A 72089-nucleotide genomic window follows, 5' to 3' on the forward strand; every position below is an offset into this window, starting at 1 on the left:
ACCACATGGTAGCAACACCACATGACAACAACACCACATGGTAGCAACACCACATGGCATCAACACCACACGGCAACAACACCACATGGTAGCAACACCACAAGGTAGCAACCCCACATGGCAACAACAGCAACACAACATGGTAGCAACACCACATGGTAGCAACACAACATGGTTGCAACAAAGTGTATACTGTTTCTGTTTCTTCCAAGTGTCTACTTCTGCTGCACCTGTCCCTGACGGACACCTGTCCCTGACGGACACCTGTCCCTGACGGACACCTGTCCCTGACGCCGCACCCTCCAATTGGAGTGATTGTTCCTGCCCAAGCTTGAAAATCAAGTTGTCCGGTCTCTTAGCTTGCTTTCTATGCTTCAAAAGCTATGCTCACAACCTCTCGGAGTTCCGAGATTCGCAAACCAACATGGGCAGTAGGGCCCATTTGGGATACATGTTCGACAGAAACACTTGTTTGAATGGCAATAACTCTTCCGTTCCTGCTTCAGTGAGCATGCCAAAGTAAGCTGAACGAAGCCTATGATAGTAGGCTTGTGGGTGTTCATTCCCAAGCTTGTTTGACATTGTTAGCCAACGAGCGGTTATGTTTGCGAGTCGCAGAACCACTGAATTCTACACTCTATTCTACACTCTTAGAAAAAAGGGTTCCAAAAGAGTTCTTTGGCTGTCCCCATTGGAGAACCCTTTTTGGTTCCAGGTAGAACCCCTTTTGGATCTGCGTAGAACCCTCTGGGGAAAGAGTTCTACATGGAACCTGATACGGTTCTACCTGAAACCATGTTCTTTAAAGGGTTCTCCAATGGGGAGAGCCAAAGAACCCTTTTAGGTTCTAGATAGCACCTTTTTTTCTAAGACTTTATGCACAAAGAAATTACGATCAGCTTCTCTGAATTTCCTTGTGAAAGACTAACGCTGTAAGATTGTATTTTGTAACTTAGCTAGGAATGTTGTCATAGAATACTCTTTCAAATAATGGATGACATTTCCATGAATATTCTTATCATGTTACTGAATGTATCCAGAGTATTTTCAGATTTCATTATCAAAAAACAGCAAAAAGTACATGTAACAGCAGAGGGAACACCCCCCTATCCACATCGATGGAACAGTAGTGGAGAGGGTAACAAGTTTTAAGTTCCTCGGCATACACATCACAGACAAACTGAATTGGTCCACTCACACAGACAGCATCGTGAAGAAGGCGCAGCAGCGCCTCTTCAACCTCAGGAGGCTGAAGAAATTTGGCTTGTCATCAAAAGCACTCACAAACTTCTACAGATGCACAATCGAGAGCATCCTGTCGGGCTGTATCACCACCTGGTACGGCAACTGCTCCGCCCACAACCGTAAGGCTCTCCAGAGGGTAGTGTGGTCTGCACAACGCATCACCGGGGGCAAACTACCTGCCCTCCAGGACACCTACACCACCCGATGTTACAGGAAGGCCATAAAGATCATCAAGGACAACAACCACCCGAGCCACTGCCTGTTCACCCCGCTATCATCCAGAAGGCGAGGTCAGTACAGGTGCATCAAAGCTGGGACCGAGAGACTGAAAAACAGCTTCTATCTCAAGGCCATCAGACTGTTAAACAGCCACCACTAACATTGAGTGACTGCTGCCAACACACTGACTCAACTCCAGCCACTTTAATAATGGGAATTGATGGGAAATGATGTAAAATATATCACTAGCCACTTTAAACAATGCTACCTAATATAATGTTTACATACCCTACATTATTCATCTCATATGTATACATATATACTGTACTCTATATCATCTACTGCATCTTTATGTAATACATGTATCACTAGCCACTTTAACTATGCCACTTTGTTTACATACTCATCCCATATGTATATACTGTACTCGATACCATCTACTGTATCTTGCCTATGCCGTTCTGTACCATCACTCATTCATATATCTTTATGTACATATTCTTTATCCCCTTACACTTGTGTGTATAAGACAGTAGTTTTGGAATTGTTAGCTAGATTACTTGTTGGTTATTACTGCATTGTCGGTACTAGAAGCACAAGCATTTCGCTACACTCGCATTAACATCTGCTAACCATGTGTATGTGACCAATAACATCTGCTAACCATGTGTATGTGACCAGTAACATCTGCTAACCATGTGTATGTGACCAGTAACATCTGCTAACCATGTGTATGTGACCAGTAACATCTGCTAACCGTGTGTATGTGACCAATAACATCTGCTAACCATGTGTATGTGACCAATAACATCTGCTAACCGTGTGTATGTGACCAATAACATTTGATTTGATTTGATTTAAATGTAAAATACAGATAAAATAAACAGTATGTTTGGATTCAGTCTTAACTGTTTTGTCCTCAACTTTAGTCCAACTCAATGGCGCCGGACGGGATGGCTGCTGTTTGACGGGCTCCTAACTATGCAAAAAAAATAATCTTGCAATTTTTTGTAACTCATTTTGTACATAATGTTGCTGCTACCGTCTCTTATGACCGAAAACATCCTCTGGACATCAGAACAGCGATTACTCACCTCGAACCGGACAAAGATTTTTTCTTTAATGAGTCTGACGCGGAGGATATACTGCCCAAATCCCTGTCATCAGCGTGAAGAAAATATGGAGGAGGGCGGGGTGCCTTGTACGAATTTGCCGACGAGTAGGTAAACCACCAAATCAAATCAAATGTATTTATATAGCCTTCGTACATCAGCTGATATCTCAAAGTGCTGTACAGAAACCCAGCCTAAAACCCCAAACAGCAACCACCAACTTACCATCCTGAGACAAGGCTGAGTATAGCCCACAAAGATCTCCGCCATGGCACAACCCAAGGGGGGGGGCGCCAACCCAGACAGGATGACCACATCAGTGAATGGACTACCACTCCGTGGTCAACGTGGTCAACATGCAATCATTGGAAAACCACCAGAAGCCAATGATTACATGTAACACCAGCACCAAGCTAAAGGCTAGAACTGACGCTTTCAAGGAGCAGGACCCTAATCCGGACGCTTATAAGAAATCCCGCTACACCAGACGAACCATCAAATAGGCAAAGCGTTAATACATGACTAAGATTGAATCTTACTACATCGTCAGATGTGGCAGGGCTTGAAAAATATTATGGACTACAAAGGGAAACCCAGCCGCGAGCTGCCCAGTGAAGCGAGCCTACCAGATGAGCTAAATGCCTTTTATTCTCACTTCGAGACAAGCTACACTGCAGCATGCATGAGAGCACCAGCTGTTCCAGACGACTGTGTGATCACGCTCTCCATAGCCGATGTGATCAAGACCTTTAAACAGGTCAACATTCACAAAGCCATGGTTGTCAGACGGATTACCAGGACAGGACGTGTATTAAAAGCATGCGCGGACCAACTAGCCAGTGTCTTCACACTGACATGTTCAACCTTTTCCTGACCGAGGCTGTAATACCAACATGTTTCAATCAGACCACCATAGTTCCTGTGCCACAAAATAAAGTGAAGGTAACCTGCCTAAATGATTACTGCCCCGTAGAACTCATGTCGGTTGCTATGAAGTGCTTTGAAAGGCTTGTCATGGCTCACATCAACACATCATGCCGGAAAACCCTAGACCCACTCCAATTTGCATATCGCCCAAACAGATCCACAGATGACGCAATCTCAATTGCACTCCACACTGCCCTTTCCCACCTGGACAAAAGGAACACCTATGTGAGAATGCTGTTCATTGACTACAGCTCAGCGTTCAACACCATGGTGCCCACAAAGCCGATCACTAAGCCAAGGACCCTGGGACTAAACACCTCCCTCTGCAACTGGATCCTTGACTTCCTGACGGGCAGCCCCCAGTTGGTAAGGGTAGGCAACAACACATCTGCCACGCTGATCCTCAACACTGGGGCCCCTCAGGGGTGCATGCTTAGTCCCCTCCTGTACTCCCTGTTCACCCACAACTACGTGGCCAAGCACGACTCCAACACCATCATTACGTTTGCTGATGACACAACAGTGGTAGGTCTGATCAACGACAACGATGAGACAGCCTATAGGGAGGAGGTCAGAGACCTGGCTGTGTTGTGCCAGGACAACAATCTCTCCCTCAGTGTGATCAAGATAATGGAGCTGATCGTGGACTATAGGAAAAGGAGGGCCGAACAGGCCTCCATGAACATCAACGGGACTGAAGTGGAGCGGGTCGAGGGTTTCAAGTTCCTTGGTGTCACCAAAGAACCGACGAACTATCATTGTCCAAACACACCAAGACAGTTGTGAAGAGGGCACGACAACACCTTGACAAATTACCTCAACTAACCTGTGACCCTGCATATTGACTCCGGTACCGGTACGCCCTGTATATAGGCTCCTTGTTGTTATGTCATTTTCTTGTGTTAATTTTTTATTTTATTTATTTATTTTCACATTTAGTAAATATTTTCTTAACTCTCTTTCTTGAACCGCATTGTTGGTTGAAGGGCTTGTAGGTAAGCATTTCAGGGTAAGGTTGTATTCAGCATTTCATGGAGAGGTCGTATTCGGCATTTCATGGTAAGGTCGTATTCGGCATTTCATGGAAAGGTCATATTCGGCATTTCAGGGTAAGGTCGTATTCGGCATTTCAGGGTAAGGTCGTATTCGGCATTTCAGGGTAAGGTCGTATTCGGCATTTCAGGGTAAGGTCGTATTCGGCATTTCAGGGTAAGGTCGTATTCGGCATTTCAGGGTAAGGTCGTATTCGGCATTTCAGGGTAAGGTCGTATTCGGCATTTCAGGGTAAGGTTGTATTCGGCATTTCAGGGTAAGGTTGTATTCAGCATTTCAGGGTAAGGTTGTATTCGGCACATGTGACAAATAACATTTGATATGGATTTTGTTCCCTTTTGATTCCATGGTTATGCATATATGTGCACTTTCCATACTTCTTCTGTAAGAAACATTTCAATTTAGCTCTGTCAATACAGGACAATTCCCAATAGTGTAAAGGGTTGACTAGCTTTAGGAAAGTTTTTTTCAAAGTTTGTCGTAGTCAGAAAGTCAGCTGTTCTGTATAAAAGACCATCCCTGGCTGTAGAGAAAAACAGACAGACAGAGAGGAGGGAGAGACAAACTTCATCACTGACTCCAGATCTGAGGACAAACTCATCTGAATAACTACTCACACCAATTCAAACAGGTGAGTGGATTTAAAGCCTCTAATGACAAGGTTTAGATTCAGAGGAATATTTGTCAGATTTGCAACTTCTCAGATTTAAAATGTGTTTTTTCAAATCATAGTTGTGTATTTCAATTCAATCCAAAATCATTAGATGGGTGTGACTTTTAAATTGTCACTAGTCTATTAACCAAACAAAGGCTTGGCAATTATCGGGATAATGGTAAAACGCAAAATATTTCACCTAATCATTATCTTTTGGTTCAACAGGTGTGTGTGTTGTTGAGAAGACTATGTAATCCCAATGATAATTAATAATAATGAGACTCTGTAATTTTAATAATAAGTAATAATAATAATCTAGCAATTGTTATTCTGTCATTCTGGAGACTTTCTGTGGAGAAGGTATAAGACCAGCAGGAAGTCTAATGGCTGTTATTAAGGAATGGAATTAAGAATTTATTCATATTTGGACGAGCAATGTTGGAGCGGCATAGACTAAGACTATATAGACTAATATACAGTAGAATAGAATACAGTATATACATATGAGATGAGTAATGCATAGACTAATATACAGTAGAATAGGATAGAATACAGTATATACATATGAGATGAGTAATGTATAGACTAATATACAGTAGAATAGGATAGAATACAGTATATACATATGAGATGAGTAATGTATAGACTAAGATACAGTAGAATAGGATAGAATACAGTAGATACATATGAGATGAGTAATGTATAGACTAAGATACAGTAGAATAGGATAGAATACAGTAGATACATATGAGATGAGTAATGTATAGACTAAGATACAGTAGAATAGGATAGAATACAGTAGATACATATGAGATGAGTAATGTATAGACTAATATACAGTAGAATAGGATAGAATACAGTATATACATATGAGATGAGTAATGTATAGACTAAGATACAGTAGAATAGGATAGAATACAGTAGATACATATGAGATGAGTAATGTATAGACTAAGATACAGTAGAATAGGATAGAATACAGTAGATACATATGAGATGAGTAATGTATAGACTAAGATACAGTAGAATAGGATAGAATACAGTAGATACATATGAGATGAGTAATGTATAGACTAAGATACAGTAGAATAGGATAGAATACAGTATATACATATGATATGAGTAATGTATAGACTAAGATACAGTAGTATAGAATACAGTAGATACATATGAGATGAGTAATGCATAGACTAATATACAGTAGTATAGAATACAGTAGATACATATGAGATGAGTAATGCATAGACTAAGATACAGTAGAATAGAATACAGTAGATACATATGAGATGAGTAATGCATAGACTAAGATACAGTAGAATAGAATAGAATACAGTAGATACATATGAGATGAGTAATGCATAGACTAAGATACAGTAGAATAGAATACAGTAGATACATATGAGATGAGTAATGCATAGACTAAGATACAGTAGAATAGAATACAGTAGATACATATGAGATGAGTAATGCATAGACTAAGATACAGTAGAATAGAATACAGTAGATACATATGAGATGAGTAATGCATAGACTAAGATACAGTAGAATAGAATACAGTAGATACATATGAGATGAGTAATGCATAGACTAAGATACAGTAGAATAGGATACAGTATATACATATGAGATGAGTAATGCATAGACTAAGATACAGTAGAATAGGATACAGTATATACATATGAGATGAGTAATGCATAGACTAAGATACAGTAGAATAGAATACAGTAGAATATAATAGAATACAGTATATACATATGAGATGAGTAACGCAAAATATGTAAACATTATTAAAGTGGTCAGTGTTCCATTATTAAAGTGACCAGTGTTCCATTATTACAGTGGCCAGTGATTTCTATGTATATAGGGGCAACCGCCTCTAAAGTGCTACTGATTTCTATTGAACTTTCTGTGGGGAAGCTATAAGAATTAGAGGACGTTTCTAGTGGATTTGGACTTCTGCCAAGAGTCATTTTCCGGCCAACGTACTCTAGCGGGACTGTCGGAATCCACAAGAACACACAAACTCAAGGTCACAGCTTGTACAACGCCCACACAGGCTAATGGCCACATACCCATGCAGTACATACAAACACACAGGCTAAAGGCCACCCACCCACGCAGTAGATACAAACACACATAGAATTACACATGCACATTTACACGCACGTTTAAGCACACACAATGGTCGTATGTGGACAGACAAACGGCATCTCAGGTGAAACCATAGCATCAGGGCTTTCCAGAACCTAAGTACACACTCTGACACACACATATCACAAAAAAACATACGCTTACGCAATACTGAAGGGTTAATGAACAAGTGAGTGAGCGATTTAATACATGAATGAGCCCATTGGGGAGCTGCAGCGATGAGCCAAGGTCGTAATTCAGGGAGAAAATGGGGTAGAAAATACACTTGTGGCCATATCACCCTGAACATGCTTGATCTCGTCTGATCTCGTTGGCTGAGCAGTTGGGGCTGGTTAGTACTTGGATGGGAGACCATCTGGGAATGCCAGGTGCTGTAAGCTCTAAACCAGGGCTGTCCAACCCTCTTCCTGGAAATCTAGAGTCCTGGGGTTTTCAGTCCACACCTGGTTCTACTTATTAGCCGCTCAAGTAGAATTGGGATTTGATTGGGATGGGACCGGGAGCTGTCACTGAGAGATGATCCTAACAGTGTTTACTTTGGAAGCTCTTGAGTCAGGTAAAGGGGTCTACACAGTCTTTGCAAACAGAGCTGACAGATCAAATCAAATTTTGTTGGTCACATATAATCTCAGCAACAAAAGAAACGTCACTTTTTCAGGACCCTGTCTTTCAAAGATATTTCGTAAAAATCCAAATAACTTCACAGATCTTTATTGCAAAGGGTTTAAACACTCTTTCCCATGCTTGTTCAATGAACCATAAACAATGAATGAACATGCACCTGTGGAACGGTCGTTAAGACACTAGCAGCTTACAGACGGTAGGCAATTAAGGTCACAGTTCTGAAAACACTAAAGAGACCTTTCTACTGATTCTGAAAAACACCAAAAGAAAGATGCCATGGTCCCTGCTCATCTGCGTGAGCGTGCCTTAGGCATGCTGCAAGGAGGAATGCAGACTGCAGATGTGGCCGGGGCAATACATTTCAATGTCCGTACTGTGAGACGCCTAAGACAGGAAGACAGGACGACAGCTGATCGTCCTCGCAGTGGCAGACCACGTGTAACAACACCTGCACAGGATCGGTACATTCGAACATCACACCTGCGGTACAGGTACAGGATGCCAACAACAACTGCCTAAGTAACACCAGGAATGCACAATCCCTCCATCAGAGGGCTTGTAGTGTCACGTTCTGACCATAGTTCTGTTATTTTATCTTTGTTTTAGTATGGTCAGTGCGTGAGTTGGGGTGGGCAGTCTATGTTTGTTTTTCTATGTTGGTTTGTGAGTTCGGCCTAGAATGGTTCTCAATCAGAGGCAGCTGTCAATTGTTGTCCCTGATTGAGAATCATACTTAGGTAGCCTGGTTTCACTTTTGGTTTGTGTGTGTTTGTCTTCCGTGTCAGTGTTTGTCGCCACACGGGACTGTTTAGTTAATTTCACGTTTATTGTTTTGTATTTCGTAGAGTTCAGTTTATGTTTTAAAATAAACATTATGAAGAGAAGAAGAGGAGGAAGAGATCCCTTACATGTAGGCCTTTTGTAAGGCCTCACCAGACATCACCAGCAACAACGTCGCCTATGGACACAAACCCACCGTTGCTAGACCAGACAGGAATGGCAAAAAGTGCTCTTCACTGACGAGTCGCGGTTTTGTCTCACCAGGGGTGATGGTTGGATTCGCATTTATCATCGAAGGAATGAGCGTTACACCAAGGCTTGTACTCTGGAGCGGGATCGATTTGGAGGTACAGGGTCCGTCATGGTCTGGGGCGGTGTGTCACAGCATCATCGGACTGAGCTTGTTGTCATTGCAGGCAATCTCAATGCTGTGCGTTACAGCGAAGACATCCTCCTCCCTCATGTGGTACCCCTCCTGCAAGCTCATCCTGACATGACCCTCCAGCATGACAATGCCACCAGCTATACTGCTCGTTCTGTGCGTGATTTCTGGCTAGACAGGAATGTCAGTGTTCTGCCATGGCCAGCGAAGAGCCTGGATCTCAATACCATTGAGCACGTCTGGGACGTGTTGGATTGGAGTGAGGGCTAGGGCCATTCCCCTCAGAAATGTCGGGGAACTTGCAGGTGCCTTGGTGGAAGAGTGGGGTAACATCTCACAGCCAGAACTGGCAAATCTGGTGCAGTCCACGAGGAGGAGATGGACTGCAGTTCTTAATGCAGCTGGTGGCCACACCAGATACTGACTGTTACTTTTGATTTTTGATTTTGACATTATTCACATGTCTGTGGAACTTGTTCGGTTTATGTCTCAATTGTTGAATCTTGTTATGTTCATATAAATATTTACACATGTTAAGTTTGCTGAAAATAAACACAGTTGACAGTGAGAGGACGTTTATTTTTTTGCTGAGTTCACGTGTTTAGCAGATGTTATTGGGGGTGTAGGGAAATGCTTGTGTTTTTAGCTTCAACAGTGCAGTAATATATAACAAGTAATATTTCACAACAATACACACAATACACACAAATACTAAGTAAAGGAATGGAATTTAGAATATATACATATTTGGACAAGCAATGTCAGAGCAGCATAGATACAGTAGAATAGAATACACTATATGCATATGAGATGAGTAATGCAAAATATGTAAACATTATTAATGTGTTCCAGTGCTCCAGTGTTCCATTATTAATGTGTTCCAGTGTTCCATTATTAATGTGTTCCAGTGTTCCATTATTAAAGTGGCCAGTGATTTTGTGACAACTCAGACCCAGGCGCAGAGAAACACAGCAGGCAGAGGTGAGGGTAAATACAGAATGTTTACTGAAGACTTCACAGAAAAAACAACAAAGCAATTGCACATGAGTACTACACAAAACAAGAGACCTGAGCAACTGGCCCAGTCCACCAAGGAACCTAAACCAATAAGCCCAATCAGGCTCACATGGACACTAGAAAACATAGGGATGCCCTCCACTGGCACCCTCAGGGAGTACACTCCAAGATGACATCTAACCTGTGACAGATTTCAAGTCTATGTATATAGGGCAGCCACCTCTAACCTAAAAGAACTTCACTGGACTCTATGTAAACTGCAAACCATATATCCTGAGGTTGCATTTATTGTAGCTGGGGATTTTAACAAAGCTAATTTCAGAACAAGGTTACCTAAATTCTACCAGCACATTGATTGTTGTACCCGCTCGAGCAAAACATTGGACAACTTCTACTCTATCTTCCGCGATGCATACAAGACCCACCCCCTACCCTCCCTTCGGCAAATCTGACCATAACTCCATCTTGTTGCTTCTCTCCTAAAGGCAGAAACTAAAACAGGTGCTTAGGTCTATCCAATTCTGGTCTGAACGTTCGGATTCCACACTTCAAGATTGCTTTGATCACGTGGACTGGGATATGTTCCAGGTAGCCTCAGACAATAATATTGAAGTATACTCTGACTCGGTGAGTGAGTTTATTAGGAAGTGCATTGGAAATGTTGTACCCACTGTGACTATTAAAACCTTCCCTAACGAGAAACTGTGGTAGCATTTGCGCAAAACTGAAAGCACAAACCATCGCATTTAATCATGGCAAGGCGACTGGAAACATGACTGAATACAAACAGTGTTCTATTCCCTCCACAAGGAAATCAAACAAGCAAAGTGTCAGTATAGAGACAAAGTAGAGTCGCAATTCAACGGCTCAAACATGAGACGTATGTGGTAGGGTCTACAGACAATCACGGGGAAAAAAAGGAAAACCAGCCCCGTCGTGGACATCAACGTCTCGCTCCCAGACAAATTAAACAACTTCTTTGCGTGCTTTGAGGACAATACTGTGCCCCCGACAAGGCCCGCTACCAAAAACTGTGGGCTCTCCTTCAACGTGGCCAACGTGAGTAAAACATTTAAGTGATAACCCTCGCAAGGCTGCAGGCCCAGATGGCATCCCTAGCCGCGTCCTCAGAGAATGTGCAGACCAGCTGGCTGGTGTTTACGGACATATTCAATCAATCCCTATCCCAGTCTGCTGTCCCCACATTCTTCAAGATGACCACAATTGTTCCTGTTCCTAGGAAAGCTGAGGTAACTGAACTCAATTACTATCACCCCGTAGTACTCACTTCTGTCATCGTGAAGTGCTTTGAGAGTCTAGTCACCTCCACCCTACCTGATACCCACTCCAATTTGCTTTCCGTTCCAATGGGTCCACAGACGATGCAATCGCCGTCAGACTGCACACTGCCCTCTCCCATCTGGACAAGAGGAATACCTACGTAAGAATGCCGTTCATTGACTGCAGCTCAGCATTCAATGCCATAGTACCCTCCAAACTCATCATTAAGCTTGAGACCCTGGGTCTTGACCCCGCCCTGTGCAACTGGGTCCTGGACTTCCTGACGGGCCTCCCCCAGGTGGGGAAGTCCCACTTCACCCCCAGGAAACAACATCTCCATCCCGCTGATCCTCAACACTGGGGCCCCTCAAGGGTGCATTCTCAACCCTCTCCTGTACTCCCTGTTCACCCATGACTGCATGGCTATGCATGCCCTCAAATCAAACATCAAGTTTGCAGACGACACTGCAGCTTTATTACCAACAACTTCGAGACAGCCTACACTGAAGGACCTTGGAGTGTGGTGCCAGGAAAATAACCTCTCAGTGAACGTCAACAAAACAAAAGGAGATGATCATGGACTTCAGGAAACAGCAGAGGGAGCACCCCCGATCCAAATTGACTGGACAGTAGTGAAGAAGGTGGAAAGTTTTAAGTTCCTCAGCGTACACATCACAGACAAACTGAAATGGTCCACCCACATAGACAGCATGGTGAAGAAGGAGCAACAGAGCCTCTTCAACCTCAGGAGGCTGAAGACATTTTTCTTGTCATCTAAAACCCTCACAAACTTCTACAGATGCACAATCGAGAGCATCCTGTCGGGCTGTATCACCTCCTGGTACGGCAACTGCACCGCACAACGCATCACCAGGGGCAAAGTACCTGCCCTCCAGGACAGCACAGGAAGGCCTAAAAGACCCAGCTGTCATCCAGAAGGCGAGGTGCATCAAAGCTGGGACCGAGAAACTGAAAAACAGCTTCTTTCTCAAGGCCATCAGACTGTTTAAAACTTCTTATGGCTGCAATCCCGTTAATGGGATCGATATGCCAACAGCCAGTGAAAGTGCAGGGCGCCAAATTCAAAACAACAGAAATCTCATAATTAAAATTCCTCAAACATACGGGTATTTTATACCTTTTTAAAGGTAATCGTGTTGTTAATCCCACCACAGTGTCTGATTTCAAATATGATTTTCAGTGAAAACACCACAAACGATTATGTTAGGTCACCACCAAGCCACAGAAAAAACACAGCCATTTTTCCAGTAAAATTAATCACTAACCTTTGATGATCTTGGGGCGGCAGGGTAGCCTAGTGGTTAGAGCGGACTAGTAACCGAAAGGTTGCAAGTTCAAATCCCTGAGCTGACAAGGTACGAATCTGTGGTTCTGCCCCTGAACATGCAGTTAACCCACTGTTCCTAGGCTGTCATTGAAAATAGGAATTTGTTCTTAACTGACTTGCCTAGTTAAATAAAGGTACAATTTTTTTTTAAATAAAATAAAATCAGATGACACTCATAGGACTTCATGTTACACAATACATGTATGTTTTGTTTGATGAAGTTCATATAAAAAAATCTGAGTTTACATTGGCGCGTTACGTTCACTAGTTCCAAAAACATCCAATGATTTTGCATACCCACATCGATTCAACTTAAATACTCATAAATGTAGATGATAATACAAGTTATACACATGGAATTATAGATATACCTCTCCTTAATGCAACTGCTGTGTCAGATTTCAAAAAAACGTTACGGAAAAAGCAAAGCATGCAATAATTTTGGAGTCAACATAAACCAGAAATTACATGATAAATATTCCCTTGCCTTTGATGATCTTCATCAGAATGCACTCCCAGGAATCCCAGGTCTACAATAAATGCTTGATTTGTTCGATAATGTCCATTATTTATGTACAATTAGCTATTTTGTTAGCGCGTTTGGTACACCTATCCAAACGCTGGTGCTGGTCGAACATTTCTTCGGACAAAAACTTCAAAAAGTTATATTACAGGTCAAAGAAACTAAAATGTCAAACTAAGTACAGAATCAGTCATTAGGAAGTTGTTATCATACATCTTCAATAAAGTTCCAACCGGAGAATTCCTTTGTGTCTTGAGGAGGAACGGAACGCAGGAAAATATCATTTGGTATGCGCGTGACCGGGAAATGGCTCTCTGCCAGTAGCCTGACTCATTCCCCTCTTATTCAGTCCCACAACACAGTAGAAGCCTCATTCAATTTTCTATAGACAGTTGACATCTAGTGGAAGCCCTAGGAAGTGCAACTTGATCCATATCCCACTGTGTATTCAATAAGGGCTGGGTTGAAAATCGACCAACCTCAGATTTCCCACTTCCTGTTTGGATTTCTTCTGAGGTTTTTGCCTGCCATATGAGTTCTGTTATACTCACAGTTATCATTCAAACAGTTTTATAAACTTCAGAGTGTTTTCTATCCAATACTAATAATACTATGCATTGTGGCAAAGAGTGGGGTCGAGTGATAAGTGGCAGATATGTGAGAGCAGAACTAATAAACGGGCTCTGCCCGATCACTAAAATGGCCACCCCTGTCAGAACTACAGATCACAAAATGGCCGACCGCCAAAACTACAAGTCCCAGAAGCAAGGGGAACCCTCAGAAGGTGGAGCCGACCCACAGATAAAGGGTCAAGAAAAACCAGGAAGAGGGAGAGAGAGTGCTGGAAGGAGCTATGAACAATAGAGAAAGAGACTATAGAGATTGGCTGGATTTACCGTGTATGAGCTGGATTGTTTTGGACTTACCTGTTGGCGTTTGGACCTGGACCTACCGAGAACCCGATTCGTGTACCGAACCCTGCTATCCTTGACCTCGCCTACGGCCTGGGTGGATCAGGACGGAGAAATAAACACACAGGTACTGACTGTCCTGTTCGAAAGAACTCTCATTCTTGGGTGATTTGGTGACAGTTTACCACTTAGTGTGTGACAAACGCTCCTAACCTTGAAGAGGTTTGCCACACGTGGTGGAGAATGCAGGCATGGACTAACCATACCACTGGTTAGGTAGAAGAAAAATAAAAAATGTTCAGTTAGCACTCCAAAGGGGAGTCAGGTTTTTTTTGTGGCTTTGTTTGGTTTGGACAGTTTCTCAGGAAAATGAGTATGGAGGGAGCCATACAGGCCCTGTTACAAGCGGCGGCCGCCCAACAAGAGGCAACTAGAGCTCAACAAATAGCTCATCAGGATGCAATGCGAATGTATCAGGACACGTTACAGGTCCAGCACCGCACCAACCAGCTGCTCAGAGAAGAGCAAGAGAGAAACACCCGGGAGTTAAGAGAAGGCCTAAAGGGGCTAGCGGACCAAATTGGGGCTCAAGTACCAGCTGCAAATACCCAGAGGCGGGCCAATCATTTTCTTCAAAAAATGACAGCACAGGATGATGTGGAAGCATATCTTACCACCTTCGAAAGGACGGCAGAGAGGGAGAAGTGGCCGAAAGAAGAATGGGCAGGGCTTCTGGCACCATACCTGGCAGGGGACGCTCAAAAAGCGTATTTCGACCTGGAGTTGAAAGATGCACAGGATTACGATAAACTAAAGGGAGAGATCCTGACTAGACTGGGAGTGACCGATACTGTGAGGGCACACCGCTTCCACCAGTGGTCCTACCGACCGGGACAACCCCCATGAACACAGATGTTCGACTTGATTCACCTGGCACGGAAATGGTTGCGACCAGAGACCCGGTCATCCGCCAAGATCGTCGAGACCATCGTACTCAACCAGTTTCAGCGAGGTCTACCCCAAGAAGTGAGACGATGGGTTGGCCAGAACGAGGTACTTTCCGCCGACCATCTCGTGGGCCTGGTTGAACGGTATTGTACGGCAGGAACAGCTGAGCAGGCACAGGAGGAAAGATTCCCGTTCCCCAGGCATGGGCGAACCAGCGGACAGGGTAAGGCTGTCCCAACATATGGAGGGGGAAGAGAGCAGCGTGAGGCCATGAGGAAAGAATCAGAATCAGGCCGAGACACTAAGGGAAAAAACGGAAACCGGGACTGGGTGTCGAGGGGGTCTCCCCCCCGAACCCCTATTATCTGTTACAATTGTAATCAACCAGGACATATTGCAGACTACTGCCCTATTAAAGAAGAGCCAATGCAATGTAACCTTGGTGAAAATGAAGATGATATACGGTATGCATGTCCTGTTGTAACCACTGTACTTGAAAGATCAAGAAACAAACATATGTGCAGGGTGAAGGCAATTAGAGAATGGCCGAAACCAGTAAATAAGAAGCAGGTTCGAGCCTTCCTAGGGCTGACCGGTTACTACCGGAAGTTCATCCCAAGTTATGCCACAGTGGCCGCCCCACTTACCGACATGACTAGAGCCAGAGGGCCAAACATGGTCAAATGGGATGAAAGGGCCACCAAAGCATTTAGGACATTACAGGAGGCTCTCTGCTGTAACCCAGTGCTGGTGGTACCAGACTTTGAGAAAGAGTTTGTGGTTCAGACGGATGCCTCAGAGGTTGGCTTGGGAGCAGTGCTATCCCAAGAGGTAGAAGGGGTGGAACACCCCATCCTGTTTTTAAGCAGGAAGCTGGAACCACGGGAAACCAACTACTCAGTCGTTGAGAAAGAGGCGCTGGCAGTAAAGTGGGCTCTAGAAAGCCTGAAGTACTACCTGCTGGGGCGCCACTTCACCCTCATCAGTGACCATGCCCCACTCACCTGGATGCATAGGGCTAAAGAGAAGAACGCTCGGGTGATGCGGTGGTTTTTGAGTCTCCAACCGTTTCATTTTGACTTGAAACACAGAGCAGGGAAGGAAATGGGAAACGTGGATGGGTTATCCCGCATGCATGCATATTTTGCTGCGGTAGCCCGACCTAGGGGGTCGGATCTAGGGGGGAGAGATATGTGGCAAAGAGTGGGGTCGAGTGATAAGTGGCAGATATGTGAGAGCAGAACTAATAAACGGGCTCTGCCTGATCACTAAAATGGCCACCCCTGTCAGAACTACAGATCACAAAATGGCCGACCGCCAAAACTACAAGTCCCAGAAGCAAGGGGAACCCTCAGAAGGTGGAGCCGACCCACAGATAAAGGGTCAAGAAAAACCAGGAGGAGGGAGAGAGAGTGCTGGAAGGAGCTATGAACAATAGAGAAAGAGACTATAGAGATTGGCTGGATTTACCGTGTATGAGCTGGATTGTTTTGGACTTACCTGTTGGCGTTTGGACCTGGACCTACCGAGAACCCGATTCGTGTACCGAACCCTGCTATCCTTGACCTCGCCTACGGCCTGGGTGGACCAGGACGGAGAAATAAACACACAGGTACTGACTGTCCTGTTCGAAAGAACTCTCATTCTTGGGTGATTTGGTGACAGTTTACCACTTAGTTTGTGACAAACGCTCCTAACCTTGAAGAGGTTTGCCACAGCATATATTAGCAACTGGGACTGAGGAGCAGGCCGTTTACTCTGGGCACCTCTGGGCACCTTTCAACCAAGCTATTCAATACTGCCCCAGCAGCCATAAGACATTTTAACAGCTATCACTAACACAGAGAGGCTGCTGCCAACATACAGACTCAAATCACTGGCGACTTTAATAAATTGATTTAATAATGGTATCACTAGTCACTTTAAATAATGCACTTTAATAATGTTTACATATCGTGAAGAGCAGAGCCACTTTAATAATGTTTACATATCGTGAAGAGCAGAGCCACTTTAATAATGTTTACATATCGTGAAGAGCAGAGCCACTTTAATAATGTTTACATATCGTGAAGAGCAGAGCCACTTTAATAATGTTTACAAGACGTGATGAGCAGAGCCACTTTAATAATGTTTACAAGACGTGATGAGCAGAGCCACTTTAATAATGTTTACAAGACGTGATGAGCAGAGCCACTTTAATAATGTTTACATATCGTGAAGAGCAGAGCCACTTTAATAATGTTTTTGAAGAGCAGAGCCACTTTAATAATGTTTACATATCGTGAAGAGCAGAGCCACTTTAATAATGTTTACATATCGTGAAGAGCAGAGCCACTTTAATAATGTTTATTGAGCAGAGCCACTTTAATAAACACTTTAATAATGTTTACATATCGTGATGAGCAGAACTTTAATAATGTTTACATATCGTGAAAGCAGAGCCACTTTAATAATGTTTACATATCGTGAAGAGCAGAGCCACTTTAATAATGTTTACATTCGTGAAGAGCAGAGCCACTTTAATAATGTTTACATATCGTGAAGCAGAGCCACTTTAAAATGTTTACATATTTGAGCAGAGCCACTTTTAAAAGTTTATAGGCGTGATGAGCAGAGCCACTTTAATAATGTTTTTTGAAATAATGTTTGTAGTGATTTTGAGTGGCGTTGTGGTTTTGTAAGCTGTTTAAAAATACCTTTTTTCTGGATTTTCAAACAGTAGTGCTTTGTTTTTAAGCTGTTTTTTTCTGGATCAAACAGGCTTTGTTAAATCGACATTTTCGATATATATGGACGGAATTAATTGAACTAAAGGACCAATTGTGATGTTTATCGGCCATATTGGAGTGCCAACAAAAGAAGCTCATCAAAGGTAATTCATATTCTATATTTTATTTCAGCGTTTTGTGTAGCGCCTGCTACGCTAGCTCCTTTGTTTACTGCTGGTGCAGATGGGTGCAGGCTATCAAATAACAGCTTCTTGCGCTTTCGCCAAAAAGCATTTTTAAAATCTGACATGTTGGCTGGATTCACAACGAGTGTAGCTTTAATTGAGTATCTTACATGTGTGATTTAATGAAAGTTTGAATTTTATAGCATTTTATTTTAATCTGGCGCTCTGCATTTCCCATGGCAATTGGCCAGTTGAGACGCTAGCGTCTCCCCTATCCATAAGAGGTTTTTAACTGCCTGTTCAGGGGCAGAACAACAGATTTGTACCTTGTCAGGTCAGGGATTTGAACTTGCAACCTTTCGGGTTACTAGTCCAACACTCTAACCACTAGGCTACCCTGCCGCCCCAATGTGCGCATGCCATTCAATTAAAAGAGATGCAGCTGGAAGCACGACGAAGGGAGATAGATCTGGAAGTACTCTGAATCCAGTCAGGCCATCCTGCACCCTCAACAGAGTTTGATCTCGGTTGGAACAGCCGACTTGTTCCGCCTTTCAACGGAAAGGAGATATACGTGTATTTGACTCTGTTTGAGTTGATTTCCACATCCCTAAAACGGCCACAAGATATTTGTTCACTGATCCTCCAAAGTGTTCTTGTGGGAAAAGCTCAGGAAATGTACACCACTTTATCTCTTGACCAGAGTTCAGATTATGACAGTAAAGCTGTGAAGCTGCTATCCTTCTTTTGATTGGTGGTTTATGACAGTAAAGCTGTGAAGCTGATATCCTTCTTTTGATTGGTGGTTTATGACAGTAAAGCTGTGAAGCTGCTATCCTGATTTTGATCGGCTGTGTGGTTCTCAAGAGGTATTAAAGACCTTGAGGATTTAAAGACCCTCGAGCAGTTCAAGAAATGCTTCCATGAAGGGGTTTCTTACCTAAAACAACCTTCTCAAACAAAGCACCCAGTAGTTATCCACATCCCCTAGCCTACCAGTGAAGGGGGTGTCATTCATTTTGGGAAATTATTTGGCTGGAGGGAAGGTCGTTACAAATCCTGTCATTTGTAAGGAATCCAGAGTAGAGGAAACTGATGGGTTATCAGAAATGTACCCCAGAGTGTTATGTCAAGTGCTATGTCTAAGATTGCAGGGAGTTGCAGGGAGAAAGTCTAGTGTTGAGGAGGATGTCAGTGATCCCACTAAGTTCGATCCGTCTGAGGCGTTTATGTGTGATCTTGTTTCAGTCAACCCCGAGTTGACCTCTCCTTTCAAAACACCAAAGGTGAGTGAGTTTGTAATTACAGTTACATTTCGACAAGAGATACTGAGATATTGGACGTATGACCATATCTTGTGTAACTTCTTCTGGCCTGTTCTGAAACAGGATGTTGTGTTTCACTGTAAATCCTGTCACGTTTGCAAACTGAAGGGTAAAACGAACCAAGCTGTATCGATTGTCACTTTGCGGCCTATTTCCTGTTTTTGACTAACCTTTCAGCAAGGTTCTGTTGGACTGTGTTGGTCCTTTGCCCAAATCCAAGATTGGTAACCAGTTTGTCTTATCCATCATGTGGCCACTTGTTTGCCTGAGGCCATTGCACTGAGGAAAATCATGGCTCCCAGTATATTTAAGGTCCTGGTGAAATCTCTCAGTATTGTTAAAGGTCCTGGTGAAATTATGTTCAATCTTTACGTAGTGCAGTCAGACCAAGTTTTGAATTTCATGTCAAAGGCATGCACGTGCACTTTCCCTTTCCTTCTGCTGAAGTCTGAATTTCTGTTACAGTGTTACCCATTTCCCCTCTAGTGCCTACCACTCAAAGTCTCAAGGTGCTTTTGAGAGATTTCATCAGACTTTGAAGTCTACGTTGAGAGCTTACTGCTTTGACTTTGAGAAAGACTGGAATGAAGGGGTCCCTCTTGTGCTGTTTGCAGTGCGGTAGGTTTTCAGGAATCTCTCGGTTTTAGTCCGAAAGCTCATGTTTGGACATAATGTCAGAGGTCCTTTGAGCTTGCTGAGAGAGAGGTTGTTGCAGGACAATACCTTGAACAACGAAAACAAATCTGTTGGAGCACCTTAGTGTTTTTTGAGACAGATTGCACCACACCTGTGAGTTGGCCATTGAGAATCTGGTGAACTGGCGGAAATTAAAATTAAAGTTTCGTATGATGTCCGAAAGCTGCACTTTTGGTGTGGGGGACCAAGTCCTGGTTTTGCTGTTCCGTCTGGCGTCATCGTTGCAAACGCGTTTTTCTGGCCCTTACGTCATTGCCACACCAGAGCGCAGAGAAAAAATCTGTCTGTGTCATGTCAACACGTTGAAACCATACTTCACTCGCTATGATCGGGCGGAGAAATTGCTGGCAACCAGTAGTGATCTTCTGCTTCTGGCCACTACTGTCACCATTGACTATAGTCTTCCTTGAGAACACTAGAAAAGCCCAGCACTCATTCGAGAGTTTAAGGAAAGTCCAATAGACCCTGAACCTGTTGGTCAGCTGAGCAACTCAGAGATTCTGGAAAACCTTGACGTATTTTTGGTACACCTACCTCCAGAGGAAAAAGGTAACATTGTTGCACTGTTTTTAGAATATCAGTGTTGATTCTCAGATTATCAACTCAGACATTGACTTTGGGGACTCTGCCCAAACCAAACAACATGCCTATTGAGTGAATCCTGAAAAGAGAGAGAAACTCCGCAGTCAGGATGAGTTCATGCTTGAGCATGGCATTGTACAACATGGCAACAGTCCGTGGAGTTCACCCTGTATATTACTACCTTGAACACGAAAAAAAATCTGTTGCAGCACCTTAGCATTATATTAGCACCTATGGAGGATGGGTCTCTGTGGTTCTGTTCCGATTTTCGGAAACTCAATGCAATTACTAAGTCGGACTCGTACCCTTTGCCCAGGGTCGATGATTGTGTGGACTGCGTTGGTGCTGCTAAGTACGCTAGCAAGTTCAATCTGCTGAAGGGATATTTGCAGGTCCCCCCGAATGTGCCAAATAATTGCCTGCATTTGTCACTCCTGACTTTTCCTTCTACCTCTTCCTCTGGGACTTCCTCTTCATCTCCCTTTCGGTTTGCTGGAACCCTTTGTGTCTCTGCACCGGTGCTGCTCCGGATTTACGTCGTCCATTTGCTTTGTACACTGATGCCAGCGATGTAGGAGCAGGGCTGCTTTGTACACTGATGCCAGCGATGTAGGAGCAGGGCTGCTTTGTACACTGATGCCAGTGATGTAGGAGCAGGGGCTGCTTTGTACACTGATGCCAGCCATGTAGGAGCAGGGGCTTTGTACACTGATGCCAGTGATGTAGGAGCAGGGGCTGATTTGTACACTGATGCCAGCCATGTAGGAGCAGGGGCTGCTTTGTACACTGATGCCAGCGATGTAGGAGCAAGGGCTGCTTTGTCATTACAGGGTATTGATGAGAATTATTTTATTTAATACATTTTGGAATAAGGCTGTAACGTAACAAAATGTGGAAAAAGTCAATGGGTCTGACTACTTTCCGAATGCACCATAACCCCACTGTATATAGTGGCTTCATTTCAAGTCACAAAGTGCTTCACATCATGGAGTTTAAACAGTCTCTCTCTCCTTCTCTCTCCCCCAAACCTCTCACTTTCTCTCATCCCTCTGTCTCTTCCATTTTCTTCCCCACTCCTCTCATACTCTCTCTCCTCCCTCGCCTCCCTCCCTTTAGTTCAGTAATGCCTTTATCAGCCCCTCCTCTTTTCTCCCTTCCTCTCCTCCTTCTGCTTTCTCAACTGGACTCCGCCCTCACCTGTCGTACTGCCAGCCAATCCCAGTGTGACTCTGCACCCTTTGTCCCCCGTCACAACCTGGCAGGGGAGGGTTTCGATGTGGTGACCCTGAAACGTAAAGGGGCCTACCTGATCGACCTGAGGACCTACCTGTCCCCCAGTAAAACCTGTACACTGTGTAGTAACCCCCTACAGGGGAACGAGCTGCAGAAAATACCCCTGTCTGTTGTAGACTGGAGGTCCTACAGCCACTGTACTGAGGATATCTCCAGCCACTCTCATGCCTCTGTCAGGTGAGTAGGATGGTTTCTGACTGTTTCCTTGATGGAAATTGGACAGTAAACATCTCTCCTCTGCTCTCCTCTCCTCATCTATCCTCTCCTCCAGTAACCTGGCACAGTCCACTACCAATGAGATCTCTACAAAATGGAAGGTGGGTTTGAGTAGTGAGGCGAAGGTGTCTGTAAGCGTACCTGTGGGACCGGTGAGTGTGAGTGTGGAGAAGGACGTGGGTGCTAGCATAGAGATGGGAGGGTCCCAGTCGGATGTAGCCATCTTTGCCACGACCAAGACCAAAGAGGACCTCCACTCTTTCTTCTCACAGAACCTACGCTGCCGTTACTACAGGTAATAACAACAATAATGATTTGTTGAACTTTTATAGTGCTTCCCTTACAGATGCAACATTTCACATGTGACACAAAAAAACTAAACAAAATGTGAAAACAATATGATCTCATGTGATTTTATTTACAACACGGGATGCAAAATGTAAAAATGACAACATTTTAGACAAAAACATCCAGGGGACCATTCAACAGCATCCCAAGGACGTCCAAAAAACATCCTCGGGGACATCCCTGGAACAAACCGGGAACTAGACATAAACCTCCAGGGGACCATGACAAAACGTTCTGAGATAATTTTCCAGAATGTTCTGGAACGATTGTTTTAGGTTGGAGGAAGTGATTGGCTTGCTCTGAAAAGGCAGTGGGCTAAGTGCAGTGCTAACCCTGCTATGGAACAGGACCAGCTAGCCCTGGGCTAAGTGCAGTGCTAACCCTCCTATGGAACAGGACCAGCTAGCCCTGGGCTAAGTGCAGTGCTAACCCTCCTATGGAACAGGACCAACTAGCCCTGGGCTAAGTGCAGTGCTAACCCTCCTATGGAACAGGACCAGCTAGCCCTGGGCTAAGTGGTGCATGTTTTAATAGATGCTTAACCACAGGCTTGAATGTCTCATGCAGGTCTAAGTGCAGTGATAACACAGCTAGAAAGTATAAAAAAGGACAGCAAGTGGGTCCATTTAAACTATGAGATCTCATCCATATACTTCTTTCCATTCCACGCAGAAGGAAGTCTTTGAACTGTTGTGTTTTATAGGGAGCTCATTCCAGGGTTGGCTTGCTGGAGAAACTAAAGTATTTCCAATTTAAAACTTTAAATCAGATTTACAGACATATTTAAATCAATGGCATGTACCAACTTGTTTAAAAAATAACCATGTTTAGTAAAATAACTAGGCAGGACATTCTCTACTTTTAAATCAACAATCAAACAAACTTTTTTTTTTTAATCTCTAATTTGTATTTTGATCAGATTGGACAAAAGATCAGTATTGGTGTGCCTGTGTAAACGCAGCCACAGTGTCACAGATACATTGTCACTGTGTCCCCGGCCCAGTTAATCTAACTATTCTCTCTGTCATCATTGATTTAATTGACTTATTTCAGCAGTTTAAGAGTTTTCTGTATAGTTGTCTAATTTCGGTGTAATTTAAGTGTATAGTTGTATAATTTTGGTGGGTTAAATTATGCTGTTTTAATGTTTCTCCTGGATCACTATGATAAATATAATAGTTTTTATTGAGTGTATTTTTTTAACAAAGCTGAAATTAACTTTGAAGTCCAATGTGTAGGAATTACAGTTGATATCAATAATTGACACAGGATATGGTGGCGTAGAAGGAAGCTCAAAATGCTGTGAACCAAGACGTTGTGAGTTCAAATCCCAGACGAGGACATGTTACATAAGCCTGGTATATATGATGCTCTCTGCGCTTTTAACGGACCTCTGAGACTATCACAGTGCAGGTGCATTTATACGGAGACTTGATTACACACAGGTGGATTGTATTTATCATCATTAGTCATTTAGGTCAACATTGGATCATTCAGAGATCCTCACTGAACTTCTGGAGAGAGTTTGCTGCACTGAAAGTAAAGGGGCTGAAAAATTTTGCACGCCCAATTTTTCAGTTTTTGATTTGTTAAAAAAGTTTGAAATATCCAATAAATGTCATTCCACTTCATGATTGTGTCCCACTTGTTGTTGATTCTTCACACAAAAATACAGTTTTATAGCTTTATGTTTGAAGCCTGAAATGTGGCAAAAGGTCGCAAAGTTCAAGGGGGCCGAATACTTTCGCAAGGCACTGTAATTGGCCCTCTTTCTGGGACTCACCCACAAACAGGACCAAGCCTGACCTGCTGAGGAGTGACGGACTCCATCCTAGCTGGAGGGGTGCTCTCATCTTATCTACCAACATAGACAGGGCTCTAACTCCTCTAGCTCCACAATGAAATAGGGTGCAGGCCAGGCAGCAGGCTGTTAGCCAGCCTGCCAGCATAGTGGAGTCTGCCACTAGCACAGTCAGTGTAGTCAGCTCAGCTATCACCATTGAGACCGTGTCTGTGCCTCGACCTAGGTTGGGCAAAACTAAACATGGCGGTGTTCGCCTTAGCAAACTCACTAGGATAAAGACCACCTTCATTCCTGTCATTATTGAAAGAGATCATGATACCTCACATCTCAAAATAGGGCTACTTAATGTTACTTCAAAGGCAATTATAGTCAATGAACTAATCACGGATCATAATCTTGATGTGATTGGCCTGACTGAAACATGGCTTAAGCCGGATGAATTTACTGTGTTAAATGAGGCCTCACCTCCTGGCTACACTAGTGAGCATATCCCCCGTGCATCCCTCAAAGGCAGAGGTGTTGCTAACATTTACGATAGCAAATTTCAATTTACAAAAAAAAAAAGACGTTTTCGTCTTTTGAGCTTCTAGTCATGAAATCTATGCAGCCTACTCAATCCCTTTTTATAGCTACTGTTTACAGGCCTCCTGGGCCATATACAGCGTTCCTCACTGAGTTCCCTGAATTCGTATCGGACCTTGTAGTCATAGCAGATAATATTCTAATTTTTGGTGACTAACATTCACATGGAAAAGTCCACAGACCCACTCCAAAAGGCTTTCGGAGCCATCATCGACTCAGTGGGTTTTGTCCATCATGTCTCTGGACCCACTCACTGTCACAGTCATACTCTGGACCTAGTTATGTCCCATGGAATAAATGTGGTGGATCTTAATGTTTTTCCTCATAATCCTGGACTATCGGACCACCATTTTATTACGTTTGCAATTGCAACAAATAATCTGCTCAGACCCCAACCAAGGAACATCAAAAGTCGTGCTATAAATTCACAGACAACACAAAGATTCCTTGATGTCCTTCCAGATTCCCTCTGCCTACCCAAGGACGCCAGAGGACAAAAATCAGTTAACCACCTAACTGAGGAACTCAATTTAACCTTGCGCAATACCCTAGATGCAGTTGCTCCCCTAAAAACTAAAAACATTTCTCATAAGAAACTAGCTCCCTGGTACACAGAAAATACCCGAGCTCTGAATCAAGCTTCCAGAAAATTGGAACGGAAATGGCGCCACACCAAACTGGAAGTCTTCCGACTAGCTTGGAAAGACCGTACCGTGCAGTACCGAAGAGCCCTTACTGCTGCTCGATCATCCTATTTTTCTAAATTAATTGAGGAAAATAAGAACAATCCGAAATTCCTTTTTGATACTGTCGTAAAGCTAACTAAAAAGCAGCATTCCCCAAGAGAGGATGGCTTTCACTTTAGCAGTGATAAATTCATGAACTTCTTTGAGGAAAAGATTATGATTATTAGAAAGCAAATTACGGACTCCTCTTTAAATCTGCGTATTCCTTCAAAGCTCAGTTGTCCTGAGTCTGCACAACTCTGCCAGGACCTAGGATCAAGAGAGACGCTCAAGTGTTTTAGTACTATATCTCTTGACACAATGATGAAAATAATCATGGCCTCTAAACCTTCAAGCTGCATACTGGACCCTATTCCAACTAAACAACTGAAATAGCTGCTTCCTGTGCTTGGCCCTCCTATGTTGAACATAATAAACGGCTCTCTATCCACCGGATGTGTACCAAACTCACTAAAAGTGGCAGTAATAAAGCCTCTCTTGAAAAAGCCAAACATTGACCCAGAAAATATAAAAAACTATCGGCCTATATCGAATCTTCCATTCTTCTCAAAAATTTTAGAAAAGGCTGTTGCGCAGCAACTCACTGCCTTCCTGAAGACAAACAATGCATACGAAATGCTTCAGTCTGGTTTTAGACCCCATCATAGCACTGAGACTGCACCTGTGAAGGTGGTAAATGACATTTTAATGGCATCGGACCGAGGCTCTGCATCTGTCCTCGTGCTCCTAGACCTTAGTGCTGCTTTTGATACCATCGATCACCACATTCTTTTGGAGAGATTGGAAACCCAAATTGGTCTACACGGACAAGTTCTGGCCTGGTTTAGATCTTATCTGTCGGAAAGATATCAGTTTGTCTCTGTGAATGGTTTGTCCTCTGACAAATCAACTGTAAATTTCAGTGTTCCTCAAGGTTCCGTTTTGGGACCACTATTGTTTTCACTATATATTTTACCTCTTGGGGATGTCATTCGAAAACATTATGTTAACTTTCACTGCTATGCGGATGACACACAGCTGTACATTTCAATGAAACATGGTGAAGCCCCAAAATTGCCCTTGCTAGAAGCATGTGTTTCAGACATAAGGAAGTGGATGGCTGCAAACTTTCTACTATTAAATTCAGACAAAACAGAGATGCTTGTTCTAGGTCCCAAGAAACAAAGAGATCTTCTGTTGAATCTGACAATTAATCTTAATGGTTGTACAGTCGTCTCAAATAAAACTGTGAAGGACCTCGGCGTTACTCTGGACCCTGATCTCTCTTTTGAAGAACATATCAAGACCATTTCAAGGACAGCTTTTTTCCATCTACGTAACATTGCAAAAATCAGAAACTTTCTGTCCAAAAATGATGCAGAAAAATTAATCCATGCTTTTGTCACTTCTAGGTTAGACTACTGCAATGCTCTACTTTCCGGCTACCCGGATAAAGCACTAAATAAACTTCAGTTAGTACTAAATACGGCTGCTCGAATTCTGACTAGAACCAAAAAATTTGATCATATTACTCCAGTGCTAGCCTCTCTACACTGGCTTCCTGTCAAAGCAAGGGCTGATTTCAAGGTTTTACTGCTAACCTACAAAGCATTACATGGGCTTGCTCCTACCTATCTCTCTGATTTGGTCCTGCCGTACATACCTACACGTATGCTACGGTCACAAGACGCAGGCCTCCTAATTGTCCCTAGAATTTCTAAGCAAACAGCTGGAGGCAGGGCTTTCTCCTATAGAGCTCCATTTTTATGGAACAGTCTGCCTACCCATGTCAGAGACGCAACCTTTAAGTCTTTACTGAAGACTCATCTCTTCAGTGGGTCATATGATTGAGTGTAGTCTGGCCCAGGAGTGGGAAGGTGAGTGGAAAGGCTCTGGAGCAACGGACCGCCCTTGCTGTCTCTGCCTGGCCGGTTCCCCTCTTTCCACTGGGATTCTCTGCCTCTAACCCAATTACAGGGGCTGAGTCACTGGCTTACTGGAGCTCTCTCATGCTGTCCCTGGAAGGGGTGCGTCACCTGAGTGGGTTGATTCACTGATGTGGTCATCCTGTCTGGGTTGGCGCCCCCCCTTGGGTTGTGCCATGGCGGAGATCTTTTGTGGGCTATACTCGGCCTTGTCTCAGGATGGTAGGTTGGTGGTTGAAGATATCCCTCTAGTGGTGTGGGGGCTGTGCTTTGGCAAAGTGGGTGGGGTTATATCCTTCCTGTTTGGCCCTGTCCGGGGGTGTCCTCGGATGGGGCCACAGTGTCTCCTGACCCCTCCTGTCTCAGCCTCCAGTATTTATGCTGCAGTAGTTTATGTGTCGGGGGGCTAGGGTCAGTTTGTTATATCTGGATTACTTCTCCTGTCCTATTCGGTGTCCTGTGTGACTTTAAGTGAGCTTTCACTAATTCTCTCTTTCTCTCTCTTGGAGGACCTGAGCCCTAGGACCATGCCCCAGGACTACCTGACATGATGACTCCTTGCTGTCCCCAGTCCACCTGGCCGTGCTGCTCCAGTTTCAACTGTTCTGCCTTATTATTATTCAACCATGCTGGTCATTTATGAACATTTGAACATCTTGGCCATGTTCTGTTATAATCTCCACCCGGCACAGCCAGAAGAGGACTGGCCACCCCACATGTGCTCTCTCTGATTCTCTCTTTCTAGGTTTTGGAGGACCTGAGCCCTCTAGGACCATGCCCCAGGACTACCTGACATGATGACTCCTTGCTGTCCCCAGTCCACCTGGCAGTGCTGCTTTCCAGTTTCAACTGTTCTGCCTTTTAGATATCAGACCATGCTGGTCATTTATGAACATTTGATTTGATCTTGGCCATGTTCTGTTATAATCTCCACCAGAAACAGCCAGAAGAGGACCAGCCACCCCTTGTCAGCCTGGTTCCTCTCTAGGTTTCTTCCTAGGTTTTGGCATTTCTAGGGAGTTTTTCCTAGCCACCGTGCTTCTACACCTGCATTGCTTTCTGTTTGGGGTTTTAGGCTGGGTTTCTGTACTTTGAGATATCAGCTGATGTAAGGAAGGGCTATATAAATACATTTCATTTGATTTGATTTGATTTAGTCAAAGTGTGTCAAATATGTAATTTGAAAAGCACTGTGTGTCTTTTGATAATGAGTAACAGGGCATCGTGTGAACATTTGTGATCACATGTAAAAATCCACATTTCGTATAAAATATCATCACATGTGAAGTGTTCCAAAAACTCACTGTTTAATATTGTGAAATAAAATTCCACATTTGCAAGATGTGGATTTTCCAATGTGTTTTTTCAATAAGGGTTTTCATTTCATCAAGGCTTTGTTCACACAGACACCCCAGTTCTGATGTATTGGCATATCTGATATACATCTGATCTTTTCCCCAATGTGCGAACAGCAACAAGCAACAACAACAAAAAACATATGGAATCTGATCTTTTGAGTTCTGATTTTTAACACATTCAAGCTGTAATGTGTTTTTTTGTATGTGACCTGCTGTTACCGTGACACCCACCAAAATGTTGAAAGGACCATTGCTTCTGTGTGCTATAGGCTGAGAAAGGGTCGACCAATTGTAGATCAAGGTCGTCTCTGTGTCGTATTTGAATTCACATCTGATATCCTAATTCCTGTGTTCCAGTTATCGCACGCCAAACACTCCAACTCTCAGCGATGAGTTCCGTAAGGACATTGATCGTCTGAGTTCATACTCTAAGACTTCCAAGGCCCAGTACCGCCGGCTCATAGACAGCTATGGGACTCACTACATCCGCCAAGTTGACCTGGGAGGCCGGCTGACGATGACCACAGCAATACACACCTGTCAGGCTTCACATAGTGGCCTCTCTACAAACCAGGTGACTTACTTAGTCTCAATGCCTGTTGTAATAGACAACATTTTCCATCAAAGGAAGCTACAGGAATTCAAACAGCAATCTGTAGTCATTACATAGAACCAGAGCCATATAATGTTAGTGCAGGGCTCTTGAACACTGTTCCTGGAGAGATGCCCTCCTGTACAGGGCTCTCCAACCCCATTCCTGGAGAGTTACCCTCCTGTACAGGGCTCTCCAACCCCGTTCCTGGAGAGACCCTCCTGTACAGGGCTCTCCAACCCCGTTCCTGGAGACTTACCCTCCTGTACAGGGCTCTCCAACCCTGTTCCTGGAGAGCTACACTCCTGTACAGGGCTCTCCAACCCCGTTCCTGGAGAGATGCCCTCCTGTAAGTTTACATTTATCTAGACCTGGAATCCCCAACCCTGTTCTTTTAAAATTTTATTTCACCTTTATTTAACCAGGTAGGCCAGTAGAGAACAAGTTCTCATTTACAACTGCGACCTGGCCAAGATAAAGCAAAGTAGTGCGACAAAAAACAACAACACAGAGTTACAAAATAGACAAACGTACAGTCAATAACACAATAGAAAGAAAAATAGAAAAATCTATGTATAGTGTATGCAAATGTAGATGAGTAGGGAGGTAGGCAAAAAAACGGCCCTAGAGGTGAAAATAATTACAATTGAGCATTAATACTGGAGTGATAGATGTGCAGATAATGATGTGCAAGTAGAGATACTGGGGTGCAAGAGGGTAAGTAATAATATGGGGATGAGGTAGTCGGGTGTGCTATTTACAGATTGGCTGTGTACAGGTACAGTGATCGGTAAACTGCTTTGACAGCTGATGCTTAAAGTTAGAGAGGGAGATATAAGACTCCAGCTTCAGAGATTTTTGCAATTTGTTCCAGTCATTGGCAGCAGAGAACTGGAAGGAAAAGCGGCCAAAGTAAGTGTTGGCATTGGGGATTACCAGTGCATTGTACCTGCTGGAGCACGTGCTAAGGGTGGGTGTTGCTATGGTGACCAGTGAGCTGAGATAAGGCGGGGCTTTACCTAGCAGAGACTTTTATTTGACTTGGAGCCAGTGGGTTTGCCGACAGATATGTAGCGAGGGCCAGCCAACGAGAGCATACAGGTCACAGTGGTGGGTAGTATATGGAGCTTTGGTGATAAAACGGATGGCACTGTGATAGACTAGAGCGACATCATTGATATATACAGAGAAAAGAGTCATCCCGAGAATTGAACCCTGTGGCTCCCCCACAGAGACTGCCAGAGGTCCGGACAACAGGCCCTCTGATTTGACACACTGAACTCTATCTGAGAAGTAGTTGGTGAACCAGGTGAGGCAGTCATTTGAGAAGCCAAGGCTATTGAGTCTGCCGATAAGAATGCGGTGATTGACAGAGTCAAAGCCTTGGCCAGGTCGATGAATACGGCTGCACAGTAATGTCTCTTATCAATGGCGGTTATGATATCGTTTAGGACCTTGAGCGTGGCTGAGGTGCTCCCTTGACCAGCTCTGAAACCAGATTGCATAGTGGAGAAGGTACGGTAAGATTCGAAATGGTAGGTGATCTGTTTGTTAACTTGGCTTTCAAAGATGTTAGAAAAGCAGGGCAGGATGGATATAGGTCTGTAACAGTTTGGGTCTAGACGGTCTCCCCCTTTGAAGAAGGGGATGACCGCGGCAGCTTTCCAATCTTTGGGGATCTTAGATGACACGAAAGAGAGGTTGAATAGGCTAGTAATAGGGGTCGCAACAATTTTGGCTGATAATTTTAGAAAGAGAGTGTCCAGATTGTCTATCCCAGCTGATTTGTAGGAATCCAGATTTTTCTATTCTTTCAGCACAGCTGTCTGAATTTGGGTGAAGGAGAAGCAAGGGCTTGGGCAAGTTGCTGCATGGGGTGCTGAGATGTTGGCCAGGGTAAGGGTAGCCAAGTGGAAAGCATGGCCAGCCGTGGAAAAATGCTTATTGAAATTATTGATTATCGTAGATTTATCGGTGGTGACAGTGTTTCCTGCCACAGGAAGCAAATTTCTGTTTGAAAAAAAAGCTAGCTTCCTAAATGATTGAGTATATTGGTTCCTGACTTCCCTGAAAAGTTGCATATCGCGGGGGTCTATTCGATGCTAATGCAGAACGCCACTGGATGTTTTTGTGCTGGTCAAGAGCAGTCAAGTCTGGGGTGAACCAAGGGCTATTTATGTTCTTAGTTCTACATTTTTTGAAAGGGGCATGCTTATTTAAGATGGAGAGGAAAGCAATTTTGAAGAGCAACCAGATATCATCTGCTGACTGGATTAGGTCAATATCATTCCAGGATACCCGGCCCAGGTCGATTAGAAAGGCCTGCTCGCTGTAGTGTTTTAGGGAGCGTTTAACAGTGATGAGGGGTGGTTGTTTGACCGCGGACCCAGTACGCACGCAGGCAATGAGGCAGTGATCGCTGAGAACGTGGTTGAAGACAGCAGAGGTGTATTTAGAGGGCAGGTTGGTCAGGATGATATCTAATAGGGTGCCCATGGTTACGGATGTTGGGTTGTACCTGGTAGGTTCCTTGATGATTTGTATGAGATTGAGGGCATCTACCTTAGATTGTAAGACGGCAGGGTTGTTTTAAGCATGTCCCAGTTTAGGTCACCTAACAGTATGAACTCTGAAGATAGATGGGGGGCGATCAATTCACGTATGGTGTCCAGGGCACAGCTGGGGGCCGAGGGGCGTCTATAACAAGCGGCAACGGTGAGAGACTTGTTTCTAGTCCAGGCCCCTCAAACCCCCTTCCTGGAGAGCACCCTCCTGTAGGTTTACATCCATCTAGTCCAGGGTTCCCCAATCCTGTTCGTGGAGAACTGTCCTCCTGTAGGTTTTCGCTCCAACCCTAGTTGAAACTAACTTGATTCAGCTCATCTACCAGCTAATTATTAGAATCAGGTGCACTAGATTAGAAATCTATTTCTAGATGTTCAGTTACCTTCAGAAAAGTAGTAGTAAATGTATCAGTCTTTTATGGAAGAAACCTTATAAACAACTCTCTGAATATATGGCTCTGTATTCCATCTCTCCCCTTCTTGCAGGTGGAATCCTGCTTGTCCGCGGGTTTTAAGGGGAGTCTTGGGAAGTCAGTTTCCTCAAGCGTCGAAAGATGCTCCAAAGTTCTGGACAACCACGACTCGAAGACTTCCTACAGCTCTAGCTTCCTCAGCCACCACACCAAGGTGGTGGGAGGCTCCAGTTGGCCGGGGGAGCTGTCACTCAACCGTAATGACTCAGTGGGGTTCCATACTTGGATGAGAACCTTGAAGAACCTCCCAGACGTTATCTACTATTCTCTGATGCCTCTGCACCTGCTCATACCCAACACGGCTGTCCAGCAGGGAGTGAAGGTAGCTAATGGTTGTTCATATATTTATCTCAAATTCAGATCTGGACCTTGAAGCCAGTTCCACAGCTATTTTTCTTTCTAATCCCGGACTGATTTAGACCTGGGACACAAGGTGAAATAATAAGGTCTGGACCCACACCTTTTTATAGGTGGAAAAGTTCTGGCTGGACATTGTAATTTATGGACGTAGTAACAAACACCCACCCCAAACTGCTCACATCCCTGTTGTTGGCGTAGAGAACATTTTGCACATTTAAAGCTAATTTCCTGCATTTCTAAACATCTTGCCAAGTCTTATGTGAGTTCAACTGCGACCTGTGACTCAACAAAATAATTTGGGCCCCTGGTGGTTGAGTCATAAATACACAATCAGTAACGATAAAATGGCTATATACAGGAGGTGCCAGTACAGAGTCAATGTGCAGGGGAATGAGGTAATTGAAGTAGATATGTACATATAGGTAGGGGTAACTAGGCAACAGCGTATGTGGGCGGCATGGTAGCCTAGTGGTTAGCGCATTGGACTAGTAACCGAAAGGTTGCAAGTTCAAATCTCTGAGCTGACAAGGTACAAATCTGTCGTTCTGCCTCTGAACAAGGCAGTTAACCCACTGTTCCTAGGCCGTCATTGAAAATAAGAATTTGTTCTCAACTGACTTGCCTAGTTCAAATGAACCCCCCCATTTGTTTTACACTGCTGCTACCCGCTTATTATTAGCATAGTCTCTTTAAAAAAAACAGTTGTTCTGCCCATGAACAATGCTGTTAACCCACTGTTCCCTATTAGGCCGTCATTGTAAATAAGAATTTGTTCTTAACCCACTACCCTCTGTAAGCACTTTGCGGTCAAATACCCACTACCCTCTGTAAGCACTTTGCGGTCAGATGCCAATTAGTTGCCATACCAAGTGGTGATGCAGCCAGTCAATATGCTCTCAATGGTGCGGCTGTAGAACTTTTTGAGGATCTGAGGCCAAATCTTTTCAACCTCATGAGGGAGAAGAAGCGTTGTCGTGCCCTCTTCACGACTGTGTTGGTGTGTGAGGACCATGTTAATTTGTTAGTGATGTGGAGACCAAGGAACTTGAAGCTCTCGACCCGTTCCACTACAGCCCCATCGATGTTGATGGGAGCAGAACTTTTGTCTTGTTGACCTTGAGGGAGAGGTTGTTGTCCTGGTACCACAATGCCAGGTCACTGACCTCCTCCCTATAGGCTGTCTCATTTTGTTTGTGATCAGGCCCACAAACTTAATGATGGTGTTGGAGTTGTGCGTGGCCACGCAGTTGCCGGTGAACAGGGAGTACAGGAGGGGACCAAGCACCCACCCCTGAGGGGCCCCAGTGTTGAGGAACAGCAAGGCAGATGTGTTGTTGTCTACCCTTACCACCTGGGGGCAGCCCGCCTGGAAGTCCAGGATCCAGTTGCAGAGGGAGGTGTTTAGTCCCAGGGTCCCCAGCTTAGTGATGAGCTTTGAGGGCACTATGGTGTTGAACATTGAGCTGTGGTCAATGAACAGCATTCTAACATAGATGTTCCTTTTGTCCAGGTGGGAAAGGGAAGTGTCTCGTGCGATTGAGATTGCATCATCTGTGGATCTGTTGGGTTTCCGGGATGATGGTGTTGATGTGAGCCATGACCAGCCTTTCAAAGCACTTCATGGCTACCGATGTGAGTACTACGGGCAGTAATCATTTAGGCACGTTACCTTCGCTTTCTTGGGCACAGGGACTATGGTGATCTGTTTGAAACATGTAGGTATTATAGACTCAGTCAGGGAGAGGTTGAACATGTCAGTGAAGACACTTGCCAGTTGGTCCGCGCATGCTTTGAGTACACGTCCTGTTAATCCATCTGTCCCTGCGGATTTGTGAATGTTGACCTGTTTAAAGGTCTTGCTCATATTGGCTATGGAGAGAGGGTGATCACACAGTCATCCGGAACAGCTGGTGCTCTAGTGCATGCTTCAGTGTTGCTTGTCTAGAAGCAAGCAGAAAAGGCATTTCGATTGTCTGTTAGGCTGTCTTCGTTGGGCAGCTCATGGCTGGGTTCCCCTTTGTAGTCCGTAATAGTATGCAAGCCCTGCCACATCAGATGAGCATCAGAGCCGGTGTAGTAGGATTCAATCTTAGTTCTGTATTGACGCTTTGTCTTTTGGATGGTTCATCTGATGGCAGAGAGGGATTTCTTACAAGCGTCCGGAATAGTATCCCACTCCTTGAAAGCGGCAGCTCTAGCCTTTAGCTCGGTGTGGATGTTGCCTGTAATCCATGGATTCTGGGTAGGATATGTACGTACGGTCACTGTGAGGACGAAGTCGTCGATGCACTTATTGATGATACCGGTGACTGAGGTGGGATACACGTCCATGCCATTGGATGAATCACAAAACATATTCCAGTCTGTTCTGGCAAAACAGTCCTGCAGCGTAGCATCTGCGTCATCTGATCACTTTTGTATTGATCTAGTCACTTGTACTTCCTGCTTTTGTTTTTGCTTGAAAGCAGGAATCAGGAGGATAGATTTATGGTTAGATTTGCCAAATGGAGGGCTAAGGAGAGCTTTGTATACATCTTTGTGTGTGGAGTAAAGGTGGTCTAGAATTCTTTTTCTTCCTCTGGTGGTACATGTGACATGCTGGTAGAAATTAGGCAAAACAGATTTAAGTTTGCCTGCATTAAAGTCCCCGGCCACTAGGAGCGCCGCTTCTGGATGAGCATTTTCTTGTTTGCTTATGGCCTTATACCACTCGTTGAGTGCGGTCTTAGTGCCAGCATCGGTTTGTGGTGGTAAATAGACGGCTACAAATAATATAGATGAGAACTCTCTTGGTAGATGGTGTGGTCTACAGCTTATCATGAGGTATTCTACCTCAAACAGGCAATACCTCGAGACATTTTTAATATTAGACATCTCGCACCAGCAGTTATTGACAAATAGACACACCCACCCACCCCTCCTCTTTACCAGACGTAGCTGCTCTGTTCTGCTGATGCACGAAAAACTCAGCCAGCTCTATATTATCCATGTCATCGTTCAGCCACGACTCGGCTCTATATTATCCATGTCGTCGTCCAGCCACGTCTCTATATTATCCATGTCGTCGTTCAGCCACGACTCGGCTCTATATTATCCATGTCGTCGTCCAGCCACGACTCGGCTCTATACTATCCATGTCGTCATTCAGCCTCTCTATATTATCCATGTCGTCGTTCAGCCACGTCTGGTCTCTATATTATCCGTGTCATCGTTGAGCCACGTCTCGTCTCTATATTATCCATGTCGTCATTCAGCCACGTCTCGTCTCTATATTATCCATGTCATCGTTCAGCCACGTCTCGTCTCTATATTATCCATGTTGTCATTCAGCCACGTCTTGGTGAAACATAAGATATTGCAGTTTTGAATGGTAGGATAGTCTTAATCGTAGATCGTCCAGTTTATTTTCCAATGTTTGCACGTTGGCCAATAATGCAGAGGTTAGTGGTGGTTTACCGACTCACCGGCGAATTCTCACAATGCACCCTGCACTCCTCCCCCTTTTTCTCTGTCTTTTCTTCACGCGGATGACTGGGATTTGGGCCTGTTCTTGACAAAGCAATATATCCTTAGCGTCGGAGTCATTAAATATAATATCTTTGTCCAGTTTGGGGTGAGTAATCGCTGTTCTGATGTCCAAAAGCTCTTTTCGGGTCATAAGAGACGGTAGAAGCAATATTATATACAAAACGAGTTACAAACAATGTGAAAAAAACAAACAAAATAGCACAGTTGGTTGGGAGCCCGTAAAAGGGCAGCCATCCCCTCCGGCGCCATTTTATGTGAGAGAGCCTTCCTCTGTTTCCTTCCTCGAAGAACTCTGCACAACAACTCGTCAGAACCGTCTTCGTTTTGGCGACAGTCTTCGTTTTACCGACGAGACCACCACCGACACAACCACCGCTTACAGCTGCCGCTGAGAGCCCATGGGAGGCTGAAGTACTAATTGGTGAATGCCAAGGAGAGGAGAAACCACTCCCCTTCAATACAGCCACTGATTACCAAAACAAGTCGCAAGTTGCCCTGCCACTTAATCCTGGTTGATGTGTTAACAACTATCTGAAAGTTGTGATCAGTCAGCAGTTCACACACCAATTAGGCTACTGGGAAGACAGGCAGAACTTAAAGTAGATGACCCTCGCTAGGAAAAAGACATAACTAGTCAACAACAGATTAAGGCAACAAAAAAAAAGATCACTCCTGGAGATAACAGGAGTCCTCCAGTTATAGAATCACTCCTGGAGATAACAGGAGTCCTCCAGTTATAGAATCACTCCTGGAGATAACAGGAGTCCTCCAGTTATAGAATCACTCCTGGAGATAACAGGAGTCCTCTAGCTATAGAATCACTCCTGGAGATAACAGGAGTCCTCTAGCTATAGAATCACTCCTGGAGATAACAGGAGTCCTCTAGCTATAGAATCACTCCTGGAGATAACAGGAGTCCTCTAGCTATAGAATTACTCCTGGAGATAACAGGAGTCCTCTAGCTATAGAATCACTCCTGGAGATATCTGGAGTCCTCTAGCTATAGAATAACTCCTGTAGATAACAGGAGTCCTATAGCTATAGAATCACTCCTGAGATGAGTCCCTGGCTATAGAATTACTCCTGGAGATAACAGGAGTCCTCTAGCTTTATAGAATTACTCCTGGAGATAACAGGAAGTTATAGAATCACTCCTGGAGATAACAGGAGTCCTCTAGCTATAGAATCACTCCTGGAGATAACAGGAGTCCTCTAGCTATAGAATCACTCCTGGAGATAACAGGAGTCCTCTAGCTATAGAATTACTCCTGGAGATAACAGGAGTCCTCTAGCTATAGAATGAAGCAAAGGATGTATATATTTTAAGACACATTGATGCCTTAAGTCAGTGGTGACACCTGTCAGTAATTTTAGAGGGCGGGAAGATTCGTCTGTCCTTTATGCTTGCCAGGCAAAATGAGTGTCTGACTACCTCCAGGGGTGGTCAGGAAGATCATAATCAGATCACAATGCATCTTTCTAAATATGTGGGCACTTGTGGACAAGATCAGGACAAAGGACACATGTTAGAACCAGGTATAAACAGGGTTTATGATATCTGGTTAGCCTAATTTACCTATCCAGCTAACATGGTGGGTTAAGATTTGTACATATAAATGATACACTTCAAGGTTACTATATTTTATCAATTTCTATTGTTATTGGCCAGAGATCACAAAGAGTTTGAACTTTGGAGAATAAAACCCAGAAGTTTGACGTAACCTGATGAACCTTGTTTGTTATATAATTATATCACCTCAGGTGGGTTTGTTTATTGGAGATTCTTGTCACAGGATGCATAAATACAACCTAAGATCGGGATCGTAGGTTATATGTTATATGTCAATTGATATGTTAACATTTTGTTCAAAATACAAAGGAGGCTGTCCAGGATTATCTGAAGGAGAACGCCCCCCCGAAGAGTACCGGGGAACTGCCCTGTGGGGATCGTTACTCTAATCGGGACTCAAACTGCTGCCTCAGGAAGGTCTCCCAGGGAAGACTGGTGGTGACAGTGGTCAGAGCCTGGGGACTGGTGGGAGACTACCACTGGATAGCAGGAGACACTGAAGGGTATGTAATATTACTGCACAATTTCAGTTCCCTACAGAGGTGTAGTGGAGGGTAAACACAGGTAAACTGTTCAGTTCCCTACAGAGGTGTAGTGGAGGGTAAACACAGGTAAACTGTTCAGTTCTCTACAGAGGTGTAGTGGAGGGTAAACACAGGTAAACTGTTCAGTTCTCTAACAGGTGTAGTGGAGGGTAAACACAGGTAAACTGTTCAGTTCTCTAACAGGTGTAGTGGAGGGTAAACACAGGTAAACTGTTCAGTTCTCTAACAGGTGTAGTGGAGGGTAAACTGTTCAGTTCTCTAACAGGTGTAGTGGAGTGTAAACACAGGTAAACTGTTCAGTTCTCTACAGAGGTGTAGTGGAGGGTAAACACAGGTAAACTGTTCAGTTCTCTAACAGAGGTGTAGTGGAGTGTAAACTGTTCAGTTCTCTGCAGAGGTGTAGTGGAGTGTAAACACAGGTAAACTGTTCAGTTCTCTACAGAGGTGTAGTGGAGGGTAAACTGTTCAGTTCTCACAGGTAAACTGTTCAGTTCTCTACAGAGGTGTAGTGGAGGGTAAACACAGGTAAACTGTTCAGTTCTCTACAGAGGTGTAGTGTAGGTAAACACAGGTAAACTGTTCAGTTCTCTACAGAGGTGTAGTGGAGTCTAAACACAGGTAAACTGTTCAGTTCTCTAACAGGGGTGTAGTGGAAGGTAAACTGTTCAGTTCTCTACAGAGGTGTAGTGGAGTGTAAACACAGATAAACTGTTCTGTTCTCTAACAGAGGTGTAGTGGAGGGTAAACACAGGTAAACTGTTCAGTTCTCTAACAGGTGTAGTGGAGGGTAAACTGTTCAGTTCTCTAACAGAGGTGTAGTGGAGGGTAAACTGTTCAGTTCTCTACAGAGGTGTAGTGGAGGGTAAACTGTTCAGTTCTCTACAGAGGTGTAGTGGAGTGTAAACACAGGTACACTGTTCAGTTCTCTACAGAGGTGTAGTGGAGGGTAAACACAGGTAAACTGTTCAGTTCTCTAACAGGTGTAGTGGAGGGTAAACACAGGTAAACTGTTCAGTTCTCTAACAGGTGTAGTGGAGGGTAAACTGTTCAGTTCAGCTAAACCTAATGTCTAACCCTAACCTTAACCACACTGCTAAACCTAATGCCTAACCTTAACCACACTGCTAAACCTAATGCCTAACCTTAACCACACTGCTAAACCTAATGCCTAACCACACTGCTAAACCTAATGCCTAACCTTAAATTAAGAGCAAAAATCAAATTTTAGTTTTTATAAAATTTTACAATATTGCCAATTTTGACTTTGCTAGCGGAAATCACTCGGTACGGGCCTCAAGGACATGACTCCTCCCAATAATCAGCCTGTATCCCTGATCATGCTTGCAGGCGATGGCGACGTTAGTTACCATAGCTCTAGCATAGCAGAAATACGTCATCAGGTCTAACGGTCACGTTAGTTTGTCCCTTTCACTAGGTTGTAGTAATGACAGTTTATCCCTTTCACTAGGTTGTAGTAATGACAGTTTGTCCCTTTCACTAGGTTGTAGTAATGACAGTTTGTCCCTTTCACTAGGTTGTAGTAATGACAGTTTGTCCCTTTCACTAGGTTGTAGTAATGACAGTTTGTCCCTTTCACTAGGTTGTAGTAATGACAGTTTCAGCTACTTAAAGATGGACTCCAGGATCTTAAGCGGAACAAATGTGTAACATACAGTACAATTGGATTTGTAACATATCATACAAAATGGATGACGTAGTACACAATTTGATGATGTAGTACACAATTTGATGATGTAGTACACAATTTGATGATGTAATACACAATTTGATGATGTAATACACAATTTGATGATGTAATACACAATTTGATGACGTAGTACCCAATTTCATGACCACAATTTGACGTAGTACATCATTTTATGACGCAGTACAGAAGAAACGGAGCTCGTGACTTTCAAAACTAATGGCTGGAATTATTTGAAAGATTGAAAGCGCATCTTTAAGACATTGTCTCCCATCCAGGCATTGCCTTTAGACTTCGAGACAATTGACAACTTAAGGCCAATTTTTTCACTTCTCCTGTTAACTTGTAAAACCCCAAACCCTGGTTTGCTTCGTGAGGCGTTCAGGGCAGTATTAGCCTTTTGAACATCCAGGTATTCCTGTTAACTTGCTAAACCCCAAACCCTGGTTTGCTTCGTGAGGCGTTCAGGGCAGTATTAGCCTGTTGAACATCCAGGTATTCCCGTTAACTTGCTAAACCCCAAACCCCGGTTTGCTTCGTGAGGCGTTCAGGGCAGTATTAGCCTTTTGAACATCTAGGTATTCCTGTTAACTTGCTAAACCCCAAACCCTTATTGACTTCGTGAGGCGTTCATGGCAGTATTAGCCTTTTGAACATCCAGGTATTCCCGTTAACTTGCTAAACCCCAAACCCTGGTTTGCTTCGTGAGGCGTTCAGGGCAGTATTAGCCTTTTGAACATCCAGGTATTCCCGTTAACTTGCTAAACCCCAAACCCTTGTTGACTTCGTGAGGCGTTCAGGGCAGTATTAGCCTGTTGAACATCCAGGTATTCCCGTTAACTTGCTAAACCCCAAACCCTGGTTTGCTTCGTGAGGCGTTCAGGGCAGTATTAGCCTGGAACATCCAGGTATTAGTTAACTCCTGGTTTGCCGTGAGGCGTTCAGGGCAGTATTAGCTAAACCCCAAACCCTGGTTTGCTTCGTGAGGCGTTCAGGGCAGTATTAGCCTGTTGAACATCCAGGTATTCCCGTTAACTTGCTAAACCCCAAACCCTGGTTTGCTTCGTGAGGCGTTCAGGGCAGTATTAGCCTGTTGAACATCCAGGTATTCCCGTTAACTTGCTAAACCCCAAACCCTGGTTGACTTCGTGAGGCGTTCATGGCAGTATTAGCCTGTTGAACATCTGGGTTTGAAAACTCTGTTGTTTTGTTTTCTCAACCGTGTTTTCGGGGCAGATCTGGCTTTTGAAAGGTTGGGTGCAGCTAACCTTTTTAAACTGAAGTGCTGGAGGCTGGAGCACAGAGCAGAACAAGCAGTTAGCTATCTGGAACCCCTTCCCAATGAGCACAACCCAAAATATGTATTTTCAACATCTTTCGCTCATAGGTTTGAGTGTAACCACTGTGAAAACGTAAGATAAACAGCAAACTTCAGAATACTAATGCTCAAACAAGCGTAATCATTTTCCGTTACAAGCCTTTTATTCTCTATAGAGTGCACTACAGTCTTAGAAAAAAGGGGTTCCAAAAGGTTTATTCGTCTGACCCCACAGGAGAACCATTTTTGGTTCCAGATAGAACCCTTTTTGGTTCCATGTAGAATACTCTGTGTGAAGGCTTCTATATTGAACTCAAAAGATTTCTACCTGGAACCAAAAGGGTTCGTCAAAGGGTTTTCCTATGGGGACAGCCAAACAACCCTTTTAGGTTCTAGATAGCACCTTTTTTTCTAAGAGTGTACTTTATACACTATATAGGGAATAGGGATCCATTTCGGATCGCAAGCAATATGTGCCAACTGGAGTAGCCCATCTTCTCTCATTCCACGGAGGGCTGAGTGTCTATGGGTTCTCTCTCCTCTCTCATTCCACGGAGGGCCGAGTGTCTACGGGTTCTCTCTCCTCTCTCATTCCACGGAGGGCCGAGTGTCTACGGGTTCTCTCTCCTCTCTCATTCCACGGAGGGCCGAGTGTCTACGTGTTCTCTCTCCTCTCTCATTCCACGGAAGGCCGAGTGTCTACAGGTTCTCTCTCCTCTCTCATTCCAAGGAGGGCCGAGTGTCTACGGGTTCTCGCTCCTCCCTTGTATTTGACTGATGAATTAAGGTCACTAATTAGTAAGTAAATCCCATTTGTGATGCACCCAAGCAATTTATAAGTAGTGGAATAAGTAGTGGAATAAGTAGTGAAATAAGTAGTGGAATAAGTGGGCTACAGATTATAACGTGGGTCAAACACATTCCACGGAGGGAAGAGAGACAAGAGAGACAACAAGAAGAAGACAGAATGACTATTGTGATAAAAGTTCTTTCAACCTTTTACACCAACATGTATCAAACTCATTCCACTGAGGGCCGAGTGTCTGACGGTTTTCTCTCCTCACTCATTCCACTGAGGGCCGAGTGTCTGACGGTTTTCTCTCCTCACTCATTCCACTGAGGGCCGAGTGTCTGACGGTTTTCTCTCCTCACTCATTCCACTGAGGGCCGAGTGTCTGACGGTTTTCTCTCCTCACTCATTCCACTGAGGGCCGAGTGTCTGACGGTTTTCTCTCCTCACTCATTCCACTGAGGGCCGAGTGTCTGACGGTTTTCTCTCCTCTCTCATTCCACTGAGGGTATCAAAGGTCCTCCTTGGAATGAGTTTGATCTTCCTCCTGTGGCATGTCATGGTATTTGAATCTTTTCCGTTTGTTTCCAACTTCCTGTTTCTCCACCTGCTACAGGTACGCTGTGGTCACCTACGGTTCCAAGTCCCATCAGACTGATGTGATTCCGTCCAACAATCCTGTTTGGAATGTTACCTTTGACATGGGTCCCTTTGACAAAGACCTGAGTCTAAAGGTGGCGGTCTGGGATTACGATCCTGTAAATGAAGATGACAACCTGTTGGACTGTACCGTCGACCTTGAGCAGGGGACACACGAACGCCTGTATAACAACAGCGGGGGGGGCTTTTATTTCCTGTACACCCTCACCTGTGACCCTCACCTGACCGGGGACAAGTGTGAAAAATACAAACCTTTCAAAGCCACAACACACACACCTTCCACAGTCCATTCTAATCCACTCTATAGTAAGAGTGTGCATCTCTTTCCTACCTTTCCTGTCCAGAGTTCAGCAGTCCTATACCTGTGGTTCTTTTACATCTCTGTATAATGTATCCCTCACAACACACTGGAGTAAATGCATTCCAGGCAGTGGGTCTGTTGCCTGTACAGCTCACCAGGAACCAGGTTGGAAACAAGGGGAATAATTAGAATATGTTTTCCCCTGGGTTGTACTCGGTGCATCCCCCCCCAAATCTTTCAATCAATCACATCTTTCTGTCATGTATAATCAGGGGGTATATAGGGTTCAGATGACTATATAATGATTATTCACACCAAAGCTTGTCTGTGAACAATTCAAAAAAAAATTGCCCTTCTATTTAAACATTGGCTGTCAAACAATTAAAATACTGTATGTGTTATATCAAACTGAACATTGATGGAAGATTCATAGAGGATACAGTTGAAGACGGAAGTTTACATACACCTTAGCCAAAAACATTTAAACTCAGTTTTTCACAAATCCAGACATTTAATCCTAGTAAAACATTTCTGTCTAAGGTCAGTTAGGACCACTTAATTTTAAGAATGTGAATTATCAGAATAAAAGCAGAGAGAATGATTTATTTCAGCTTTTTTATTTCTTTCATCACATTCCCAGTGGGTCAGAAGTTTACATACACTCAATTAGTATTTGGTGGAATTGCCTTTAAATTGGTCAACTAATTGTAAAATGTTTCAGGTAGTCTTCCACAAGCTTCCCACAATAAATTGGGTCAATTTTGGCCCATTCCTCCTGACAGAACTGGTGTAACTGAATCAGGTTTGTAAGCCTCCTTGCTAAAGGCAAGTCAACTTAGTGACCCACTGGAATTGTGAAACAGTGAAATAATCCGTCTGTAAACAATTGATGGGACAATTACTTGTGTCATGCACAAAGTAGATGTCCTAACCGACTTGCCAAAATGATAGTTTGTTAACAAGAAATGTGTGGAGTGGTTGAAACACGAGTTGTAATGACTCCAACCTAAGTGTATGTAAACTTCCGACTTCAACTGTAGCAACTCTATAGCCACTACTTTTAACACTTTATTTTTTCAGTCTGTACTGATGCCATCTATAGGACAGACTGAGTTACTGCAGCTGTAGCAGTGCTGCCATCTATAGGACAGACTGAGTTACTGCAGCTGTAGCAGTGCTGCCACTTATAGGACAGACTGAGTTACTGCAGCTGTAGCATAAAAATGGTTTACAGTGAGCAAGTTATTTAATACCTGTTATGGCAAGGTGTCCCGCTAGGTGGACCGCTTCCAGTGAAACTGGAGGACGTGCAATTCAATTAAATAATCACAAAGATATTAAACATTTAGGTACATACAATTGTCTTATATCGGCAGAAAGCTTAAATTCTTGTTAATCTAACTGCACAGTTTGATTAACAGTAGCCATTACAGCGAAAGCATGCCATGCGATTGTTTGAGGACGGCGCCCCACATCAACATATTTTTCCACCGGCACAGGTTTCGTACACTCACAAATAGCGATTAAATATTCACTTACTTTTTTGAAAATCTTCCTCTGATTTGTCATCTAAAGGGTCCCAGCTATAGCATGTAGTTTTGTTAAATTAAATACTTCTTCACAAAACATCACAAAACGTCTGTTTAGTTGGTGGTATCGATTTGAGTAATCAACTCATTCAACATGCAGAGAAAGGAATCTGAAAATCTACTGCTAAACGTTGTTTCAACAAGTCAAAATATGTTTCTATTAACTCCTCAGATACCCTAAAATGTAATCAAACTATAATATTTATTATGGAAAGAAGTATGTTCAATAGGTAACAGATTTTAGCAGGTGCGCCTAAACACTAATTTCCAAGACTGTGTCCCTCTCCTAAAACTCATATTTCTTCTTAGTTTTGGAAGTTACAAGCCTGAAACCTTGAACATAGACTGTTGACACCCTGTGGAAGCCATAGTAATTGCATCCTGACAGCTTGAATTTAGTATGCCCCTATACTTGCCATTGGAAGAGCATGGTCTCAAAAAAAAAATCTGGTTGGTTTTCCTTTGGATTTTCTCCTACCATATCTATTGTGTTATGGTCTCCTACATTATTTTAACAGTTCTACAAACTTCAAAGTGTTTTTTTCCAATGGTACCAATTATATGCATATACTGGCTTCAGGGCAGGCAGTTTACTTTGGACACATCAGTCAGGCAGAAATTGAAAAAAAAGGATCCTAGCCCTACACCCAATGCAAAGACTCCCTCAAAATGTTTGATATGATTCCAACTACTGAGGTGAAAGCTTGAAAACCTCTAAAGCCAAAGATGTCTATGGTTTTGATGATGTTTTCTTAAAAACATATATTATATTTAAACATCACCAATAACACATCAGATGAATCTATCCAATAACCAATGTATCTTCCCAAGGGAATGGAAGTCAGCTGCTGTTACCACCACGTTCAAGTCTGGAGATTGTTTTAAGGTCAATAATTATAGACCTAGAAGCATTTCACCAATTGTTTCAAAGGCTGCAGAATGAGTACTTTCTAAGCAATTGACTGATCCCTTGAATACTAATGATTTCTCATTTAAACCCATGCAATTCGGCTTCAGAGATTTGCCAAAGTGGAAGGAGCTGTGTTTTATATATTTGCTAAAAGCACTTGATACTGTAAATCACAGAACACTACTCTCTAAACTAGCAAAGTTCAATTTCTCCCCCAATGTGTTAACATGGATGGATTAGTTTATCTGACAGAATACAGTGTTATAATCAACCAGAAAGTCTAATTGTCTGGCAACTGTGCAATGGGGTCCCACGAGGATCCGTTTTAGGGTCTTTACACTTTGGCTTATATATAAAGGACATGCTTCATGTGTCACAGTGTTGATATATAATATGCAGATGATGTTGTTATATACACATGCAGCAATTGAAAAATAATATCTGCACCAGGGACTACAGACAGACAGTTGTCTCAATCTGGAATATTTACAGAAATGTTCATTGATGTGCTTTGTCCCTGTTAAATAAATATATACATCAAATGACTGTAGTTGTGGTGTTGTACTCTCTGACTGTAAGGTTGTGCTGCAGTAACTCAGTCTGTCCTGAAGATGGCAGCACTGCTACATCTGCAGTAACCCAGTCTGTCCTGAAGATGGCAGCACTGCTACATCTGCAGTAACCCAGTCTGTCCTGAAGATGGCAGCACTGCTAGAGAGATACATAATCGTTTATGGCATCCATCAGCCACAGATCTAGGAGCAGTTTAACCTATACACATCATAATACGAAGGGGGAGGAGAAAGAGTTAGAGGGGGGGGACAGGTTCGGAAAGAGAGAGGAATGGGAGGAAGAGAGAGGGAGGAAGAGAGGGGGAAGAAGAGAGGGAGGAACAGCAGGAGACAGGGGGAAGAAGAGAGAGAGAGAGAGGGAGAATAGAGGGGGATAGGTTGGGAAAGAGAGAGGAACAGGAGGAAGAGAGAGGGAGGAAGAGAGGGGGAAGAAGAGAGAGAGGGAGGATGAAAAGAGGATAGATGAACCAGCAGTTCCCCTGCTTGTGCATCAGCTTGAATCTACTAAGAGGCACTTCATATGATCTGTTCATCTCCCTCTTATTTTGTAAACCTGTCTCTGAACTTTTATTTTGGGGCGGCAGGGAAGCCTAGTGGTTAGAGCGTTGGACTAGTAACCGGAAGGTTGCAAGTTCAAACCCATCAGCTGACAAGGTACAAATCTGTCGTTCTGCCCCTGAACAGGCAGTTAAGACACTGTTCCTAGGCTGTCATTGAAAATAAGAATTGGTTCTTAACTGACTTGCCTGGTTAAATAATGGTAAAATAAAAAAAATAAAAAATGAATGAGTGTATGAATGGATGAATGAACGAGTGTCTGCTGGTATGAATGGATTAATGGATGAGTGTCTGTTAGTATGAATGGATGAGTGAACCCACAGTTCCTAGGCTGTCATTGAAAATAAGAATTGGTTCTTAACTGACTTGCCTAGTTAAATAAAGGTAAAACAAAACAGTTTTGTTGGTGCTGCTACTGTGTGTTCAGTTCAATAAACGTTGCATGTTTTGATTAATATGGGTGGTGATCAATACGGGTGGTGAGGTGTGACCTGACCAATATGGGTGGTGTGATGTGACCTGATTGATATGGGTGGTGAGGTGTGACCTGATCAATACGGGTGGTGAGGTGTGACCTGATCAATACGGGTGGTGAGGTGTGACCTGATCAATACGGGTGGTGAGGTATGACCTGATCATAATGGGTGGGGATGTGTGACCTGATCAATATGGGTGGTGAGGTGTGACCTGATTAATATGGGTGGGGGTGTGACCTGATTAATATGGGTGGTGAGGTGTGACCTGATCAATATGGGTGGTGATGTGTGACCTGATCAATATGGGTGGTGAGGTGTGACCTGATCAATCCGGGTATGGGTGAGGTGACCTTGACCTTGACCTGTGATCAATATGGGTGGTGAGGTGTGATATATAATATGGGTGGGGATGGTGAGGGTGTGACCTGATCATAATGGGTGGGGAGGTGTGTGATTAATATGGGTGGTGAGGTGTGAAAAATCAATACGGGTGGTGAGGTGTGACCTGACAATATGGATGGTGAGATGTGTCTGAAAATGGGTGGGGAGGTGTGACATCAAACTGAGGATGACCTGATCAAAATGGGTGGAGAGGTGTGACCTGATTAATATGGGTGGTGAGGTGTGACCTGATCAATACGGGTGGTGAGGTGTGACCTGACCAATATGGATGGTGAGATGTGACCTGATCAATATGGGTGGGGAGGTGTGACCTCATCAATACGGGTGGTGAGGTATGACCTGATTAATGTGGGTGGTGAAATGTGACCTGACCGATATTATTATTATAATTTTTTTAACCTTTATTTAACTAGGCAAGTCTGTTAAGAACAAATTCTTATATTCAATGACGGCCTAGGAACAGTGGGTTAACTGCCTGTTCAGGGGGCAGACTGACAGATTTGTACCTTGTCAGCTCCGGGGTTTGAACTTGCAACCTTCCGGTTACTAGTGCCACGCTCTAACCACTACGCTACCCTGCTGCCCCAAATATGAGGTGAGTGTGACCAGACCAGTATGGGTGGTGAGATCTGACATGATTAATATGGGTGGTGATGTGTGACCTGTTCAATATGGGTGGTGAGGTGTGACCTGATTAATATGGGTGGTGAGGTGTGACCTGATCAATATGGGTGGTGAGATGTGACCTGATCAATATGGGTGGTGGGTGTAACCTGATCAATATGGGTGGAGAGTTGTGACCTGATCAATATGGGTGGAGCGTTGTGACCTGATCAATATGGGTGGTGAGGTGTGACCTGATTAATATGGGTGGTGAGATGTGACCTGATCGATTTGGGTTACACCTGACCACCACCAGTATGGGTACAGGGTGTGACCTGATCAATATGGGTGGAGTGTTGTGACCTGATCAATATGGGTGGTTACTGACCTGTTAATATGGGACCTGACCTGATCAATATGGGGGTGAGGTGTGACCTGATTAATATGGGTGGGAGGTGTGACCTGATTAATATGGGTGGTGAGGTGTGACCCATCAATATGGGTGGTGGGTGTGACCTGATTAATATGGGTGGGGAGGTGTGACCTGATTAATATGGGTGGGGAGGTGTGACCTGATTCATATGGGTGGTGAGGTGTGACCTGATTAATATCGGTGGTGAGGTGTGACTTGATCAATATGGGTGGTGAGGTGTGACCTGATTAATATGGGTGGTGAGATGTACCCCCTGTATATAGCCTCCACATTGACTCTGTACTGGTACCCCCTGTATATAGCCTCCACATTGACACATTGACTCTGTACTGGTACCCCCTATATTTAGCCTCACTATTGTTATTTACTGTTGCTCTTAATTATTTGTTTTTTCATTCCTCTTACTTTTTATATTTTTTATTGTTCAGATATTTTCTTTAATCTGCATCGTAGGTTAAGGGCTCGTAAGTAAGAATGTCACAATGCAATTTGATTTGTAATGGTAGAAGAACGGCCTCATAGTAATGGGTGGAACGGAAGCAAGGAATGGAATCTAATACCTGGTTTCCATGACACCACTTCATTTTCTCCATTCCAGACATCCTCCCCTCACCAGCCTCCTGTGGTGTACAGAAATTTTGCATTTGGGAAATTATTTTTGATGTGATATGAAAGTAGAGGGCTTTATGCTTCTAGAACCGTATCGTGATTCGAGAATCGATTCACGTTTAGATGGAATAAACCTTGTTGTTTGAGATAGCAAGACCATCGTGATTCGAGAATCGATTCACGTTTAGATGGAATAAACCTTGTTGTTTGAGATAGCAAGACCATCGTGATTCGAGAATCGATTCACGTTTAGATGGAATAAACCTTGTTGTTTGAGATAGCAAGACCACCGTGATTCGAGAATCGATTCACGTTTAGATGGAATAAACCTTGTTGTTTGAGATAGCAAGACCATCGTGATTCGAGAATCGATTCACGTTTAGATGCAATAAACCTTGCTGTTTGAGATAGCAAGACCACCGTGATTCGAGAATCGATTCACATTTATTAGATCAATAAACCTTGTTGTTTGAGATAGCAAGACCATCTCCATCTGTCGAGAATCGATTCCTTTTGCAATAAACCTCTGTTTGAGATCAGTGATTGAGAATGATGTCATTTATATGGGTTTTGTTTGAACATTGGTTGGGTTGTTGCAAGACCAGGTCTTTATCCAGAGCAGGGAGCCTTTACACAATCATCTGTCTCTCCTTTTCCCTCTCAGGTTGAGAGTGTGTCTGTGGGTTTGTTTAACTTGGTTGGGTTGTTGTTGATCTTTATCCAGAGCAGGGAGCCTTTACACAATCTCCATCATCTGTCTGTCTATGATATCCCTCCACCCCGTTGTGTTGTGTTTCTCAGTTCAGTGACTCTGCAACTCTGCACGCAATGGGGGAGACGTGAGACTGTTCAGCACAGGTAACACATGAGCACAGGCGAACACACACACACACACACACACTGTACTTCTGGCATTTGGAACATGATATCAACGTGTGTGTGTGTGTGTGTATCCCTGTGTGTGTGGGTGTGTGTGTGTGTGTCCCTGTTTGTGTTTGTGTGTGTGTGTGTGACCACTTTTTTATTGTGTGTGTGTTTGAAGGACAGGGTTGATGGTTGCTGGACCAGGGTTCTCGTTGCGGTCAGTATTACCCAGGGCTTCCAACTGGACCAGGGTTCTCGTTGAGGTCAGTATTACCCAAGGCTTCCAACTGGACCAGGGTTCTCGTTGCGGTCAGTATTACCCAGGGCTTCCAACTGGACCAGGGTTCTCGTTGCGGTCAGTACTACCCAGGGCTTCCAACTGGAACAGGGTTCTCGTTGAGGTCAGTATTATATTACCCAGGGCTTCCAACTGGAGCAGGGTTGTCATTGAGGTCAGTATTATATTACCCAGGGCTTCCAACTGGAGCAGGGTTCTCGTTGAGGTCAGTATTACAGTATTAAAACATTTCATTTAAAAACAATTAGATTAGATCATTACATATATTATGACGGATTTGACGGATCAGCTTCTTTGAATGGGTGACAGTGACTGGGTCCTTGTGCTACACCCCGTGGGGTTCCATTGATCTGTCACCATAGCTATACTGTATGTATCTCTAGCAATGAACACCACAGTCAAACTTTGACTTTCTTCCTCCTCATGTACACAGGGTTTTGTTGTTGTCTTTCTGTGTAACAGGAAGAAGCTCATTGAGCAGTTGAGTTCCATGACACACACACACACACACACACACACACACACACACACACACACACACACACACACACACACACACACACACACACACACACACACACACACACAGGTACAGACATGTAGCACACTCAGCTGTTCTGTATAAAAGACCATCCCTGGCTGTAGGGAGAAGCAGACAGACAAAGAGGAGGGAGAGACAGACTTCATCACTGACTCCAGATCTGAGGAGAAACTCATCTGAAGAACAGCTCACACCAATGTAAAGAGGTGAGTGGATTTACAACTGGGAAAGAACAGGAAGACACAGACCTGTAGACTGTCTGCTCCTCATTAATACCTTACTTATCATCACTGACTCCAGACCTGTAGACTGTCTGCTCCTCATTAATACCTTACTTATCATCACTGACTCCAGACCTGTAGACTGTCTGCTCCTCATTAATACCTTACTTATCATCACTGACTCCAGACCTGTAGACTGTCTGCTCCTCATTAATACCTTACTTATCATCACTGACTCCAGACCTGTAGACTGTCTGCTCCTCATTAATACCTTACTTATCATCACTGACTCCAGACCTGTAGACTGTCTGCTCCTCATTAATACCTTACTTATCATCACTGACTCCAGACCTGTAGACTGTCTGCTCCTCATTAATTACTTATCATCACTGACTCCAGACCTGTAGACTGTCTGCTCCTCATTAATACCTTACTTATCATCACTGACTCCAGACCCAGACCTTACTTATCCACTGACTCCAGACCTGTAGACTGTCTGCTCCTCATTAATACCTTACTTATCATCACTGACTCCAGACCTGTAGACTGTCTGCTCCTCATTAATACCTTACTTATCATCACTGACTCCAGACCTGTAGACTGTCTGCTCCTAATTAATACCTTACTTATCATCACTGACTCCAGACCTGTAGACTGTCTGCTCCTCCCATATAATACCTTACTTATCATCACTGACTCCAGACCTGTAGACTGTCTGCTCCTCATTAATACCTTACTTATCATCACTGACTCCAGACCTGTAGACTGTCTGCTCCTCATTAATACCTTACTTATCATCACTGACTCCAGACCTGTAGACTGTCTGCTCCTCATTAATACCTTACTTATCATCACTGACTCCAGACCTGTAGACTGTCTGCTACCTCTTATCATCACTGACTCCAGACCTTGTCTGCTCCTCTTATCATCACTGACTCCAGACCTGTAGACTGTCTGCTAGACTGTCTCATTAATACCTTACTTATCATCACTGACTCCAGACCTGTAGACTGTCTGCTCCTCATTAATACCTTACTTATCATCACTGACTCCAGACCTGTAGACTGTCTGCTCCTCATTAATACCTTACTTATCATCACTGACTCCAGACCAGACCTGACTCCAGACTGTCTGCTCCTCATTAATACCTTACTTATCATCACTGACTCCAGACCTGTAGACTGTCTGCTCCTCACTGACTCCAGAAGACCTGCTCCTCATTAATACCTTACTTATCATCACTGACTCCAGACCTGTAGACTGTCTGCTCCTCATTAATACCTTACTTATCATTCCAGACCTGTAGACTGTCTGCTCCTTCATCATCACTGACTCCAGACCTTAGACTTATCATCACTGACTCCAGACCTGTAGACTGTCTGCTCCTCATTAATACCTTACTTATCATCACTGACTCCAGACCTGTAGACTGTCTGCTCCTCATTAATACCTTACTTATCATCACTGACTCCAGACCTGTAGATCATCATTTACTTACTTATCATCACTGACTCCAGACCTGTAGACTGTCTGCTCCTCATTAATACCTTACTTATCATCACTGACTCCAGACCTGTAGACTGTCTGCTCCTCTCTTACTTATCATCACTGACTCCAGACCTGTAGACTGTCTACTTACTTATCATCACTGACTCCAGACCTGTAGACTGTCTGCTCTTATCTCATTAGATACCATTTACCTTATCATCACTGACTCCAGACCTGTAGACTGTCTGCTCCTCATTAATACTTATCATCACTGACTCCAGACCTTAGATCATCACTGACTCCAGACCTGTAGACTGTCTGCTCCTCATTAATACCTTACTTATCATCACTGACTCCAGACCTGTAGACTGTCTGCTCCTCATTAATACCTTACTTATCATCACTGACTCCAGACCTGTAGACTGTCTGCTCCTCATTAATACCTTACTTATCATCACTGACTCCAGACCTGTAGACTGTCTGCTCCTCATTAATACCTTACTTATCATCACTGACTCCAGACCTGTAGACTGTCTGCTCCTCATTAATACCTTACTTATCATCACTGACTCCAGACCTGTAGACTGTCTGCTCCTCATTAATACCTTACTTATCATGTCTGTAGACTGTCCTCATTAATACCTTACTTATCATCACTGACTCCAGACCAGACCTGCTCCTCATTAATACCTTAGATCATCACTGTCTGACTGTCTGCTCCTCATTAATACCTTACTTATCATCACTGACTCCAGACCTGTAGACTGTCTGCTCCTCATTAATACCTTAGACTGTCTGCTCCTCATTAATACCTTACTTATCATCACTGACTCCAGACCTGTAGACTGTCTGCTCCTCATTAATACCTTACTTATCATCACTGACTCCAGACCTGTAGACTGTCTGCTCCTCATTAATACCTTACTTATCATCACTGACTCCAGACCTGTAGACTGTCTGCTCCTAATTAATACCTGACATGGCAACATTTAGATCCAGAGGAAACTTTGTCAGATTTGCGACTTTGCAGATGTTTAAAAATATATATATGTTTTTTAAATCTCATAATTGTTTAATTCACTTCTACTAACCAAACAAAGGTAAGATAAAGGTAAACACTATATTTAATCTCCCAATTTTCTTTTGAGTATTTTGGTTCACGTGTGTGTGTGTGTGTGTGTGAGAGAGAGAGAGCATATGTGCTCGTCCTAGAGATTGTTTGACACAAGTATTTATTTTGATAACTATTTTATATTTTTTAGTCTCAAAAGACCTTAAATCATAGTCACATTTGAGTAATTTCATCCCTCATTAGTTTTAGTTATTATCAGTTGAGGAAAACTCTGGAGAGTCTAATTGAATCAAATACATTTTGTTTTCATGAAATAATTCATAATAAACTTTTACTTACATCATGTGCACACTTAGATAGCCTTGTCCTACTAGGCCTACTATCGCCTCGTATACCATAGCTGGCAACATTGTAACCAATGGCAAGCCATTATTAACCATACAGGAAGTGTGGTGGGAAATGTTGTTGTCTGAAGAGAAAGCCTTGCATTGTACATCTTGTGCTTGTTCTCTCTCACTCTATTGTGGTTTGTGCAGGTGACTGTGATCTCCTCAGACCAATTGGCAGAACAGCCCTGTTCTGGCATCACAAACAGGATGATTGATTCTGCAAATCCTATGGGAAGGCGTGAGGGAATTTCTCATCTGATAAAGAGACGACTAGGACCCGCCCAGACCATAGGAGACATATCATAAGTGAACAATAGAGGGACACATCTACTGACTTTTCAGTAAGTTAATTTAAATACATTTTTATAAAAAAAAAAAGTTTTTAAAACAATAAAACTAAACCTTAAAAATGAAGTAAATGGAAAGATACCATAGTCTTAGAGAGAAGACTAAAGACGTGGGCAGGAATAGCCCCGTTGTCTATAGGCATTGACGTGTAGTCCCTACGTGGTCTGAGAGACACTGGTAAATAGTAAATAGCGCAAGGTGTTATTATATATGCATAGGAGGTAGCTGCAAGAGAACCGTTGAAGATATATATGGAGTAATACTGGGTGTGTTTGGGCACTAGGTGAATGTGGATGTTTGAGTATGGAAATTACATGTTAACCCTTCAATGCTTCTAAGACCATGACTGTGACCTAGCCATTGCCGTTGACTGTAGCCCTAGGTTGGACTTGAGAGACACCACGTTAGACTAATGACTAATACACCTTTTCCCCCAGAACAGGTTGTCCCTGCAAAGAACAGAGGAAGACATTGTAGAGAATTGAGTCCCCCTTAACAGTGTTCTTAGGACTCTTTTCCCACGGGTGAAGGCGTCTTTGCCGAACCTAGCCGGTGGAGCCGAACTCTGTTTGAACCCAGGTGATTCCGTGGTGGTCAAAGACTTTCAGGAGAAAGAGTTGGAACGACCCCCGTCGATATCAAGTTCTTCAAGACCACCCCCCCACTGCGGTGAAGGTTGCTGAGAGAGATACCTGGATCCACGCGTCGCACTGCAGACGAGCTCCTGATCCAGGAGAAGATGAGGCCTCACCAGTCCCGGCGGTGTCGTGCAGCCCTCCTCTGCTTTAGCACAGGAATGCTAATAGGAACAGTAGGCTGTCTTCTTGTAGGAAACCTGACAGAGGGTCAAATGAGTCCTGAGCCGAAGGGGCAAACACAGGCCTGGAGTAGTGGCCCAGAAGTAGATGGTCACCGTAGAAGGAGAGCCCTGCTGGGCCCTCACAACCATGAGGACAATTTGTTCTTATCTAGAGCACAAATGGTTGCCAACCTGACATCCAAAGGAAATGACTGTTGGGTGTGTGGGTTGAGTCCGGTGAAGGTAGGGGCAGGCTTCCCCCTTGTAGGAGTCCCGATAGGGGTGAACTTTACCATAGCATTGGCAGGAAAAATACCTTTTTACACTATGACCAACAATGTTAAGGTATATAATCAACCCAATGTATTCTGTTATGTGAGACCTGATCATGTTTCACTCCCACCCATTTCAGTGGCTGGGGTGACGACTGCCCCTTGGTGTATTAGAGGATATGGAGATCACTATTTGGGGGAATTTAAATGTAATTGTACAATGAACATTAATGGATCAAATGCTTGCAATTTAAAGGTGATACAGGAGAATGGTCAGGTTGATAAGGAACCGTTTACAATTTGGTTTGACAAACATAGAACAACTCGGAGAGGAGCCCCTAATGGCACCTACTGGTTGTGTGGTAAGATGGCTTACCATAGCCTTCCCCTGAACTGGGGAGGTACTTGTACTGTTGGGTTTGTGGTGACAGCAATGAGAACCGTTCCAAACAATGACCAGAATCTGAAGGCTCTCTTTAGAGACTACAAACCTCCTGGAATGAGGAGAGATAAGAGGTCTCTGGCTGACGTCACTCACACTCAGGCACCTGCCTCCAGGTTCTTTGACGGGTTTTTCCCTGGGTATGGAGTTGCAGGTGCCCAAGACCAAATTCGTGATATCTCTAGACACGTGGAGAAAATTGGCAATGCTACTCGAAATGCCCTGGAACAATTGAATGGGGAACTAAAAGAATTGGCTGAAATGACTCTTCAAAACAGAGAGGCTATTGACTATCTTTTGGCAGCTCAAGGGGGCACTTGTGCAATCATCGGCGATGAATGTTGTACTTTTGTCCCAGGTCGCTCTTCTAATGTGACTGATCTTGCCCAATACATTGCCACTGTTGCTAAAAATAATTCCCCACAACTAGAGCGGACGCTTGCAACTTGGTTGGAATCCCTGTTGGGAAGTTGGGGATCTCATATTGACCAATGGGCTGCAGCGTGTGTTTTTTGCTTAGTCTGCATAATTGTATTATTAACATGCTGTAAGGCTATCTAACAGGCTGTAAGGCTATCTAACATGCTGTAAGGCTATCTAACAGTCCGTAAGGCTATCTAACAGGCCGTAAGGCTATCTAACAGTCTGTAAGGCTATCTAACAGTCTGTAAGGCTATCTAACATGCTGTAAGGCTATCTAACATGCTGTAAGGCTATCTAACAGGCTGTAAGGCTATCTAACATGCTGTAAGGCTATCTAACATGCTGTAAGGCTATCTAACAGGCCGTAAGGCTATCTAACAGGCCGTAAGGCTATCTAACAGGCCGCAAGGCTATCTAACAGGCCGTAAGGCTATCTAACAGGCCGTAAGGCTATCTAACAGGCTGTAAGGCTATCTAACAGACTGCAAGGCTATCTAACAGGCTGTACGGCTATCTGGCTATCTAACAGGCTGTAAGGCTATCTAACAGGCTATCTAACAGGCTGTAAGGCTATCTAACAGGCTGTAAGGCTATCTAACAGGCCGTAAGGCTATCTAACAGGCTATCTAACAGGCTGTACGGCTATCTAACAGGCTGTAAGGCTATCTAACAGGCTGTAAGGCTATTCTCCCTGTCTAATACGGTCTCAGCAGCACTCGTGTTTAATGCTCTTCAAGAGGATGGTGAGCTGCCGATGCTGGATGAGCTTCCCTTTCCCACTGTAGATTGAGACGATGAGTAATAACTGAAGGTTTTTTTGTTTGACAAGTTTAGAAGGTTTAACGTTGAGTTAATCATCTATATTAACACCATTGTGGTAAGAGCTATGGAAACAATGGTTAAACATCGAGCTACAAATCCCTTGTGTGTGTATTTTTTGATAGATTCGCTCTCGTTGATGAAAGTGTAACCTTGACTGTAGATTTGAGCTTTATTATGATGATAGTATTTCCGTAAATTAACTTGGGTAATGAAGCATGTGGGTAATGAAGCATGTGGGTAATGAAGCATGTGTGTAATGAAGCATGTGGGTAATGAAGCATGTGTGTAATGAAGCATGTGTGTAATGAAGCATGTGTGTAATGAAGCATGTGTGTAATGAAGCATGTGTGTAGTGTAGGAAGCATGTGTGTAAGTGTAATGAAGCATGTGTGTAAGTGTATGTAGCATGTGTGTAAGTGTATGTAGCATGTGTGTAAGTGTATGTAGCATGTGTGTAAGTGTATGAAGCATGTGTGTAAGTGTATGTAGCATGTGTGTAAGTGTATGTAGCATGTGTGTAAGTGTATGTAGCATGTGTGTAAGTGTATGAAGCATGTGTGTAAGTGTATGTAGCATGTGTGTAAGTGTATGTAGCATGTGTGTAAGTGTATGAAGCATGTGTGTAAGTGTATGAAGCATGTGTGTAAGTGTATGTAGCATGTGTGTAAGTGTAGGAAGCATGTGTGTAAGTGTATGTAGCATGTGTGTAAGTGTAGGAAGCATGTGTGTAAGTGTAATGTAATGTAGCATGTGTGTAAGTGTAATGAAGCATGTGTGTAAGTGTATGTAGCATGTGTGTAAGTGTATGTAGCATGTGTGTAAGTGTATGTAGCATGTGTGTGAGTGTATGTAGCATGTGTGTAAGTGTATGTAGCATGTGTGTAAGTGTATGTAGCATGTGTGTAAGTGTATGTAGCATGTGTGTAAGTGTGTGAAGCGAAGCTCTTAATTTAAACCGTTCTACTGCCATGGCTTTACAAGTGTTAGACTTATGGAATACGGATAAGTTATCATTTCGATTGTACAACCCAGAATGAAGGGTTTGAAGGGAGAAAGTGGCGTTTTATGAGTTGATTTCAGTGTTTTTGATAGGACCTCCTTTGATAGTTTAAGCCTTTAATCTAACGCTCACCTTAACATGTTACAATAGTTATCACAGAGTGATAAGAGACGATGTGGTGGGAAATGTTGTTGTCTGAAGAGATTGCCTTGCATATTGTACATCTTGGTCTTGTTCTCTCTCACTATATGGTGGTTTGTGCAGGTGACTGGGACCTCCTCAGACCAATTGGTAGAACAGCCCAGAATATTTTCTGGGAGTTAAGATAGGAGACATTTGGTTAATTTGTTTTAATTGTCTCATTAATAGTTTTCGTTGACAACGATTTTTAGGTCGTTGACAATTATTATTTTTGTCATAGTTATTGTTGACAAAAGGAACACTGTTTGACAGGGCATCATTATTTAACATAAATTTTATTTTACGAGGCAAGGCAGTTAAAAACAACTTCTTATTTTCAATGACGGCCTAGGAACAGTGGGTTAATTGGCTCGTTCAGGGGCCCAGTCCAATTTGCATACTGCCCAAACAGATCCACAGATGATGTCATCTCTATTGCACTCCACACTGCCTTTTCCCACCTGGACAAAAGGAACACCTATGTGAGAATGCTATTCATTGACACATTTCAACACCATAGTACCCTCAAAGCTCATCACTAAGCTAAGGATCCTGGGACTAAACACCTCCCTCTGCAACTGGATCCTGGACATTCCTGACGGGCCGCCCCCAGGTGGTGAGGGTCGGTAGCAACACATCTGCCACGCTGATCCTCAACACTGCAGCCCCCGAGAGGTGCGTGCTCAGTCCCCTCCTGTACTCCCTGTTCACCCACGACTGCGTGGCTATGCACGACTCCCAACACCATAATTAAGTTTGCAGATGACACCGACAACGACGAGACAGTCTATAGGGAGGTGGTCAGAGACCTGGCCGGGTGGTGCCAGAATAACAACCTCTCCCTCAACGTAATCAAGACTAAGGAGATGACTGTGGACAGGAAAAGGAGGGCCGAGCGTGCCCCCATTCTCATCAATGGAGCTGTAGTGGAGCAGGTTGAGAGCTTCAAGATCCTTGGTGTCCACATCACCAACAAACTAGAATGGTCGAAACACACCAAGACAATCGTGAAGAAGGTACGACAAAGCCTATTCCCCCTCAGGAAACTAAAAAGATTTGCCATGGGTCCTCAGATCCTCAAAAGGTTCTACAGCTGCAACATTGAGAGCATCACTGCCTGGTACGGCAACTGCTCGTCCTCCGACCGCAAGGCACTACAGAGGGTAGTGCGTACGGCGAAGTATATCACTGGGGATAAGCTGCATGCCATCCAGGACCTCTATACCAGGCGGTGTCAGAGGAAGGCCCTAAAAATGGTCAAAGACCCCAGCCACCCCAGTCATAGAATGTTCTCTCTACTACCTCATGGCAAGCAGTACCGGAGTGCCAAGTCTAGGACAAAAAGGCTTCTCAACAGTTTTTACTCCCAAGCCATAAGACTCCTAAACAGGTAATCAAATGGCTACCCAGACAATTTGCATTGTGTTCCCCCCCAAACCCTCTTTTACACTGCTGCTACTCTCTGTTTATCATATATGCACAGTCACTTTAACTATACATTCATGTACATACTACCTCAATCAGCCTGACTAACCGGTGTCTGTATATAGCCTCGCTACTGTTATAGCCTCTCTACTGTATATAGCCTCGCTACTGTATATAGCCTCTCTACTGTATATAGCCTCTCTACTGTATATAGCCTCTCTACTGTATATAGCCTCTCTACTGTATATAGCCTCTCTACTGTATATAGCCTCTCTACTGTATATAGCCTCTCTACTGTATATAGCCTCTCTACTGTATGTACACTCACTACTGTATATAGCCTCTCTACTGTATATAGCCTCTCTACTGTATGTAGCCTCACTACTGTATATAGCCTCACTACTGTATATAGTCTCTCTACTGTATATAGCCTCTCTACTGTATTTAGCCTCTCTACTGTGTATAGCCTCCCTACTGTATATAGCCTCTCTACTGTATATATCCCCTCTGCTGTATGTAGCCTCTCTACTGTATATAGCCTCTCTACTATATATAGCCTCTCTACTGTATATAGCCTCGGTACAGTATATGGCCCCTCTACTGTATATAGCCTCTCTACTGTATATAGCCCCTCTACTGTATATAGCCTCACTACTGTATATAGCCTCACTACTGTATATAGCCTCGCTACTGTTATAGCCCTGCTACTGTATATAGCCTCTTTACTGTATATAGCCTCACTACTGTATATAGCCTCTCTACTGTTATTTTTCACTGTCTTTTTACTGTTGTTTTTATATCTTTATTTACCTATTGTTCACATAATACCTTTTTGCACTGTTGGTTAAAGCCTGTAAGTTCTATTCCTGTTGTATTCAGCATTTCACTGTAAGGTCTACTACACCTGTTGTATTCAGCATTTCACTGTAAGGTCTACTACACCTGTTGTATTCAGCATTTCACTGTAAGGTCTACTACACCTGTTGTATTCAGCATTTCACTGTAAGGTCTACTACACCTGTTGTATTCAGCATTTCACTGTAAGGTCTACTACACCTGTTGTATTCAGCATTTCACTGTAAGGTCTACTACACCTGTTGTATTCAGCATTTCACTGTAAGGTCTACTACACCTGTTGTATTCAGCATTTCACTGTAAGGTCTACTACACCTGTTGTATTCAGCATTTCACTGTAAGGTCTACTACACCTGTTGTATTCAGCATTTCACTGTAAGGTCTACTACACCTGTTGTATTCAGCATTTCACTGTAAGGTCTACTACACCTGTTGTATTCAGCATTTCACTGTAAGGTCTACTACACCTGTTGTATTCAGCATTTCACTGTAAGGTCTACTACACCTGTTGTATTCAGCATTTCACTGTAAGGTATACTACACCTGTTGTATTCAGCATTTCACTGTAAGGTCTACTACACCTGTTGTATTCAGCATTTCACTGTAAGGTCTACTACACCTGTTGTATTCAGCATTTCACTGTAAGGTCTACTACACCTGTTGTATTCAGCATTTCACTGTAAGGTCTCTAAACCTGTTGTATTCGGCGCACGTGAAAAATAAACTTTGATTTGATTTGATCGAGTCACGAATAGAGTCACGAGTAGAGTCACTAATAGATCACTAATAGATCGAGTCACGAGTAGAGTCACTCAAATCAACCAGGTCACACCACACCACCCATATTAATCAGGTCACACCTCCCCACCCATATTGATCAGGTCTCCCCTCACCACCCATATTAATCAGGTCACACCTCACCACCCATATTGATCAGGTCACACCTCACCACCCATATTGATCAGGTCACACCTCACCACCCATATTGATCAGGTCGCACCTCACCACCCATATTGACCAGGTCACACCTCACCACCCATATTGATCAGGTCGCACCTCACCACCCATATTGGTCCAGTCACACCTCACCACCCATATTAATCAGGTCACACCTCACCACCCATATTAATCAGGTCACACCTCACCACCCATATTGATCAGGTCACACCTCACCATCCACAATGGTCAACTCACAACTCACAACCCATATTAATAAGGGCACACCTCACCACCCATATTAATCAGATCACACCTCACCACCCATATTAATCAGGTCACACCTCACCACCCATATTAATCAGGTCACACCACACAACCCATATTGATCAGGTCACACCTCACCACCCATATTAATCAGGTCACACCTCACCACCCATATTAATCAGGTCACACCTCACCACCCATATTAATCAGGTCACATCTCACCACCCATATCGATCAGGTCACACCTCACCACCCATATTAATCAGGTTACACCTCGCCACACATATTAATCAGGTCGCACCTCACCACCCATATTGATCAGGTCACATCTCACCCCCATATTGATCAGGTCACACCTCACCACCCATATTAATCAGGTCACACCTCACCATCACATCAATCAGGACACACCTCACCACCCATATTGATCAGGTCACATCTCACCCCCATTTTGACCAGGTCACACCTCTCCATCCGCAATGGTCCACTCACACCAAACCACCCATATTAATAAGGGCACACCTCACCACCCATATTAATCACGTCACACCTCACCACCCATATTGATCAGGACACACCTCACCACCCATATGAATCAGATACACCTCACCATCATATCAATCAGGTCACACCTCACCACCCATATTAATCAGGTCACACCTCACCATCATATCAATCAGGACACACCTCACCACCCATATTAATAAGGTCACACCTCCCCACCCATATTGATCAGGTATCCCCTCACCATCTTATCAATCAGGTCACACCTCACCACCCATATTGATCAGGTCACACTTCAGCATCCACATTAATCATGTCACAGCTCAACACCCATATTGGTCCAGTCACACCTCACCACCCATATTAATAAGATCACACCTCACCACCCATATTAATCAGGTCACACCACACCACCCATATTGATCAGGTCACACCTCACCAGCCACAATGGTCCACTCACACCTCACCACGCATATTAATCAGGGCACACCTCAGCACCCATATTAATCAGGTCACACCTCACCAGCCATATTAATCAGGTCACACCTCACCACCCATATTAATCAGGTCACACCTACCCACCCATATTGATCAGGTCTCCCCTCACCACCCATATTAATCAGGTCACACCTCACCACCCATATTAATCAGGTCAAACCTAACCACTCATATTGATCAGGTCACATCTCACCACCCATATCGATCAGGTCACACCTCACCACCCATATTAATCAGGTCACACCTCACCACCCATATTAATCAGGTCACACCTCCCCACCCATATTGATCAGGTATCCCCTCACCATCTTATCAATCAGGTCACACCTCACCACCCATATTGATCAGGTCACACTTCAGCATCCACATTAATCATGTCACAGCTCAACACCCATATTGGTCCAGTCACACCTCACCACCCATATTAATAAGATCACACCTCACCACCCATATTAATCAGGTCACACCACACCACCCATATTGATCAGGTCACACCTCACCATCCACAATGGTCCACTCACACCTCACCACCCATATTAATCAGGGCACACCTCAGCACCCATATTAATCAGGTCACACCTCACCAGCCATATTAATCAGGTCACACCTCACCACCCATATTAATCAGGTCACACCTACCCACCCATATTGATCAGGTCTCCCCTCACCACCCATATTAATCAGGTCACACCTCACCACCCATATTAATCAGGTCAAACCTAACCACTCATATTAATCAGGTCACATCTCACCACCCATATCGATCAGGTCACACCTCACCACCCATATTAATCAGGTTACACCTCGCCACACATATTAATCAGGTCGCACCTCACCACCCATATTGATCAGGTCACATCTCACCCCCCATATTGATCAGGTCACACCTCACCATCACATCAATCAGGACACACCTCACCACCCATATTAATCAGGTCACACCTCCCCACGCATATTGATCAGGTATCCCCTCACCATCTTATCAATCAGGTCACACCTCACCACCCATATTGATCAGGTCACACTTCAGCATCCACATTTATCATGTCACAGCTCACCACCCATATTGGTCCAGTCACACCCCACCACCCATATTGGTCCAGTCAAACCTCACCACCCATATTAATCAGGTCACACCTCACCAGCCATATTAATCAGGTCACACCACACCACCCATATTGATCAGGTCACACCTCACCACCCATATCAATCAGGTCATACCTCACCACCCATATTGGTCTGGTCACACATCATCACTATATTGATCAGGTGACATCTCACCACCCATTTTGACCAGGTCACACCTCACCATCCGCAATGGTCCACTCACACCAAACCACCCATATAAATAAGGGCACACCTCACCACCCACATGAATCAGGTCACACCTCACCATCATATCAATCAGGTCACATTTCCCTACCCATATTGATCAGGTCACACCTCACCACACATATTGGTCCAGTCAAACCCCACCACCCATATTAATCAGGTCACACCTCACCAGCCATATTAATCAGGTCACACCACACCACCCATATTGATCAGGTCACACCTCACCACCCATATCAATCAGGTCATACCGCACCACCCATATTGGTCTGGTCACACATCATCACTATATTGATCAGGTCACATCTCACCACCCATTTTGACCAGGTCACATCTCATCACCCATATTGGTCCAGTCACACCTCTCCATCCACATTGATCAGGTCACATTTAACCACCCATATTAATCAGGTCACAGCTCACCACGCATATTAATCAGGTCACACCTCACCACCCATATTAGTCAGGTCACACCTGACCACCCATATTGATCAGGTTACACCTCACCACCCATATTGATCAGGTCACACCTCACCACCCATATTGATCAGGTCACATATAACCACCCATATTGATCAGGTCACATATTACCACCCATATTGATCAGGTTACACCTCAACACCCATATTGATCAGGTTACATCTCACCCCAACATATTGATCAGGTCACACCTCACCACCCATATTGATCGGGTCACATCTCGCCAACTCATATTGATCAGGTCACACTTCACCACCCATATTGGTCCAGTCACACCCCACCACCCATATTGATCAGGTCACATCTCACCCCCCATATTGATCAGGTAACACCTCAACACCCATGTTAATCAGGTCATACCTCACCACCAATATTGGTCCGGTCACACCTCACGATCCACATTAATCAGGTCACATCCCCGACCCATATTAATCAGGTCATACCTCACCACCCATATTGGTCTAGTCACATCTCACCACCCATATTGATCAGGTCACATATCACCCCCCATATTGATCAGGTCACACCTCACCACCCATATTAGTCAGGTCACACCTCACCACCCACATCAATCAGTACACACCTCACCACCCATATTAATCAGGTCACACCTCACCATCACATCAATCAGGACACACCTCACCACCCATATTAATCAGGTCACACCTCACCATCATATCAATCAGGACACACCTCACCACCCATATTAATAAGGTCACACCTCCCCACCCATATTGATCAGGTATCCCCTCACCATCTTATCAATCAGGTCACACTTCACCACCCATATTGATCAGGTCACACTTCAGCATCCACATTAATCATGTCACAGCTCAACACCCATATTGGTCCAGTCACACCTCACCACCCATATTAATAAGATCACACCACACCACCCATATTGATCAGGTCACACCTCACCATCCACAATGGTCCACTCACACCTCACCACCCATATTAATCAGGGCACACCTCAGCACCCATATTATTCAGGTCACACCTCACCAGCCATATTAATCAGGTCACATCTCACCACTCCATATTAATCAGGTCACACCTACCCACCCATATTGATCAGGTCTCCCCTCACCACCCATATTAATCAGGTCACACCTCACCACCCATATTAATCAGGTCAAACCTAACCACTCATATTAATCAGGTCACATCTCACCACCCATATCGATCAGGTCACACCTCACCACCCATATTAATCAGGTTACACCTCGCCACACATATTAATCAGGTCGCACCTCACCCCCCATATTGATCAGGTCACACCTCACCACCCATATTAATCAGGTCACACCTCACCATCACATCAATCAGGACACACCTCACCACCCATATTGATCAGGTCACATCTCACCCCCCATTTTGACCAGGTCACACCTCACCATCCGCAATGGTCCACTCACACCAAACCACCCATATTAATAAGGGCACACCTCACCACCCATATTAATCAGGTCACACCTCACCACCCATATTGATCAGGACACACCTCACCACCCATATGAATCAGATACACCTCACCATCATATCAATCAGGTCACACCTCACCACCCATATTAATCAGGTCACACCTCACCACCCATATTAATAAGGTCACACCTCCCCACCCATATTGATCAGGTATCCCCTCACCATCTTATCAATCAGGTCACACCTCACCACCCATATTGATCAGGTCACACTTCAGCATCCACATTAATCATGTCACAGCTCAACACCCATATTGGTCCAGTCACACCTCACCACCCATATTAATAAGATCACACCTCACCACCCATATTAATCAGGTCACACCACACCACCCATATTGATCAGGTCACACCTCACCATCCACAATGGTCCACTCACACCTCACCACCCATATTAATCAGGTCACACCTCACCACCCATATTAATCAGGTCACATCTACCCACCCATATTGATCAGGTCACACCTCACCACCCATATTAATCAGGTCACACCTCACCACCCATATTAATCAGGTCAAACCCTAACCACTCATATTGATCAGGTCACATCTCACCACCCATATCGATCAGGTCACACCTCACCACCCATATTAATCAGGTTACACCTCGCCACACATATTAATCAGGTCGCACCTCACCACCCATATTGATCAGGTCACACCTCACCACCCATATTAATCAGGTCACACCTCACCATCATATCAATCAGGACACACCTCACCACCCATATTAATCAGGTCACACCTCCCCACCCATATTGATCAGGTATCCCCTCACCATCTTATCAATCAGGTCACACCTCACCACCCATATTGATCAGGTCACACTTCAGCATCCACATTTATCATGTCACAGCTCACCACCCACATTGATCAGGTCACATTTAACCACCCATATTAATCAGGTCACAGCTCACCACGCATATTAATCAGGTCACACCTCACCACCCATATTAGTCAGGTCACACCTGACCACCCATATTGATCAGGTCGCATCTCACCACCCATATTGATCAGGTTACACCTCACCACCCATATTGATCAGGTGACATCTCATCACCCATTTTGACCAGGTCACACCTCACCATCCGCAATGGTCCACTCACCAAACCACCCATATTAATAAGGGCACACCTCACCACCCACATGAATCAGGTCACACCTCACCATCATATCAATCAGGTCACATTTCCCTACCCATATTGATCAGGTCACACCCCACCACCCATATTGGTCCAGTCAAACCTCACCACCCATATTAATCAGGTCACACCTCACCAGCCATATTAATCAGGTCACACCACACCACCCATATTGATCAGGTCACACCTCACCACCCATATCAATCAGGTCATACCTCACCACCCATATTGGTCTGGTCACACATCATCACTATATTGATCAGGTGACATCTCACCACCCATTTTGACCAGGTCACATCTCACCACCCATATTCGTCCAGTCACACCTCTCCATCCAGGTTGATCAGGTCACATTTCACCACCCATATTAATCAGGTCACAGCTCACCACCCTTATTGATCAGGTCACACCTCACCATCCATATTGATCAGGTCACCACCCAAATTGATCAGGTCACACCTCACCACCCATATTGATCAGGTCACACCTCACCACCCATATTGATCAGGTCACACCGCACCACCCATATTGATCAGGTCACATCTCATCCCCCATATTTATCAGGTCACACCGCACCACCCATATTGGTCAGGTCACATGTCATCCCCCATATTTATCAGGTCACACCTCACCACCCATATTGATCGGGTCACATCTCGCCAACTCATATTGATCAGGTCACACTTCACCACCCATATTGGTCCAGTCACACCCCACCACCCATATTGATCAGGTCACATCTCACCCCCCATATTGATCAGGTAACACCTCCCACCCATATTAATCAGGTCACACCTTCCCACCCATATTATTCAGGTCACACCTCCCACCCATATTAATCAGGTCACAACTCACCACCCATATTAATCAGGTCACACCTCACCATCACATCAATCAGGACACACCTCACCACCCATATTAATCAGGTCACACCTCACCATCATATCAATCAGGACACACCTCACCACCCATATTAATAAGGTCACACCTCCCCACCCATATTGATCAGGTATCCTCTCACCATCTTATCAATCAGGTCACACTTCACCACCCATATTGATCAGGTCACACTTCAGCATCCACATTAATCATGTCACAGCTCAACACCCATATTGGTCCAGTCACACCTCACCACCCATATTAATAAGATCACACCACACCACCCATATTGATCAGGTCACACCTCACCATCCACAATGGTCCACTCACACCTCACCACCCATATTAATCAGGTCAAACCTCACCACTCATATTAATCAGGTCACATCTCACCACCCATATCGATCAGGTCACACCTCACCACCCATATTAATCAGGTTACACCTCGCCACACATATTAATCAGGTCGCACCTCACCACCCATATTGATCAGGTCACATCTCACCCCCCATATTGATCAGGTCACACCTCACCACCCATATTAATCAGGTCACACCTCACCATCATATCAATCAGGACACACCTCACCACCCATATTAATCAGGTCACACCTCCCCACCCATATTGATCAGGTATCCCCTCACCATCTTATAAATCAGGTCACACCTCACCACCCATATTGATCAGGTCACACTTCAGCATCCACATTTATCATGTCACAGCTCACCACCCATATTGGTCCAGTCACACCTCACCACCCATATTGATCAGGTCACACCTCACCACCCATATTAATCAGGTCACACCTCACCAGCCATATTAATCAGGTCACACCTCACCACCCATATCAATCAGGTCATACCTCACCACCCATATTGGTCTGGTCACACATCATCACTATATTGATCAGGTCACATCTTACCACCCATTTCGACCAGGTCACATGTCACCACCCATATTGGTCCAGTCACACCTCTCCATCCACATTGATCAGGTCACATTTCACCACCCATTTAATCACGTCACAGCTCACCACCCTTATTGATCAGGTCACACCTCACCACCCATATCAATCAGGTCAATACCCAAATTGATCAGGTCACATTTCACCACCCATATTAATCAGGTCACAGCTCACCACCCTTATTGATCAGGTCACACCTCACCATCCATATTGATCAGGTCACCACCCAAATTGATCAGGTCACATCTCACCAACCCATATTGATCAGGTCACACTTCACCACCCATATTGGCTCCAGTCACACATCACCACCCATATTGATCAGGTCACATCTCACCCCAACATATTGATCAGGTAACACCCCACCACCCATATTGATCAGGTCACATCTCACCCCCCATATTGATCAGGTAACACCTCACCACCCATGTTAATCAGGTCATACCTCACCACCAATATTGGTCCGGTCACACCTCACGATCCACATTAATCAGGTCACACCCCCCCACCCATATTAATCAGGTCATACCTCACCACCCATATTGGTCTGGTCAGATCTCACCACACATATTGATCAGGTCACATATCACCACCCATATTGCTCCAGTCACACCTCCCCACCTATATTGATCAGGATACACCTCACCCCCCATATTGATCAGGTCACACCTCACCACCCATATCAATCAGGTCATACTTCACCACCCATATTGGTCTGGTCACACATCATCACTATATTGATCAGGTCACATATCACCACCCATATTGGTCCAGTCACACCTCACCATCCATATTGATCAGGTCACATTTCACCAACCATATTAATCAGGTCACACCTCACCACCCATATTGATCAGGTCACATCTCACCCATCCATATTGATCAGGTCACACCTCACCATCCATACTGGTCCAGTCACACCGCACCACCCATATTAATCAGGTCACACCTCACCACCCATATTGATCAGGTCACATCTCACCCCTCCATATTGATCAGGTCACACCTCACCATCCATATGAATCAGATCACACCTCACCACCCATATTAATCAGGTCACACTTTACCACCCATATTAATCAGGTCACACCACACCACCCATATTGATCAGGTCACACCTCACCATCCACAATGGTCCACTCACACCTCACCACCCATGTTAATCAGGTCACACCTCACCAGCCATATTAATCAGGTCACACCACACCACCCATATTGATCAGTTCACACCTCACCACCCATATTGGTCCAGTCAAACCCCACCACCCATATTAATCAGGTCACACCACACCACCCATATTGATCAGGTCACACCTCACCACCCATATCAATCAGGTCATACCTCACCACCCATATTGGTCTGGTCACACATCATCACTATATTGATCAGGTCACATCTTACCACCCATTTTGACCAGGTCACATGTCACCACCCATATTGGTCCAGTCACACCTCTCCATCCACATTGATCAGGTCACATTTCACCACCCATTTAATCAGGTCACAGCTCACCACCCTTATTGATCAGGTCAGACCTCACCACCCATATCAATCAGGTCAATACCCAAATTGATCAGGTCACATCTCAACACCCATATTGATCAGGTCACATATAACCACCCATATTGATCAGGTCACATATTACCACCCATATTGATCAGGTTACACCTCACCACCCATATTGATCAGGTCACATCTCACCCCAACATATTGATCAGGTCACACTTCACCACCCATATTGGTCCAGTCACACCCCACCACCCATATTGATCAGGTCACATCTCACCCCCCATATTGATCAGGTAACACCTCACCACCCATGTTAATCAGGTCATACCTCACCACCGATATTGGTCCGGTCACACCTCACGATCCACATTAATCAGGTCACACCGCACCACCCATATTGATCAGGTCACATCTCACCCCCCATATTGATCAGGTCACACCTCACCACCCATATTTATCAGGTCACACCTCACCACCCATATTAGTCAGGTCACACCTGACCACCCATATTGATCAGGTCGCATCTCACCACCCATATCAATCAGGTCAATACCCAAATTGATCAGGTCACATCTCACCACCCATATTGATCATGTCACATCTCACCCCCATATTGATCAGGTAACACCTCACCAACCATGTTAATCAGGTCATACCTCACCACCGATATTGGTCGGTCACACCTCACGATCCACATTAATCAGGTCACACCGCACCACCCATATTGATCAGGTCACATCTCACCCCCATATTGATCAGGTCACTCCTCACCACCCATATTAATCAGGTCACAGCGCCACCACCCTTATTGATCAGGTCACACCTCACCACCCATATTGATCAGGTCACACCTCACCACCCATATCAATCAGGTCAATACCCAAATTGATCAGGTCACATCTCACCACCCATATTGATCAGGTCACATATAACCACCCATATTGATCAAGTCACATCTCACCCCAACATATTGATCAGGTCACACTTCACCACCCATATTGGTCCAGTCACACCCCACCACCCATATTGATCAGGTCACATCTCACCCCCCATATTGATCAGGTAACACCTCACCACCCATGTTAATCAGGTCATACCTCACCACCGATATTGGTCGGTCACACCTCACGATCCACATTAATCAGGTCACACCGCACCACCCATATTGATCAG

At 44.1% G+C, this 72089-nt stretch overlaps 3 protein-coding genes across 5 annotated transcripts; all 3 read left to right on the forward strand.

The window, feature by feature from the left end:
• The first annotated feature begins 5093 nt into the window (after positions 1–5093).
• Positions 5094–43830, forward strand: LOC121838728 (perforin-1-like). Its single transcript, XM_042318076.1, has 7 exons — positions 5094–5187; positions 21789–22142; positions 22237–22476; positions 29281–29497; positions 32566–32874; positions 38320–38513; positions 42985–43830. The coding sequence occupies exons 2-7, from the start codon at positions 21796–21798 to the stop codon at positions 43415–43417; spliced, it is 1740 nt and encodes a 579-aa protein (XP_042174010.1). The 5' UTR covers positions 5094–5187; positions 21789–21795; the 3' UTR covers positions 43418–43830.
• LOC121845881 lies at positions 14853–20744 on the forward strand. Its single transcript, XM_042318071.1, has 3 exons — positions 14853–16407; positions 19318–19355; positions 20685–20744. Exons 1-3 carry the CDS (start codon positions 15141–15143, stop codon positions 20742–20744), a joined length of 1365 nt encoding a protein of 454 aa, XP_042174005.1. The 5' UTR covers positions 14853–15140.
• Positions 43831–51248: 7418 nt separating the features above from the next.
• LOC121845882 lies at positions 51249–56881 on the forward strand. Of its 3 annotated transcripts, none has more exons than XM_042318072.1 (3): positions 51249–51390; positions 54502–54695; positions 55140–56881. In XM_042318072.1, exon 3 carries the CDS (start codon positions 55442–55444, stop codon positions 56774–56776), a length of 1335 nt encoding a protein of 444 aa, XP_042174006.1. In that variant the 5' UTR covers positions 51249–51390; positions 54502–54695; positions 55140–55441; the 3' UTR covers positions 56777–56881. The 3 variants fall into 3 exon arrangements, with proteins under 3 accessions (XP_042174006.1, XP_042174007.1, XP_042174008.1); XM_042318073.1 differs by having other exon boundaries at positions 55145–56881; XM_042318074.1 differs by having other exon boundaries at positions 55211–56881.
• The last annotated feature ends 15208 nt before the right edge of the window (positions 56882–72089 follow it).

This window comes from Oncorhynchus tshawytscha, unplaced genomic scaffold, assembly GCF_018296145.1.
Source record: "Oncorhynchus tshawytscha isolate Ot180627B unplaced genomic scaffold, Otsh_v2.0 Un_contig_2678_pilon_pilon, whole genome shotgun sequence".
NCBI classification, from domain to species: domain Eukaryota; kingdom Metazoa; phylum Chordata; class Actinopteri; order Salmoniformes; family Salmonidae; genus Oncorhynchus; species Oncorhynchus tshawytscha.

Coding starts and splice junctions, on each gene's coding strand:
- LOC121845882 (XM_042318072.1), top strand. CDS start 55,442: ATGAGGCCTCACCAGTCCCGGCGGTGTCGTGCAGCCCTCCTCTGCTTT.
- LOC121845881 (XM_042318071.1), top strand. CDS start 15,141: ATGTTCGACTTGATTCACCTGGCACGGAAATGGTTGCGACCAGAGACC. Junction 16,408..19,317: donor GAGTGATAAGTGGCAGATAT/GTGAGAGCAGAA, acceptor ATCTTGTTTCAG/TCAACCCCGAGTTGACCTCT. Junction 19,356..20,684: donor CTCCTTTCAAAACACCAAAG/GTGAGTGAGTTT, acceptor GTTGATTCTCAG/ATTATCAACTCAGACATTGA.
- LOC121838728 (XM_042318076.1), top strand. CDS start 21,796: ATGCCTTTATCAGCCCCTCCTCTTTTCTCCCTTCCTCTCCTCCTTCTG. Junction 22,143..22,236: donor CACTCTCATGCCTCTGTCAG/GTGAGTAGGATG, acceptor CCTCTCCTCCAG/TAACCTGGCACAGTCCACTA. Junction 29,498..32,565: donor GTGGCCTCTCTACAAACCAG/GTGACTTACTTA, acceptor CCCTTCTTGCAG/GTGGAATCCTGCTTGTCCGC.